General features: G+C 41.6%; 3 protein-coding genes across 3 annotated transcripts in view; 1 reads left to right on the plus strand and 2 right to left on the minus strand.

Annotated features, from left to right (window-relative positions):
- The window catches only part of pals1a (protein associated with LIN7 1, MAGUK p55 family member a), a 78,243-nt gene extending 74,154 nt beyond the window's left edge, over positions 1-4,089 (minus strand). Inside the window, exon 1 of the mRNA XM_080750180.1 lies at positions 3,965-4,089. The gene's annotated coding sequence lies outside the window, so the exon portion shown is untranslated. The remainder of the gene's footprint in view (positions 1-3,964) is intronic.
- Positions 4,090-34,002: 29,913 nt separating this feature from the next.
- On the plus strand, positions 34,003-58,266 carry tedc1 (tubulin epsilon and delta complex 1; the record flags this gene model as incomplete). The annotated part of the gene is made up of 7 exons (XM_080750265.1): positions 34,003-34,054; positions 36,657-36,847; positions 39,705-39,878; positions 41,145-41,213; positions 47,310-47,396; positions 49,177-49,323; positions 57,976-58,266. The coding sequence occupies 7 exons, from the start codon at positions 34,003-34,005 to the stop codon at positions 58,264-58,266; spliced, it is 1,011 nt and encodes a 336-aa protein (XP_080606391.1).
- A 7,194-nt stretch (positions 58,267-65,460) lies between these two features.
- The window catches only part of dnal1 (dynein, axonemal, light chain 1), a gene marked incomplete at both ends in the record, with an annotated part of 18,417 nt that continues 11,788 nt past the window's right edge, over positions 65,461-72,089 (minus strand). Inside the window, 2 exons of the mRNA XM_080750266.1 lie at positions 65,461-65,507; positions 67,336-67,476. Coding sequence (XP_080606392.1) covers positions 65,461-65,507; positions 67,336-67,476 — 188 coding nt within the window. The remainder of the gene's footprint in view (positions 65,508-67,335; positions 67,477-72,089) is intronic.

The following is a 72,089-nucleotide window of genomic DNA, read 5'->3' on the forward strand; positions in this document are numbered from 1 at the left end:
CTTCTGTAGCCAACCAGCTTGATGGAGACACTGATTTCATCTTCCAGGAGCACTTGGCACAGTTGGCAGCTGCCACAGAGCCAGAAGCTACTAGTAACTGACCAAGGTATTCCTGGGCTTAACTGAGCAGCCAACTGGCCTGACCTGAACCCCACAGAGAATGTAGTGTTATAGTAGTGTTATAAATGGTCATGTGTTTTGTAATGATTTCTGTGAAACATAGCGTTATGTGATCCTGATCAAAGACACACAGCGAGCAGGACAGGACAGGACAGGACAGGACAGGACAGGGACAGGAGAGGACAGGAGAGGAGAGGAGAGGAGAGGAGAGGAGAGGAGAGGAGAGGAGAGGAGAGGACAGGACAGGACAGGACAGGACAGCGGAACTGGGTTTTATCTATTATAAAACACATCCCAGGATAATAAACCCCATTGGTCATCCATTGGTCAGTGGGTCGGTCACTACTAATGCAATAGACTGTGGGCAGACAGACAGCTGTCAATCAGGGCTGGGGCCCGCCCCTCACCAGTTTAACACCATTCACACTGAGCACTATAACTATAATCTATCTATAAATGTGAGAAGTCTCTGCGTGTCTGTAATCCGCGTATCTCGAGAACCGTTCGTCCCACCGGCTTCAGATTCGGCACGCGCGTTCCCCGCCGCGGCACGGAGTGCAGTGCCGGGTCTCGACCCGACCCGACGCGCGGTTTTCCCGAACCGGCGCGAAACGTTCGGAATCTCCTTATGCGGGGTTGATTGTTGACATCAGGCTGTTCCGGAGGAAATCGGCGAAAGCTCTGACTCATTGTGACATCACTTCATAAAAGGCTCTGACATCACGTACGCCACATGAGTCAACAAAAAATCTCTGTGAGTGTGTATGTATGTATGTAATCCGCGTATCTCGAGAACCGTTCGTCCCACGGGCACGCGCGTTCTCCATATATGGGCATAAAATGAATGCCCCCATATATGGGCATAAAATGGATTGCAGACAGACAGATACAGATATCTCCATATATGGACATAAATGGACACAGGCAAACAGATGTTCAAAACGGGTCCTATGACAACAGGTGTGAGGTTTGCATTAAAGGGGGAACCGGCACTGTGTCTGCAACACAGTTGGAGGCACAGACAGATACTCCATATATGGGCATAAAATGGACACAGATAGACAGATATCTCCATATCTGGGCATAAAATGGACCCAGAACTATAACTGCAGTGATCTCCATATATGGACATAAAATGGAATGGACGCCGACAGACAGACAGACAGATACAGATATCTCCATATATGGGCATAAATGGACACAGGCAGACAGATGGTCAAAATACGGGCATAAAGGGACACAGACAGACAGATACAGAGATCTCCATATATGGGCATGAAATGGACGCAAATAGACAGATATCTCCATATATGGGCATATATGGGCATAAAATGGACCCAGAACTATATCTGCAGTGATCTCCATATATGGACATAAAATGGACGCTGACAGACAGACAGATAACAGATATCTCCATATATGGGCATAAATGGACACAGGCAAACAGATGGTCAAAATGGGTCCTATGACAACAGGTATAATAGGGTTTGCATTAAAGGGCGGGGCATTCATTCCCTATTTACATCGTTCCCGAGTTGGCCAGGTCGCCGACTAGACGCTGGGCCGCCCGAAGGGCGGCCCAGCTTCTAGTTATATAAATAACTATAAAATATATAGTTTAACTCCATTCACTCTGTCACTATAACTATATAAATAACTATAAAATATATAGTTTAACTCCATTCACTGTCACTATAACTGTATAAATAACTATAAAATATATAGTTTAACTCCATTCACTCTGTCACTATAACTATATAAATAACTATAAAATATATAGTTTAACTCCATTCACTGTCACTATAACTATATAAATAACTATCTACTATTACATTTTTCTTAGAGCCGCATCCCACTTCCAAGCCCATACACGCCCATTTCGCCTCCACTTCAACTCATAGCTAGAGCAGATGTCGGTAGAGTGTAAAAACCGCCCATAACTCTATCATTGGCCCCCCGTTGCCATGGTGACCGCCGTCCATTGGCTCGTATTCCCAGCTATGGGACCGGCGGATCCAATTTCAACCGAGGGGGGCGTAGCCAGAACACACACACACACACACACACACACACACACACACACACACACACACACACACACACACACACACACACACACACACACACACAAATAGCTAATAGTTAGCTCACAACTTTCCACTTTTCTCTTTCACCTCAATCGCAGTAACATCCGTATACCACGTCATCGCATCACCAATACGTTTTATTTACTATTATTATTATTTTTTTTTCCTCAAACATTTTTTTTTCTCAATTTTTTTTTTCTCAAAATTTTTTTTTCTCAAAAATTTTTTTTTCTCTAAAATTATTTTTTTAGAAACATTTTTTTTCTCAAATTTTTTTTTCTCAATTTTTTTTCTCAAAAATTTTTTTTTCTCAAAAAATTTTTTTTCTCAAAAAAACCATCAGATCGTGGCCACCCTGTACCTCAGGGATTTGTTTTCGATGAATATTTACTCCTATAGACGCAACGCGACGACCTAGAGGGGAGGCCGGCGCAGCCGGCCGACCTTCTAGTAACATATATAGTTTAACTCCATTCACTCTGTCACTATAACTATATAAATAACTATAAAATATATAGTTTAACTCCATTCACTGTCACTATAACTATATAAATAACTATAAAATATATAGTTTAACTCCATTCACTGTCACTATAACTATATAAATAACTATAAAATATATAGTTTAACTCCATTCACTGTCACTATAACTATATAAATAACTATAAAATATATAGTTTAACTCCATTCACTGTCACTATAACTATATAAATAACTATAAAATATATAGTTTAACTCCATTCACTCTGTCACTATAACTATATAAATAACTATAAAATATATAGTTTAACTCCATTCACTGTCACTATAACTATATAAATAACTATAAAATATATAGTTTAACTCCATTCACTCTGTCACTATAACTATATAAATAACTATAAAATATATAGTTTAACTCCATTCACTCTGTCACTATAACTATATAAATAACTATAAAATATATAGTTTAACTCCATTCACTCTGTCATTATAACTGTATAAATAACTATAAAATATATAGTTTAACTACATTCACTCTGTCACTATAACTATATAAATAACTATAAAATATATAGTTTAACTCCATTCACTCTGTCACTATAACTATATAAATAACTATAAAATATATCGTTTAACTCCATTCACTCTGTCACTATAACTATGTAAATAACTATAAAATATATAGTTTAACATTCACTATAACTATATAAATAACTATAACATATAGGGTTAGGGTTAGTATTATAATATATGATAGCAGATATTAGTTTAATCATAGTTAGTCTTACATTGGTTAACACTGACATTAGCTTACATTTAGTGGGTTAGACTGATGTTGATGCTATTTAAGATCATAGTTACTAACTAGTAATATTAGTTCTGTTCTGTGTGTTGACTGAGGCTAAAACTAGTTCATTTAGCTATATATTAGTTATAGTTACTTTAGTTAAAGTAACATTAGTTCTGTTCTATGAGGCTAAAGCCAGTTATTTTAGCTATAATAGTTTAAAGTTATAATATTTAAAGTATTATTAGTGTAGTCTGAGTCTAATGCTAGTTATCTACAGTAAGCTATTAGTTATAGTTAAAGTAACATTAGTTCTATTCTATGTATTGACTGAAGCTAAAGCCAGTTATGTTGGCTATAAAGTTTAAAGTTATAATATTTAAAGTATAATTAGTGTAGTCTGTGGCTAATGCTAGCAGCTAACAGTTAGCTCCATCAACCTGTTGAAAACAGAAAACAAAGAGAAGAATAAAAGAAACAAACTGACCTTCAAACCGGAACAAAGTATCCACAATGTATCCGTTATTAATGTTAATGTTGTTAATGTTCCTGTTACAATGTAACAACTGTAAACTAATAAACAACAGGCTGTTGTTCCTGAAAGCTGTTCGCTCTGTGTGTGTGTGTGTGTGTGTGTGTGCGCGTGTGTGTGTTAAAAGAACAGATCTACAAGCTATCAACGCGTCTCGACGTGCCGCGTTGATAGCTTGTAGATCTGCTCTTTTTCAATAGTATCGCGAGATGGGAGTTAACCTCGCGTCGTCGCCCAGGTTTGTTCTGTGAGCAAATTTAGTGTCAGCAAATATAGGACGTCCGGTGTCGATCTCTTCAGAATAAGAGTATCCCTAACGCCATTGAAAAACTTTATTTTTTTAAATTAATTTGCATATGATATACACATTAAAAATATAGATTAAGCATTTTGAAGCTATACAACGAAAAATCTAAATAGATAAATACTCTTCAACGGAGTGCATAGCCTTTACAAATTGGACACTGGGTGAACAGACAGCTCTTTGTTTCGGCACTTTTGACACACGCACGCGTTCACAGAGACCTCCTCTACTACACCACTCTCTCCGCTAAGCGGGAGAGGCAGCATTGCAAAATGTGCTGGGCCGGCCTACCAGTGCGGCCAGGTGCTAAAAAAGGCCTCAAATGCTTTTTGTCTTTTTGTGCTCCTGGCTGCACTGGACGGCCAGCAGCACTTGCAATGCTGCCTCTCCCGCTAGCAGAGAGTCTGGTGTGGTAGAGGAGGTCTCTGTGAACGTGTGCGTGTGTCAAAAGTGCCTACACAAAGAGCCGCCTGGTCTCCACTAGAGTCGGAAAATGATGCCTTTTGAGGCCTTTTTGAGCGGCTGGCCGCACTGGACGGCCATCAAATTTTGCAATGCCGCCTCTCCCGCTTAGCGGAGAGTCTGGTGTGGCAGAGGATGGCTCTGTGAACGCGTGCGTGTGTCAAAAGTGCCGACACAAAGAGACGCCTGCTCTCCAGCGCCCACTAGAGTCGGGAAACGGCGCCATTTGATGCCTTTTTTAGCGCCTGGCCGCACTGGTAGGCCAGCGAATTTTGCAATGCTGCCTCTCCTGCTTAGCGGAGAGTGTGGTGTGGCAGAGGAGGTCTCTGTGAACGTGTGCGTGTGTCAAAAGTGCCGACGCGAAGAGCCGTCTGCTCTCCAGTGTCCAATTTGTAAAGGCTATGCACTCCAGTGAATAGCATTTATCTATTTAGATATATTTTTGTTATTGAAACTTTTTTTTACTAACCCTTTTGTTATATGGCTTTGTTCAAATGAATGATTTATATTTTTAATCAGCATATAATTTGCAAATTCAACGTTTTTCAATGGCATTAATTTCGAGCATTTTATTTTGAAGGCGAATGAATCATACCGGAAGTTTAATATTTGTTCGCTAACACCGGAAGTTCTATATTTGCTGTTTAATGCAAATATTAAACGTTTTATTCTGTTTTCTGACTGTTATTTGATGTTTAGTTTAGTATACTTGTCTGCAATGGTGGAAAAAGTACTCCCAAAGTACTTTTATTCCTTTTTTCCCCCTCTGCATAGCACTGTGTTCTGTCTGTCTGTCATTCAATGTTATATGAGTTAAATATCTACTGTGTTCTGTCTGTCTGTCATTCAATGTTATATGAGTTAAATATCTATCATATTACTGTGTTCTGTCTGTCTGTCATTCAATGTTATATGAGTTAAATATCTATCATAGCACTGTGTTCTGCCTGTCTGTCATTCAATGTTATATGAGTTAAATAATAAATATCTATCATAGTACTGTGTTCTGTCTGTCATTCAGTGTTATATGAGTTAAATATCTATCATAGTACTGTGTTCTATCTGTCTGTCATTCAATGTTATATGAGTTAAATATCTACTGTGTTCTGTCTGTCTGTTATTCAATGTTATGAGTTAAATATCTATCATATTACTGTGTTCTGTCTGTCTGTCATTCAATGTTATATGAGTTAAATATCTATCATAGTACTGTGTTCTATCTGTCTGTCATTCAATGTTATATGAGTTAAATATCTATCATATTACTGTGTTCTGTCTGTCTGTCATTCAATGTTATATGAGTTAAATATCTATCATAGTACTTTTACCAAAAGTAAAAGTACTCATTGTGCAGAATGTCACACAAGTCGTGCACCAGTTCACACGTTCAAAATGTATAAGAAATATTCTGAAAATAGCAGATCTACAAGATCTTGTAGATCTGCTATTTTCAAATTGTCAAAGTATATAGGCTATATGGCTGAAGTGGTTATTTATTGTGATATTAATCATTCTATAAATTAACTAGTAGCTAACGTTTTCAAATACATGCAGTGGAGTAAAGTACAATATTTAGATCCAAGTAGTGGAGTAGAAGTAAAGGTATTGGACATTGGAAATACTCAAATACCTCAATGTTGTACTTAAGTATATTAATTAAGTAAATGTACTTAGTTACTTTACACCACTAGTAGATTTAGCCCCTCTTTTTTCTTATTTTATTTCCTTGAAAAGTTAATAAAAAGACAGCAGAGATATCTATTTTTATAATTATAATCTATATTTATATATAAATGATTATTGTTATCATTAAAACCCCTCTTATATCACCGCAGACTCCCTTCATTCAGAACATTATTTTATTAGTATTATAATTATAATCTATATTTATATATAAATAATTATTATTGATATTAAACTCCTTGCATTCAGAACAACAGTATTTTATTAGTATTATAATTATAACATTATATATTAATAATTATAATCTATATTTATATATACATGGTTATTATTGATATTAAACTCCTTGCATTCAGAACAACATCATTTTATTAGTACTAGAAGCTGGGCCGCCCAGCGTCTAGTCGGCGACCTGGCCAACTCGGAACAATGTAAATAGGGAATGAATGCCCCGCCCTTTAATGCAAACCCCATTATACCTGTTTTATTAGGACCCGTTTTGACCATCTGTCTGCCTGTGTCCATTTATGCCCATATATGGAGATATCTGTATCTGTCTGTCTGTCTGTCGGCGTCCATTTTATGTCCATATATGGAGATCACTGCAGTTATAGTTCTGGGTCCATTTTATGCCCATATATGGAGATATCTGTCTATCTGCGTCCATTTTATGCCCATATGGAGTATCTGTCTGTGCCTCAACTGTGTTGCAGACACAGTGCCGGTTCCCCCTTTAATGCAAACCTGTTGTCATAGGACCCGTTTTGAACATCTGTTTGCCTGTGTCCATTTATGCCCATATATGGAGATCTTTGACCATCTGTTTGCCTCTGTCCATTTATGTCCATATATGGAGATATCTTTATCTGTCTGTCTGCAATCCATTTTATGCCCATATATGGGGGCATTCATTTTATGCCCATATATGGAGAACGCGCGTGCCCGTGGGACGAACGGTTCTCGAGATACGCGGATTACATACATACATACACACTCACAGAGATTTTTTGTTGACTCATGTGGCGTACGTGATGTCAGAGCCTTTTATGAAGTGATGTCACAATGAGTCAGAGCTTTCGCCGATTTCCTCCGGAACAGCCTGATGTCAACAATCAGCCCGCATAAGGAGATTCCGAACGTTTCGCGCCGGTTCGGGAAAACCGCGCGTCGGGTCGGGTCGAGACCCGGCACTGCACTCCGTGCCGCGGCGGGGAACGCGCGTGCCGAATCTGAAGCCGGTGGGACGAACGGTTCTCGAGATACGCGGATTACAGACACACAGACAGACAGACAGACAGACAGACACACACGCAGAGACTTCTCGCATTTATAGATAGATTATAATTATAACATTATATATTAATAATTATAATCTATATTTATATATAAATTATTATTATTGATATTAAACTCCTTGCATTCAGAACAACAGTATTTTATTAGTATTATAATTATAATATTATATATTAATAATTAATCTATATTTATATATAAATGGTTATTATTGATATTAAACTCCTTGCATTCAGAACAACATCATTTCACGGCTCAAAGCACAAAGCTGTTAAAACCTGTGTTCTGCTGCCATCTAGTGGTGAAAATAGACAAAAAGTCTGTTAAGTCAGCGCTGAAAACAAAGAGAGCACTTCCGGCTGCTTTGATTGATTGATTGAAGGCTTTATTAGAAGTTTGCATAGGAAAATGTACAGATTCATGACGGTACAGTTCACTGGTACAAGGTCTACTAAAAGGAGATCCATGAAAAGACTAAGCTTATTTCAACAGGAAACCATTAAAGTATCTCATATAACATTGAATGACAGACAAATAGAACACAGTACTATGCAGTAGATATGTAAAGAAAAAAAGAAAACAGTAGGTCTATACAATCAGTAAGTACAGTATATACAATATATACAAGGAAGGGGCAGGTAACAGTAAGTCTAAACAATCAGTATGTACAGTATATACAAGGAAGGGGCAGGGAGGGTAGGGTTGGGCTAGGTTTTTACCAGTTGTGAACGGCTGCTGCCTGTAAGTGGTTTTTTAGGGCAATTTTAAAGGATGCTAGTGATCCACACTCCTTTATGGCCTTCGGTAAGGCATTCCACATTTTTGTGGTGTAGCAGAAGAACGAGTTCGACCCTTTCTTTGAGTTGACTCTGGGTTGAACGTGATCTGTGGCACTGCCTCTGGTGTTGTAATTATGGACATCCTTAACGTTTTTAAAGTATTTTGACAGGTACTTGGGTATCATAGTGGTGTAGTGTATCTTGTACACCAGGCCCATTGCAAGTTGCTGTACTCTGTCATCTACTCTGAGCCACCCCACTCTTAACTGGTGAGTAGCGGTGAGGTGAGTCTGATTGGGAAGGTTAAGCAGGACCCTAATTAGTTTATTTTGGGCTGTTTGGAGTTTAGTTTTTAGGGCTTGTGGGGCGTCACGATACCATACGTGGACTCCATAGTCAAAGAGGGGCTGGATTATTGCACCAGCTATGGTCTTCAGTGTGTTGAAGTTGACCATTGGGGCGATCCTCTGTAGGAAACGAGTTCGTTGGTTGATTTTTTGTATTACTTTTGAAGTCATCTTTTCGCTGGAAAGATTAGCTTCAAGGATACATCCTAAGTAGGAGATTTCGTTTTTTCGTGTTATGACCTTGTCACCCACTTTGATTGTGAAGTTCTCTACCTTTTTGAGGTTATGATTTGATCCAAAGAGGATGGACTCGGTTTTGCCCAGGTGAATTGATAATTTGTTGTCGTTAAGCCATGTGCAGATCTTACTCAGTTCAGAGTTAAGTGTCTTTTCAACCTGCAAGTGGTCCTTGCCCGAGACTAGGAGAGCCGAGTCATCCGCGAACAGGAACAGGTTGCAGTCGCAAGCAGATGCCATGTCGTTCACGTATATTAGGAACAACAGAGGTCCCAGTATGCTACCTTGGGGAACTCCACAGCTTACTGGGAGGGGGGGGGACAGGGTACCGTTAATCTCCACCACCTGTTCCCTCCCCACCAGGTAAGATTGCATCCAGCTCACTGCTGCGCTGTCAAGACCGATGGCTTTTAGTTTCTCAATCAGAATAGCATGATCCACGGTGTCAAATGCCTTCTGGAGGTCCATCATGACCATGCCACTATACTTGCCCTGATCCGCTTCGCGTTTGATTTGGTCAGTCAAATAGAGAAGGCATGTGTCAGTGGAATGGGATTTTCTGAATCCAGATTGGAACTCGTAAATCAGATTATTCTCATCGAGATATCTTGCAATCTGTTCGTAGACTATTTTCTCCATGACTTTGGATATGGAGCTAAGAATGGAAACGGGGCGGTAGTTTCCAGGGTCTAGTTTGCTACCTTTTTTATGCAGGGGGGTTACTTTTGCTAGTTTGAAGTCCTGGGGGACATGACCCTGTTCGATGGAAAGGTTAATTATGTGGGTAATGATTGGAGCAATGGTGGCGGCTGAATCTCTGAGAAATCTAGCTGGGATTTTATCAAGGCCAGTGGCCTTGTGTTGAGGTAGGGCACTCAATTTTTTAAACACTTCATCAGTTGTCACTGTGGAAAGTTTAAAGCTGTCTTTACTGACGCCCAGTTTTTTGTAGAATGTATTAACAAATTCTTCACCATACCGCCCAGATGGGGCGACCAGTCTTTTGACCAGTGAACGGGCTGTGGTGGTAAAGGTTTTGTTAAAATGGGTAGCCACTTCACCTTTGTCAGAAATGAGAGCGGCGTCCGTTTTGATGTTTATGTTGTGGCATATGGTTTTTGATTTTAAGCCTAATTGGTTGTTAAGCAACTTCCATAGGTCTCGTGGGTTGTTTTTGTATTCATCGATTTTGTCGTCGATGTAGTTTTTTTTGGCGGATCTAACTAGGGCGGTTGTCTGGTTTCTAAGTCTCTTGCATTGAGCAGTAAGATGCTCAATGTGTTTTTTGAGGTCATGGTTGAATTTTTTCTTGAGCTTTTTGCAGCACTTTCGTTTTTCATCGTATTTTTTGTCTCTGAGTCTAGCTGATTCTGCAATATCTGAGTTATACCATGGCTCTTGGCGGGCTTTAACCCTGGTGGTATTCAAGGGGGCCACGTCGTCTAGAGCATCGGTCAATTTGGTTTTAAAACCGCACCATGCTTCCTCGACATCTGTACACTGCAGCTCTGGGGAAAAGTCTACACCCGCTAGTTTGAGATTAAAAGCCTCACTGGAGTAGTTCTTCAGGCTTCTAGCAACGACAGTTCTGTGGCCACTAGCTTTGGGTTTGTGTATTTTTCGGGTAGAGTAGATCATATAATGATCACTAAGACCGCATACAATAGCCCCGCTAGCGGTGACTTTGGACTTGTCAGTGGTTACGACGAGATCTATGATGGTTTGAGAGTGCTCTGTCACCCTGGTGGGTACTGTGACAAGCTGAGTGAGGCTCTATTGCTTGCATAACCCATCAAAGGACTTGAACATGGGTGCGTCTTTACGCAAAATGTCCACATTCCAGTCGCCCAAAATGTGACACTCGGTATCGTCCACCTTTGCTAAGCTCTCATCAAACAGCTCAAAGAAATCATTCTGATCAGGTGGTCTATAGACAGCGCATATTAGTATGTTTTTGGCATGTTCAAAGATTACCTCAATCCATACAGTTTCAAGTGAACTGTGGTGTAAGTCTGGACGGGGGACAAAATTGACATCATTGTGTACATACATGCAAACTCCGCCTCCATACCTGTTTCTATCATTCCTGATTACAGTATAGTTGGCAATTTCAATGCTAGCATCCGTAAACGAGTCATCAAGTTTAGTTTCAGAGAAGGATAAAATCTTTGCCTTACCGTCATGAAACATTCCCTTAATTAACTCCAGTTTTTTGGGATTCAAGCTATTGATGTTCAAATGGACATGATGAAGTCCTGGTTTGGCAAAAACAACAGAGTGCATGTTCTCTGTAGTAATCGAGCCATCGTCGTAGCTGGGGGGCTCTTTGTCTACGACCGAGACAGGAAAGTTTGTCGTGGGGGGGAGGTGGTCATCATAGTCCGGTTGTAGTTGAGGCTGAAGTGGGGGAGCGGGGGTGGGGGTGGGGAGCTCAGGTTCCTGTGTCGACTGTGAGCTCAAACAGGAGGAGATCCATGCCTTTTCGACCGCACGGGGGGTCGGTGTAGCGGCGCCGACAGCTTCAAAGCCAAGATATTGCGCCAGCCACGACTGATCACGATCCCTGGGGGGTGGCGGGACCAGCGGGGGGGCATCCGGCTCGACGGACATCTCCGGCGATCCAGCGGCTGCGAGCTGGGCACCAGCATCCTCGGTGACGAGGGGGGGCGGCAGGGGGACATCCTCGGTGACGAGGGGGGGCGGCAGGGGGACATCCAGGGGGACATCCAGGTCCACGTCGGCGCTGTTGTTATCGGGCGGCGGCTCGAAAACCACGGCCGCGAGCTGGTCACAAGTAGCCTCAATGTTGGGGCTTTGCTGTAGAGAGCCGCGTGGGCAGCCATAGCACTCGTAACCAGTAGAACCCGTATCGATGTTACCACCGCTGGGGTTCTTTGTCTCCGAAAGCAGTTGTTGTTCCCTCGTGAGACGGGCGGCTTGCCGAGTGACTACGGGCCCTGGATGAACCTCAATATCACCAGAAAGAAGCAGAATAAAGTAAATGATGGACCGCCTGTCCATTCTGCCTATCTGGGGTTTGTTCTTAGTCAGCAGCAGCGACCCAAGGACCGTCAGTTTACCGAAGCCGAGATGTTTTGGCTCCGATCCAACGTGAAGGAAAAAAAACACTGCGTGATTCCTCTCCATTCCGCACGTTGGCTCCGATCCAACGTGGAGGAAAAAAAACACTGCGTGATTCCTCTCCGTTCCGCACATAATTCTCCGTATATACAATTATGAGCGTTCCACGAGTCGGCAAACCATACAAGGAACAATAGGAAAAAAAGAAGAAAAAGTATCCCTCCTTTTCATTGTCCCTGGACGGAACGAAAATGCGACTGCTCTGGCCGACTGCCAGCTATTGTCCTCTTCAAAATAAAACAACTTTCTGTCAAGTTAAACAATAAAAACATGAGAAGACTTCCGTACGACGCCCGCCGAAAATAGCGAGATGGGTATGGCTGCAGGCATGGAGACACCTCCCTCAGCAGATCTTTCTTGTCAGATCTTTCGTCTCAGAACGGAAGTACCGCTGCAGCTTGCTGGTCGGTAGACCCAACTACTTGACTCTACTGCCCCCTAGTGCTTCGGTGACGTGTGCAGACGTTGTAGTGACTTGACCGGGCGTCAGGGCTGCCAACTTTCAGGAAAACCTAAGAGTGAGATTTTTTGCGAGGGGGGGGGGGGGGGGGGGGCTTTGGTGCCTCAAAATAAATATAAAAAACCCTAACCCTATAGGCCTATATGTTCAACAAATATTACAATAATTTAGGTTATTATTATTATTTTATCGACCCTTGGAGTCACTAGTACACCAACCAGGTACAGTATATTTTGCACTGGGTGGGTGTTATTTAATTCTCCAAATCTAACCCTCAATAATGAATTATGTAATTTTGAGGTAGAAACGTCGAATAGCCTATACTGTGGATCATTTTGGTGGGGGGTCTGGGGGTCCTCCCCCAGAAAAAAATTAAAAGAGTAGATGTTATTTCCTGTATTCTGTTGCATTTTACAGGGAGTTTGATACTTTTTATCTGGCTTTACTAGGATGAGGAAATTATGGATACATGTTTACATTAAGCTGCAAGTAACACGTCTTTTGCTTGAAGATCTGTTCTTTTTGCACACGCATCCATCCAAAAGTCCCTCCTCATTTAAACTGCCTGCTAGTAAGCAATGGGCATTTTGGACGTGTTGATTTAATGTTGTAGCCTAGAATCCTCCTGTCGCCTGTCGATCTTACTGGAGAGAATGACGTGCGCAGGGAACGTGCACGCAGCGTTCCTCACACCAGACGCTCACGCACACACAGCGACGCATCTAATCATTACTTCAGAATCAGATACAGTATTTTAAGCCCTTTTTTGTTGCTCAAATCGCGGCCGAAGTGGATGTCTCAGTGACACTTTGTGACGGCTGGTGATATGACGGCGTGAGAAATACGATGTGTGGCGTGAGAGCGTGAGAAGAGGGTCATTTGCGTGAGTCTCACGCTCATTGCGTGAGGGTTGGCAGCTCTGCCGGGCGTTTATCGTGCGCTTGCCCAGGCCTTACGGCCTGGGCATAAATATAACGATTGCATTCACCACGGCTTCGTAACTCGCGCGGCGCTCCGCCGGCCACGCGGCCCTGGCCCGCTCTTCGCGGCCACTCGCGCCGCGGTCCGCTGGCCTTCGCGCCGCTTGCAGTGTCGTGGACACTCGAGCGGCTCCGCCTGGCGCTAAGGCTGCCACTGGGAGCAGTAAGATTGTTGATCCTGTAGACTTGCCGTTGTACCTGAGACGAAAGATCTGACAAGAAAGATCTGCTGAGGGAGGTGTCTCCATGCCTGCAGCCATACACTCTTGAAAATAGCTGATCTTGAGAGCTTGTAGATCGGCCATTTTCGACGACAGCGCAGCCGCAGTAATATGTGTTTACATCCGGTAGCATGTTAGCATGCTAGGCCAGCTAGCTAGCTGCTAGCTTGTTAGCTAGCCAGCTTCTCAAAGATGTAAAAACATTAAAACAAGTGTGTTTTGGTTTAAAAGTTAATTTATTTAAATCGACAATTGTGTTAAATTAACCTTCTATCCTTTACAGAACAACACAACCAATAACAACTAATAAAAGCCATGAAGATTAAATAAAGCTAATAATAGCTAAAGCTAACGCTAACTGCGCATGCTCATTGTGTGACGGACGGTGGAGTCGAAAATAGCCGATCTCGATCGGCTATTTTCGGAGACTGCGCAGCCGCAGTACCCAGTCACAGCACTCGATATGGTCACTGATTTCAATGTAACACACCGAAAATTGCGCAGTCGCAGTACTCAGTCACAGCACTCGATAGGGTCACTGATTTCAATGTAACACACCGAAAATATCGAGATCGGCTATTTTCGGGGACTGCGCAGTCGCAGTACTCAGTCACAGCACTCGATAGAGTCACTGATTGAATGTAACATACCGGAAATGGCCGTGTTTACATCGGGTAGCATGTTAGCATGCTAGGCTAGTTAGCTAGCTCCTTAAATGATGTAAAAACGTCCTGTATTTGTTATAAAAGTGTTCTTTATCTTTATTAACCCAACAGTTGTGTTAAATTATCACCAGTCGTTCATTACAAGAATAAAAACATAAGTTTTTAAAAGTTAAATTTATAACGTTAAGAAATAAGCCAATACGACCCATATGTGGAAGATTAACCACCAGATGGCGCTATTATCAACCTTTTAATACATTTTGCATCAAAACGCAGCTCAAAGCTCAGCGTGTAGAGCTGATGTTGAACCACAAGACGGCGACACTGAGCCGTTGTCCTGTCTGAGGGACGAAGAGACACCAAGGAAGAAAATACAAGATCTACAAGCATACAACACGTTGCATCCGAGGGCCCTGTGGGCTTGTAGATCGGCTATTTTATGACCAGGGGTGAGATGCCGTGGGCTCGGTTGGGCTCGGCGAGCCCACACTTCTTTTTTTCAAGCTGCACGTACGCACGCCCCACATGCACGCACACACGACCCGCGCGTGCACGCACGTCGTCAAGTTGTGTGACGCCGCGGTCAGCACAAACATTTCAGTCCCACTACCTGGCTGGCTGCTTAGCCTTGCATAACAATACTCGGGTAGGCAGTTCTCACCACGTCCTCATTTACACTTGTACACGGCCAGCAGCTCGTTAAAACGTCTCCTTTTGTCTCATCTGTTTACTTCACAAGAGTGGAAGAAAAACGAAGCAGTTTGTTGTTTTGTCAGAGCTGCATGCATAGCGGAGGGAGAGTTCCAAAAGTGTAAAGTCTATGTAATATGTAAAGTTATTTTATATTTTATATAAAAAAAAATACATTAATTGAAACTAATTAACAATGTAACTAAATAATAAGAAATATAGTTAGGCTACATAAAATGTTGTGATGTTGAATACAGTATTTCAACTACGAGCGGCAGGCATGCGTGCACACATGCGCGTGCCGTCATGAATTTAGAGGGGTACCACTTCTAAAATCCATATCACACCACTGTTTATGACCACATAAATGAACCTGTAGAAGTGACTTTAAATGAACGGTTGTGAAGTTAACTAGTATTTATATTATATTATACTATACTATACTATATATTATATTATATTATATTATATTAATATTATATTATATTAGATTATACTATACTATATATATAGCCTATATATATATATATATATATATATATATATATATATATATATATATATATATATATATATATATATATATATATATATACACACACACACACACACACTATCTGAAACTACTGTAAACTATAAACTAGTCTAGTGGTTTATTATATTAGATCATACTATACTATATATATAATATACTAATACTACACTATATTATCCTACTGATATAAACTTTAAACTATTATGAAGAGCATTATATGACAGTCATTCACATACAATCAGTGATGGAGCTAGTAATGAGTAAATCCATTTCAATTTTAGAGGTTATTCTAGAATGTTAAAAAACAGTTAGTGCCATGCTATGAGCTTGTACATCAATATCCATAGTATTCTAGAATGTTAAAAACAGTTAGTGCCATACTATGAGCTTGTACATCAATATCCAAAGTATTCTAGAATGTTAAAAACAGTTAGTGCCATACTATGAGCTTGTACATCAATATCCAAAGTATTCTAGAATGTTAAAAACAGTTAGTGCCATGCTATGAGCTTGTACATCAATATCCATAGTATTCTAGAATGTTAAAAACAGTTAGTGCCATGCTATGAGCTTGTACATCAATATCCATAGTATTCTAGAATGTTAAAAACAGTTAGTGCCATGCTATGAGCTTGTACATCAATATCCATAGTATGAAAACATCCAATATTATGTAATACTTGTCATACAGTATAAATATCACATTATTGTGGCTTGCTGAAAGGCCAGACCAGTATGTTATACCAAATCTTTATAGGTCAATTCTCAGCAAAAAAAAAGAAAAAAAAAATGACTGACAGTACAAAGGGTCCTTGGCCAATGAGGAGCAGCGTTCTAGGTGACATCATCACCAACAAGTGTGACCTGGTGTGGCAGAGAGCACAGATATAAAGAGCTAGATGCCTCGTTCGCCTCTGCAGTTAATTGGAGCAATGTGCAAAAGTTCTAGTCCGGACTTCCTGAAAAAACTAAGGGAACGCTGTCAGTCAAAGTGACTACTGGCCAATCACAGCGTGTCGTTTCCGTGACTTATCCAAGGACCACAATTTAATTCAACAGAGCCAGTTCCGATGTTGCGCTGCTCAGCTGTTCTTATAGGCTGCATACGTAAAGACCAGCCCCCACCTGCCTCTGATTGGCTTACCGACTTCCGTATGTGTGACGCACGCGGAAGCAATGAACACGGAAGCGACGAAGATTCCCTTAGTTGCTCAATGCATACGCCCCCTAGCTGAAGGAGGCGTCTACCTTTCTGTGTCTATGGCAGAGAGAGTCTGGTATCTCCCCAGAAAGAGATGTTTCTTTAGTCTGGTATCTCCCCAGAAAGAGATGTTTCTTTAGTCTGGTATCTCCCCAGAAAGAGATGTTTCTTTAGTCTGGTATCTCCCCAGAAAGAGATGTCTCTTTGGTCCAGTCTGGTATCTCCCCAGAAAGAGATGTTTCTTTGGTCTGGTATCTCCCCAGAAAGAGATGTTTCTTTAGTCTGGTATCTCCCCAGAAAGAGGTGTTTCTTTGGTCCAGTGGTTAAGATGTTGGACTTTCACGCATCCTGAGCGTTATACTGATATAAATAAACAACACGTTGGCTCCAGACCAGTATCTAATATACCAAATCTTTACAGGTCAGGTTTATTCTCCTCAAAGAAATTACACACAGTACAAAGGCAAGGCCACACACGCGTTCACGGACACATTGGTGTACATTCTCTTATGTTATGTTATGTTATGTTATGTTATGTTATGTTATGTTATGTTATGTTATTTAATGTTATGTTATGTTATGTTATTTAATGTTATGTTATGTTATGTTATGTTATGTTATGTTATGTTATGTTATGTTTTGTTATTTAATGTTATGTTATGTTATTTAATGTTATGTTATGTTATGTTATGTTATTTAATGTTATGTTATGTTATTTAATGTTATGTTATGTTATGTTATGTTATGTTATGTTATGTTATGTTATGTTATGCTATGCTATGCTATATTATGCTATGCTATGCTATGTTATGTTATGTTATGTTATGTTATGTTATGTTATGTTATGTTATGCTATGCTATGCTATGCTATGTTATGTTATGTTATGTTATGCTATGCTATGCTATGCTATATTATGCTATGCTATGCTATGCTATGCTATGCTATGTTATGTTATGTTATGTTATGTTATGTTAGAAAAGTGAAGCTTTTGGTCATGCTTCACATGACATCACAATATATAATATAAATCCATCCATCCATCTTCAACCGCTTATCCGGAATCGGGTCTCGGGGGTAAATGACCGACAGTACAAAGGCAGGGTCCTTGGCCAATGAAGAGCAGCAAGGTGACATCATCACCAACAAGTGCGACCTGGTGTGGCAGGTCACACTTGTTCCTTATCCCGTGCAACTTCCTCCACTCCCTCAGGGAGTATACCGAGGTGTTCCCAGGCCAGTTTGGAGATATAGTCCTTCCATCTGGTCTTTGGTCTGCCACGGGGTCTCCTCCCAGTGGGACGTGCAACGAGGACCTTACTAGGAAGGCGCTCGGGGGGCATCCGTACTAGATGCCCCAACCACCTAAGCTGACTCCTTTCCAAGTGTAGGAGCAGCGGTTCTACTCCAAGTCTCTCTCGGGTGACTGAACTTCTCACCCTATCTCTAAGGGAGATACCAGCCACCCGTCTGAGGAAACCCATTCCGGCCGCTTGCACCCGCGACCTTAAGACAATATATGTATAATATATATAATATAATATAGATTGTAAGACAGAATTAATTTCCCAGTGGATTCCTCGCGTCACTGCAACCACACTTGCAATCTCCCAGAATCCCATCTTTCTAGTTAGTGTGGTTGCCCATATTGTTCTGTTCCAACTTTATGGAGTGACTTCTAGCCAATGAGGAACCAGAATTCTCTGCGACGTGAATTAATTTCCCCCATTGACTTGAATGTTGTAAATCCAAATGGTGTGACTTGTGGGTTAGGGTTAGACTGCACGGAGCATGGCAATAGTTGTGGGCTCGCCTGAAAGGCGAGAACACTATGTTATCCTCATTATTTATATATAGGGAGTTCCGCCGACATTACAAAGGCCTTAGCCGATGAGGCGCAATTGGTGGAAATCTGGGAGTGGTGTTAGCTGGAGTATTCATCAAATGACTCCAGAGATAATCTGAGTTGTAGCAAACAGTGTGTCTCTTCTATGCAAAAGCTTGTAGCTTTTTCCAACAGAGGGACTTTGGTGTAGACTGGAGGGAAAAAAGGATACATACCCACCGTGGAAGGCTTTGAGCTGTGAAGTGTGTGCAGGCGGGCGGGGGGGCGGGTTTCTGGCCCTGTTACAGATGTTGTCCAAAAATCATGCAGATCGGTACACAGTATCTCTGTAGCCATTAAACGAAACGGGTATTTCTTACATTGATGCTCCTACATATTAGCATGCAAGCACCAGTTAAAGTTACTTTCCATCCCTCATATACTGTGTGCACAGTGCACATCCCATAACCCACACACTGCACATCATTTCGGAGCTCATATCTTTGAACGGGTAAGGGCTAGTCTATACTATAATTTTGCGAATGTCTGAGTGAGTGAGTGAGTGTCTGTCTGTCTGTCTCAGCGTTTCTCCTCGGTGGCTGGAGCAATTGATCTGAAATCGCATCACCATCAGCATATGAACACACCTGACATAACTGTGAAGCCCGTTTGTCACTTTCACAAATCGTATGCTGTATATTAGCATTTTTATGGTGTATCTATATCTATTTAGCCTACAGTACCTTTTGTGACCACACATGTTAAGGGAGGGGCGCTGTTGTTCAGGCCATGCACAATCACACACAAACCCACACACACACACACACACACACACACACACACACACACGGGGGGGGGGGTGTGCAGGCAGGCGGGCGGGGGGGGGGGGGGGGGGGGGGGGGGTTCTGGCCCTGTTACAGATGATGTCCAAATATCATGCAGATCGGTACACAGTATCTCTGTAGCCGTTAAATGGAACGGGTATTTCTTACATTGATGCTCCTACATATTAGCATGCAAGCACCAGTTAAAGTTACTTTCCATCCCTCATATACTGTGTGCACAGTGCACATCCCATAACCAACACACTGCACATCATTTCGGAGCTCATATCTTTGAACGGGTAAGGGCTAGTTTAAATAATAATAAAGAAATGACTGCAGAAAACAAACAAACATAAGGGGCATCTGGAGGTAAAAAAAGATCACACCCAGTGAGAAGTGAGCAGTGCTACTTCATGAGTAACCCTAACCCAGGAAGCTTGGCCAATGGGGGCTGGGGACGGCCCCGCCCCCAGCTATTCATTTCAATGCAAGTTGTTCAGTGGCGTTTGACTGCTGGAAGTATCTGAATTGGCCCATGTACATTTCACTCTTGATTGGTTGGCCTGCGTACATATGGTAGGCTGCGAGGCACCGAGCAGGCGCACTCGGGTACACATGTAGCCTATAGCATTAGCATACGCACGCGCAGTAGTTTGACCACTAGGCTAAGGCTCAATGCTCTAACGTGGTTCTGGAGGCTTGGGTTCGCAGCGCTCAAAAACAACAAAAAAAAACACCTCGACCTATCGTTGCCGTGACAGACAGCACCCCCTAGTGGCCTGGGGAGGGTGGACACCTCCCGTACACAGAGTTGGTCGACCATAAGGTTTTATTACTGTCGTTTTAAAGTATCGACCGCTGGAAGAACGAAGCGTTTTATCACAGGCTTTATTTCAACATCATCCCACTCATCTGGAAGCAGGTTCTCATGCCATCTCCTCCACGCTCACGGCTGTGAACTTCTTCAATGGTTTCGTTGTAATTCCAACAGCTGAAATAAAATGCTTCTCTGAAGGGAAATCGGGCTCTGCTGATCCTGTGTTCATTTCAGAGCGCAGATGGAACCAAGCAGACTAAAGGGTTTCATTTGTACTCGATGAGTTACAGACTTGTAAAGGCAATATGTGGCTGTGGGTCTCGGCAGAAGAAATGTAGTTTGTTTGTATACGTTTGAAGCTCCACATTGATTTTTCAATGGTCAATCAATTTCTAAACGCATCTGAAGAAAAGCAGGCCATTTACCTGTTCCCCAAGGGTTCCCAGTTCGATCCCAAGCTCCCCCAGAGTTAGTGTCGAAGTGTCTTTGAGACTCTGCACCCCTAGTTGCTCCCGGTGAGTGAATGGGTGAATGTAATGCCCAATCTCTGTAAATCTCTGTAAATCTCTTGGATAAAGGCGCTACATAAATGCACCATTTACAGTTTCAGTTTCTTCCTGTCGTTTCTGAAGTACTTGAGTTTCTTTGCGATGATGGAGCGAGGCGTCCTCATGAAGGAAGAGTGCATGCGCGCCTCACTGGTCCTGATGCTCTTCATCTCCTTCTCCAGGTCCAAGGTCTTCACCTCCATGTAGAGCATCTTGCGCTCCATGTCGGCGACGACGCGCTCCACGCCCTCGCCGCAGGGCTCCGTGACGTAGGTGCTCTTCTGGTCCATGAAGGCCATGTTCTGCTCCAGGCTCTGGATCTTGCGCTCCAGGTGCGTGGTCTTCCGCTCCACGCTGGCGATCTTGTCGGTGAGCCTCTGCTCCAGCTCCACCATCTTCCTCTCCAGACGCTCCATGTTGGCCACCTTCTCCTCCATGTCGGCGACTCGGTCTCCCACAGTCCTCCAGGTCCCCACGACCTGCCGGGAAGAGGAGCCTCGGGCGGCCGCCAGGACGGCCGGCTCTCGGTCCGCGATGAACGACTCGCGGTTCAGATAGAGCGCCTGCTGCCCGTCGCCCTTCACAATAAGAGCCTGTTGTCCCTTCTTGGAGGCGGAGGGCCGGTCCCCCCCGCCCAGGTCTCTGTTGTCCTGGATGAAGGACTTCATAATAAGGGCCTGCTGCCCCGCCCCGTCCTTGAAGAAAGACGACGACTCTCCCTTGGTGGTGATGAGCGCCGCCGCCTGGCCTCCTCCGCCCTCGCCGGCGATGAACGACTCGCTTCTCTTCATGTTCATGATGAACGACCCCGCCTCCGCCCCGCCGCCCTGCAGGAAGGACGACTCGCCCTTCACGCTGACGGACTGCTCGCTCTCGCCGCCGCCCTGGTGGCGGGAGGCCTTGGTGTAGTCGGCGCGCACCAGGTGCTTGTGGAACATCTTCTCGTGGTATTCCTGCCGCTGGTACTTGGAGCTCTGCATCAGAGTCTCCCACTTTTTGATGAGCGACTGCACGTCCTCTGTGCGGTTCATCTCAGCGTCCAGCATCACGTCGCAGGACTCCGCCTCCACCATGATTCAATCAGTCGGCCCAAACCCTAAGCCTAAGCCTAACCCAATAAGAAGACCACGGAAATGTCAGCCTGCGTTCTTGGTTTGCTCTCCGACATCCACCGCCTCTCGTCTTTGTGGCTGCTTGGCTGAAATGTCATGTGAAGCTCACCAATCACACGCACCTGGTCAGTGTTGCCAGATTCTGGGAGGTCTAAGGAAACACGGCCAAAAGAAGCAACTAGGAGAGGGGCCGGGCACTATAGGCTATTATGAGCACTTTAAACCTATACTACTCTGTGTATATAGTATACATACATAACATACACTGCTTATGGGCAGATCACAGGACTCTGGTGGGGACAAAGGGTTCCAGGAGCTCTGAGAGGTATTGAGGGGCCAGACCGTTTATGGATTTAAATGTGAAAAGGAGGATTTTACTGGGAGCCAATGAAGAGAGGATAAAACCAGGGTTATATGTTCCCGTTTTTCTAGTGCCAGTCAACAGGCGAGGGCAGCATTTTGGACCAGTTGTAGTCGTTTGAGTGTATTGCTACTTCTAACTGTTTTTTTTGGGGGGGTAGATGTGGCTTGGCTTTGGTGAGGAGACGGAGTTGAAAAAAGCTGGTTTTGACTACGGAATTGATTTGTTTATGAAATTTGAATACTGTGTACCATATAGGGGTCCACCCTGTGTACCATAGGGTATTAGGGTTCCACCCAAGCCATCATCAAAGAAAGGGGGACGCCCACTCGGTCTGTCCCTCTTCCTTTCCTCAGAAGCGTAAGCTATCATGACTTTGTCTCGAGAGAATGCATTTGGTATTACACGGTTCTATTGTGAAAATAGCAGATCGGCTATTTTCACAATTTCTACCTCTAATATTTGACAATTTGTCCAATGTTCAATTTGTCATTTTAGAGGTATTAAAAAGTCCTTAAATTGTCACTTTAGAAATGTGCAGATACCCTCTATACACTTTAAACTTTATGTTTTGTTTACTGTTGAGTGAGAAAACAATGTTGCATATTTAAGTTAATCATCTGGGGACCCCCAAATAATTTGGGTCCCGACCCACAGGTTGAGAACCACTGTCAACGCATGGAAAAGTAACACAGCAGAAAACAATGTGTGATATGGGTTAGGGTTAGGGTTAGGGTTAACCCTAACCCTAACCCTAACCCTAACCCTATGATATCACTGATATCATATGTTTTATTTTATTTTACAAAGGAAGGTCTCAGCATAGACTGTAAAATAGGGTCTCAGTCATTCAGAATGAGCTGGTTCACCACGCGACCAATCAGTAAGCTGTGGTGTTCCTCAAGGTAGCATACTGGGACCTCTGTTGTTCCTAATATACGTGAACGACATGGCATCTGTTTGTGACTGCAACCTGTTCCTGTTCGCGGATGACTCGGCTCTCCTAGTCTCGGGCAAGGACCACTTGCAGGTTGAAAGGACACTTAACTCTGAACTAAGTAAGATCTGCACATGGCTTAATGACAACAAATTATCAATTCACCTGGGTAAAACTGAGTCCATCCTCTTTGGATCAAATCATAACCTCAAAAAAGTCGATAACTTCACAATCAAAGTGGGTGACAAGGTCATAACACGAAAAAACGAAATCTCTTACTTAGGATGTATCCTTGAAGCTAATCTTTCCAGTGAAAAGATGACTTCTAAAGTAATAAATAAAATCAATCAACGAACTCGTTTCCTACAGAGGATCGCCCCAATGGTCAATTTCAACACACTGAAGACCATAGCTGGTGCAATAATCCAGCCCCTCTTTGACTACGGAGTCCACGTATGGTATCGTGACGCCCCACAAGCCCTGAAAACAAAACTCCAAACAGCCCAAAATAAACTAATTAGGGTTCTGCTCAACCTTCCCTATCAGACTCACCTCACCGCTACACACCAGTTAAGAGTGGGGTGGCTCAGAGTAGATGATAGAGTACAGCAACTTGCAATGGGCCTGGTGTACAAGATACACTACACCACTATGATACCCAAGTACCTGTCAAAATACTTTATAAACATTAAGGATGTCCATAATTATAACACCAGAGGCAGCGCCACAGATCACTTCCAACCCAGAGTAAAAACCAACAAAGGGTCAAACTCGTTTTTCTGCTATACCACCAAAATGTGGAAAGCCTTACCGAAGGCCATAAAGGAGTGTGGATCACTAGCATCCTTTAAAATTGCCCTGAAAAACCACTTACAGGCAGCAGCCGTTCGCAACTGGTAAAAAAAAATGAACCTAGCCCAACCCTACCCTCCCCTGCCCCTTCTTTGTATATACTGTTTGTTTAGACTTACTGTTTTCTTTTTTGTTTTTCTTTACATATCTACTGCATAGTACTGTGTTCTATTTGTCTGTCATTCAATGTTATATGAGATACTTCAATGGTTTCCAGTGGAAATAAGCTTAGTCTTTTCATGGATCTCCTTTTAGTAGACCTTGTACCAGTGAACTGTACCGTCATGAAACTGTACCTTTTCCTATGCAAACTTCTAATAAAGTCTTCAATCAATCAATCAATCAATCAATGACGTAGATGTCCCTACCTTATTTTTATTTACCTCGGACGACGCAAACGTCTCATGTGTCACACCGTAATCGGTGCCCTAACGATTTCTGTGAACAGGGGGCGCTGTTTCACCACTGTAGACGTTCTCACGCTGTTTCCGTCTTCTGTCTTCGATAGGACACACATGTCGGTGAAACAGCGGATGTTGATGTTTTTTCTCAGTGGGAAAATTCAACCGTGTTTAACGGCTTCAACAAAATGATTCTTAATGTCTTTTAAGTGTTTTATTCTTCATTCAGAGCAGAAGGTAAGTAAACAATGGTGTTTAATCAGGTTTAATGTAACCTATGTTCCCCAGGTTCTATGTTCCCCACCTCACAGCATTAGTTTAGTGAGGTTATGGTTAGGGTTAGCTCTGGTCCATAGCGTTAGTGGAGTTCTCCCTAACAACTCCACTAACGCTATATAGAGCATCGCAGCGGAAGTGGATTCCTGGGGTCACTTAATATTCCCCATTCATTTTCGCCATAGACTTTTACAAAAATATTTATAACAATCATGTTAAGCCTCGAACCAAGCCATCCAGGCTGGAGGTGAATCATGATCATATAACCTTTGATCCTATGTGAAAACATATTTTAATATTACATTATTTGATATACTACATTTAATAACTACCCTTTGTTTACCCACTAAGCAATTTGGGGGTTAAAACACGTTCAAATGACGTCTTCGCCCTAACCGGGCGTCTAGCTAGATCCGGTCTGTGACGAGTTTAAATTTTAAAGTTTTTTCACCGGCTATACATCACCGTCATTTAAACGCCTTTAGCGGCCCCTAGCGGCCGCCGAAAGTAGTGAAAATGTAGTGAAAATGATGGCAGCCAGCAGGGTTTAAAATCACTATTCCTTGGTTCTGAGAGCCGTATGCTACTCGAACCACCGCAGCTGATCGTATTTGCAATGGCCAGAAAACTGCTCAGTGGATGCAATCAACTATTAAGGTAGAACCGGGAGATACTGTTAGCATCCGATAATGAACAACTTGATAAAAATGTATAAAAAAAAAAGATGGTCTAACACACGTTTGTCCTAAACGGTGATATATCGTTTAAATGGAAGCGTTCAGATGACGGCTACAACTCAACTAGACTATATAGTGAAATTGGCTCTTAAAATTACTTTAGTCCAATATTTGAAAACCAGGTGTGGATATTAAAGCTGTTTTTTTAATCAACAAGTATGGAATAATGGATTAAATGTAATCAGCTACAATCGGTCTATAGACAGACTGACGATAGACGGTTCAAATGAGGGCTAAACATAACCATTGGGCTAAATGACGGCTAGTGTTTACTGGGTAGCGATTTTCAAAATGTTCTTTTCATATAAAAAAAGGTTATATGGGCATGATTCACCTCCAGCCTGGATGGCTTGGTTCGAGGCTTAACATAATTGTTATAAATATATTTGTAAAAGTCTATGGTGAAAATGAATGGGGAATATTAAGTGACCCCAGGAATCAACTTCCGCTGCGATGCTCTATGGACCAGAGCTAGGTTAGGGTAAGTGTTTTATACTTCATTCAGAGCAGGTTTAATGTAACTATAGTGGTTTGGGTTAGCCATAATATAGTTGTTTACGTGTGTGTAAAGAGCTCATATGTTATTAATGCTATGTGGTGGAAAAAGTACAACATTGATTGATTGAAGACTTTATTAGAAGTTTGCATAGGAAAAGGTACAGTTTCATGACGGTACAGTTCACTGGTACAAGGTCTACTAAAAGGAGATCCATGAAAAGACTAAGCTTATTTCCACAGGAAACCATTTAAGTATCTCATATAACATTGAATGACAGACGAATAGAACACAGTACTATGCAGTAGATATGTAAAGAAAAGAAATATGAGAGAACAAAAAAAGAGTCTAAAACAGTAAGTAAGTAAGTATATACAAAGAAGGGGCAGGGGAGGGTAGGGTTGGGCTAGGTTAGGTTTTTTTTACCAGTTGCGAACGGCTGCTGCCTGTAAGTGGTTTTTCAGGGCAATTTTAAAGGATGCTAGTGATCCACACTCCTTTATGGCCTTCGGTAAGGCTTTCCACATTTTGGTGGTATAGCAGAAAAAAGAGTTTGACCCTTTGTTGGTTTTGACTCTGGGTTGAAAGTGATCTGTGGCGCTGCCTTAGCCATAAATTATAACTTCCAGGAGAGGGCGCTAATATTCGGACGTTGTGTCTCTCCTGGAGTTATAAGCCAGAGTCATATGGCTCTCGCTGGTTGAGCCCCAAAGTCCATACTACGCTCAAAACATGTAAAAAACAATAAGTTGCTCACCGAGTCGTCGAAACAGCCTTATATCTACCTGGCGGCACACTCGTTGGCATGTGTTAGTCCATATGTTTCTAATAAATTAATGTTTACTAAAACTTCTTGAATAAAGAAGGATGAATATCCTCTGTGCCCGAGGACCATTATTTATTTATTTATTGGGCATTTTCTCCACAAAATGGTAAATGGTGCATTTATTTAGCGCTTTTATCCAAGGTGCTTTGCATAGATTTTGCATTACATGCGCAGCACCAACCTGCTCATCAGGAGCAGTTAGGGGTTCAGAGTCTTGCTCAAGAACTCTTCCACATTAACTCAGGGGGAGCCCGGATTCGAACTGGGAACCCTTCGTGTTCTAATGACGGTTTCTCTACCCCTGAGCTCTGTCCAGGGACCGCCCACAAGGTGCTACAAAACATCTTACAGGTACCACAAAAACACTAACATATACGTGTGTGTGTGTGTGTGTGTGTGTGTGTGTCAGGCTGCAGTACCATGCAGGGGCCTACAGGGGGCCTCAGGGCGCGGCAGGCAGTAGGTTCTCTGGTCAGCCTGCTGTCAGCGCTTGGAGTGACGAGTCCTTCTGTTCCTTCTGCCGACGCCTTCAGACGAGCCAAACGCAACGCAGACGGAGACAAACTGGTATGGAACAAAGATTTACTTCTTTGGGCTTTTATGCCTTTATTGACAGGACAGTAGACTGACAGGTCTTTATTGATAGGACAGTAGACTGACAGAGCCTGACAGCTCTTTATTGATAGGACAGTAGACTGACAGCTCTTTATTGATAGGACAGTAGACTGACAGCTCTTTATTGATAGGACAGTAGACTGACAGCTCTTTATTGATAGGACAGTAGACTGACATCTCTTTATTGATTGGACAGTAGACTGACAGCTCTTTATTGATAGGCCAGTAGACTAACAGCTCTTTATTGATAGGACAGTAGACTGACAGCTCTTTATTGATAGGACAGTAGACTGACAGGTCTTTATTGATAGGACAGTAGACTGACAGCTCTTTATTGATAGGACAGTAGACTGACAGCTCTTTATTGATAGGACAGTAGACTGACAGCTCTTTATTGACAGGACAGTAGACTGACAGCTCTTTATTGATAGGACAGTAGACTGACAGCTCTTTATTGATAGGACAGTAGACTGACAGCTCTTTATTGATAGGACAGTAGACTGACAGCTCTTTATTGATAGGACAGTAGACTGACAGGAAATGGGGGGAGAGACATGGAGCGACATGCGGCAAAGGTCGTCCGGATGGGGAATCGAACCAGCGACGCCGGCAGGCATCCATGCCTAAGTGGTACGTGTTAGGGTTAGGGTCTAACCCTAACTCTAACCCTAAGTGGTATGTGCCTGGACCAGTAGGCCAGCAGGAGCCCCCAGAGAACGGAGAAATGAATGTATACATTTTGGATAAAAATCTGCCATTCATTTTCCCCATAGAGAGTTAGGGTTAGGGTTAGGGTTAGAGGCGTTGTGTGCTTGTAGATCGGCTATTTTCACTACTTTTGTGCAACACTCTTGTGTGATGAAGCAGGGCTTTGATTTTAGAAAGAACGTACTGTGTGTGTGTGTGTGTGTGTGTGTGTGTGTGTGTGTGTGTGTGTGTGTGTGTGTGTGTGTGTGTGTGTGTGATTCCAGAAGGAGGAGTTTATGGATCTGTTGTTCAACATCCTGTGTAAAGCTGAGGTCATTTCCTGTGGAGGGCAGGAAACACAAGGTTTGAGAACCACTTCCTGTTTGGCATGGATGATAGAAAGAATGAGTTCTCATTAACCATGGATGATAACCCTGTCCACAGAATGAGTTCTCATTAACCATGGATGATAACCCTGTCCACAGAATGAGTTCTTATTAACCATGGATGATAACCATCAGAATGAGTTCTCATTAACCATGGATGATAACCATCAGAATGAGTTCTCATTAACCATGGATGATAACCATCAGAATGAGTTCTCATTAACCATGGATGATAACCCTGTCCACAGAATGAGTTCTTATTAACCATGGATGATAACCATCAGAATGAGTTCTCATTAACCATGGATGATAACCATCAGAATGAGTTCTCATTAACCATGGATGATAACCCTGTCCACAGAATGAGTTCTCATTAACCATGGATGATAACCCTGTCCACAGAATGAGTTCTCATTAACCATGGATGATAACCCTGTCCACAGAATGAGTTCTCATTAACCATGGATGATAGAAAGAATGAGTTCTCATTAACCATGGATGATAACCCTGTCCACAGAATGAGTTCTCATTAACCATGGATGATAACCCTGTCCACAGAATGAGTTCTTATTAACCATGGATGATAACCCTGTCCACAGAATAAGTTCTCATTAACCATGGATGATAACCATCAGAATGAGTTCTCATTAACCATGGATGATAACCCTGTCCACAGAATGAGTTCTCATTAACCATGGATGATAACCCTGTCCACAGAATGAGTTCTCATTAACCATGGATGATAACCCTGTCCACAGAATGAGTTCTCATTAACCATGGATGATAACCATCAGAATGAGTTCTTATTAACCATGGATGATAACCATCAGAATGAGTTCTCATTAACCATGGATGATAACCCTGTCCACAGAATGAGTTCTCATTAACCATGGATGATAACCATCAGAATGAGTTCTTATTAACCATGGATGATAACCATCAGAATGAGTTCTCATTAACCATGGATGATAACCCTGTCCACAGAATGAGTTCTTATTAACCATGGATGATAACCATCAGAATGAGTTCTCATTAACCATGGATGATAACCCTGTCCACAGAATGAGTTCTTATTAACCATGGATGATAACCCTGTCCACAGAATGAGTTCTCATTAACCATGGATGATAACCATCAGAATGAGTTCTTATTAACCATGGATGATAACCATCAGAATGAGTTCTCATTAACCATGGATGATAACCCTGTCCACAGAATGAGTTCTCATTAACCATGGATGATAACCCTGTTCACAGAATGAGTTCTTATTAACCATGGATGATAACCCTGTCCACAGAATGAGTTCTTATTAACCATGGATGATAACCCTGTCCACAGAATGAGTTCTCATTAACCATGGATGATAACCATCAGAATGAGTTCTTATTAACCATGGATGATAACCATCAGAATGAGTTCTCATTAACCATGGATGATAACCCTGTTCACAGAATGAGTTCTCATTAACCATGGATGATAACCCTGTCCACAGAATGAGTTCTCATTAACCATGGATGATAACCCTGTCCACAGAATGAGTTCTCATTAACCATGGATGATAACCCTGTCCACAGAATGAGTTCTCATTAACCATGGATGATAACCCTGTCCACAGAATGAGTTCTCATTAACCATGGATGATAACCCTGTCCACAGAATGAGTTCTCATTAACCATGGATGATAACCCTGTCCACAGAATGAGTTCTCATTAACCATGGATGATAACCCTGTCCACAGAATGAGTTCTCATTAACCATGGATGATAACCCTGTCCACAGAATGAGTTCTCATTAACCATGGATGATAACCCTGTCCACAGAATGAGTTCTCATTAACCATGGATGATAACCCTGTATAAAACATGCAGACCACCGTCATCACCAGCAAGCCAATGTGCAATAAGAGTCAAGAATAGGAAATAGAATAGGGACAAAAGAAGCAGTAGGGCTATTATGAATGGGTGAAGAATGAACATGATTACATCCTCAAATGAGTTATGAATGAACATGATTACATCCTCAAATGAGTTATGAATGAACATGATTACATCCTCAAATGAGTTATGAATGAACATGATTACATCCTCAAATGAGTTATGAATGAACATGATTACATCCTCAAATGAGTTATGAATGAACAGGATTACATCCTCAAATGAATGGGTGAAGAATGAACATGATTACATCCTCAAATGAATGGGTGAAGAATGAACATGATTACATCCTCAAATGAATGGGTGAAGAATGAAAATGATTACATCCTCAAATGAATGGGTGAAGAATGAACATGATTACATCCTCAAATGAATGGGTGAAGAATGAAAATGATTACATCCTCAAATGAATGGGTGAAGAATGAACAGGATTACATCCTCAAATGAATGGGTGAAGAATGAACAGGATTACATACTAAAATGAATGGGTGAAGAATGAACATGATTACATCCTCAAATGAGTGATGCAATCAGAACTTTGGCTCGTTAGCTATGTATGGAAAACAAGGGTTGGTTAACCCTAACCCTAACCCTATGATCTGATAATACATCTACAAACAGGCTAGATCTATAGGCTATATGAGATTATAGATCTATAGATCTATAGGCTATATGAGATTATAGATCTATAGGCTATATGAGATTGGCATTACAGGAAATTCTTAGCATGTGTGTATGCAAATAAGTTGTTTCAACATGGATTGACACACACACACACACACACACACACACACACACACACACACACACACACACACACACACACACACACACACACACACACATTCACAGTGAAGGCAGTTCAAAACTTCAGGGAAACACCTGAAAAGGGTTAGGGTTAGGGTTAGGGTTAGGGTTAGGGTTAGTGTTAGGGGTTAGGGTTAGTGTTAGGGGTTAGGGTTAGTGTTAGGGGTTAGGGTTAGTGTTAGGGGTGTAATGGAAGTTTTTGAAGTTACTATAAGTAAGTCAAACAAATCAGGAAGATGCAGGACTGCGTTGTCAGGAATCAGACTTTATTGTAGATCTCATCACAGAAGAGAGAGAGAGAGACTTGCGTCTCCCTCCAGAGCTTCCCCCATCAGCCCCCCAACACCCATGTCCCACACACATTTATACATAGCCAGGAGATGTCCAGAAAGGTAACAACAGATGGTCACTCCTTACATGGTCTCTATTCACACACACACAGTCGGCATATTGTAATAGATTTGTGTGAGTCGTCTGTTTGTAAGGGGTTTTACAGGGAGGAACAGGTGATGATGTCAACCCTGCAGTGGGTTTAAATTGCATCATCTTATACATTTAATAAATTAATACCACAATGATTGTTATATGGATTTTTCCACCACAGGGGTTAGTTCATATATTGGGACAAAATACCTTTCATAATAGTAAGATAATGAAGGTATTTTTTAAATTAAATTCTCTCTGTCTCTCCAGGTCCAGCCACTAGGTGGCAGTATGTGGCTGCAGGGTTGAGTCAGACAGGCTACATGGCTGAATGGATGGAGAAGAAGACAGCAGGAGGTTTGTAGAGCATAGACTATAATATATAAAATACTAAATAAACACCAAATATAACAGCTGATCTACAAGCACACAATGCCTCGCATCGTTGTGTGCTTGTAGATCTGCTGTTTTCACTAGTTTAGTACATTTCATAGATGATAAATACAAAACGAACGGTTTTGGACATACAAGGTTTCCACCCGACAACGACGATATGCTATAAATATAAGGTGCTGGGAGTGAAAATTATAATGTAGGGGTGCCTCGGATTAAAACAATATTCATGGGGTGACCTGAGACAAAACAGTTTGGGAACCCCTGTGAAAGATAACTGTTATATTATGATGTCTAGTTAGGAGTTCTTCTTGTTGCACCGTTTTCAGGCCAAGGACTCCTTATTTGAGAGAGATGAAGCAGGGAGTCCTGATCTACAAGCTCTCAACGCCCCGCATCGTGAGGCGTTGAGAGCTTGTAGATCTGCTATTTTTTGACTAAAGCTCTCCTCAGAATAGTGATGTGAGGGTTCAAGTTGTTAATTTAAAAGAACTATCCTATCACACAAGGATTTGGCGGTCCCCCTGTAGCAACTCTGAGGACCCCCTAGGGGTCCCGGACCCCCTGTTGAAGACCCCTGCACTAGAGGCTTAGTAATTACTAGTTAGTTTGTAACCACTGAGTTACTAACTTATGTTGCACGACTGTTTTAACCAGTAATGTGAAGCCTGTTCTTAAAATAATGTTGTCGAATAAAATGACGTCATAGTGTAGTGTCACGCCCGGGAAGCGAACCCGGGACCCCGATTTGCCAGGTATGCGCGCTGACCAGTCAGCCAAAGTGCCAGGCACGTTAGCGAGAGCCAACGCACATACCGTATAGCCTACAGTAGCTCCTGGATCCAATGAACACGAGTGGTTTCTAGGTAACATGTCATTAGGTCAAACACACTTTAGATCGACCACCAAACTCTAACCAAAACCCTAAACCTAACCTCAGTAAAACTATGCCTAACTCTAACCCTAAACCTAAACCTAACCTCAGTAAAACTATGCCTAACTCTAACCTTAACCCTAAACCTAACCTCAGTAAAACTATGCCTAACTCTAACCCTAAACCTAAACCTAACCTCAGTAAAACTATGCCTAACTCTAACCCTAACCCTAACCTAACCACAGTAACCGTGACGCGGGTGATTATCCAACCTGCCGACGCTGTTCGACCCAACGGGAGTTCGACACTGAGGAAGTAAAGCCTGTATAAAGAGCTCTGTCTCTCCGCTGGCATCATCATCATCATGTACACAAAGTCATTGATGACAGGGCGAGGGTTAGGGTTAGGGTTAGGGTTAGGGTCCCTGTGCATCCCTGTGGGGGGGGGGGGGGAAGAAGAATATATATGGAGAATATAATTATAATACCTTGTTAAAGTGACCATTTTGTTACATTTTGCAGTTGTAGTTATTTTACTGTAATTTAACAACATAATAACCTGCACATACAGACCAAGAGACGTTCGTGGATTTATACTTACTTTTATTTTCCCCCTGGACCCAGGGTATGGCAGCTGCATACCCCTGGACCCCCCTGGATCCAGGGTATGGCAGCTGCATACCCCTGGACCCCCTGGACCCAGGGTATGGCAGCTGCGTACCCCAGGGTATGGCAGCTGCGTACCCCAGGGTATGGCAGCTGCGTACCCCAGGGTATGGCAGCTGCGTACCCAAGGGTATGGCAGCTGTGTACCCCAGGGTATGGCAGCTGCATACCCCAGGGTATGGCAGCTGCATACCCCAGGGTATGGCAGCTGCGTACCCCAGATACCCTGGGGTACGCAGCTGCGTACCCCAGGGTATGGCAGCTGCATACCCCAGGGTATGGCAGCTGCGTACCCCAGGGTATGCAGCTGCATACCCCAGGGTATGGCAGCTGCATACCCCAGGGTATGGCAGCTGCGTACCCCAGGGTATGGCAGCTGCATACCCCAGGGTATGGCAGCTGCGTACCCCAGGGTATGGCAGCTGCGTACCCCAGGGTATGGCAGCTGCATACCCCAGGGTATGGCAGCTGCGTACCCCAGGGTATGGCAGCTGCGTACCCCAGGGTATGGCAGCTGCGTACCCCAGGGTATGGCAGCTGTGTACCCCAGGGTATGGCAGCTGCGTACCCCAGGGTATGGCAGCTGCATACCCCAGGGTATGGCAGCTGCACACCCCTGCCATACCCAATTGACGGCCAAGCTCACTGTTGTGCTGTATGTCTGCCACTAACATGTAGTGGTTAAAAAAAGTACTCAAATGAATTACTCAAGTAAAAGTATCAATGCAATGTAGAAATACTCTGTTAATAGCAGATCTACAAGCTCACAATGCGTCACATCACAACCCATTGTGAGCTTGTAGATCAGCTAATTTCAAATGGCCGATATGTATATACAGGGCTGAAGTAACAAACGACCTGTTTATTACAAAACATACATTAACTATAATGTATGTTTAAGCAATATTACACCAGAGGGTGTGCAGGGTTAGGGTTAGGGTTAGGGTAACCTAACCCTAACCCTAACCCTAACCCTAACCCAAGCAATATTACATACACCAGAGGGTGTGCATTATCAGGGTTATCTGCACACCAGCCTTGCTGCATGAGGAGCTGAAGTGAACCAGCTGTAATGTTTGTTTGATTTGGCCGTGCTGTAATGCTCATTAACTGTACAGCTAGATAATGATACTCAGTGCACTGCTGTTGTATAATCTGTGTTTGAGGAGGCCATGCTGTAATGCTCATTAACTGCACTGCTAGATAATGATACTCAGTGCACTGCTGGATAATGATACTCAGTGCACTGCTGTTGTATAATCTGTGTTTGAGGAGGCCATGCTGTAATGCTCATTAACTGTACAGCTGTAATGTTTGTTTGATGAGGCCGTGCTGTAATGCTCATTAACTGTACAGCTGTAATGTTTGTTTGATGAGACCGTGCTGTAATGCTCATTAACTAACTGCTAGATAATGATACTCAGTGCACTGCTGTTGTATAATCTGTGTTTGAGGAGGCCATGCTGTAATGCTCATTAACTGATAGATAATGATACTCAGTGCACTGCTGTTGTATAATCTGTGTTTGATGAGACCGTGCTGTAATGCTCATTAACTGTACAGCTAGAGAGCCTGACTACCTGTTGTATCATTTGTAATAAGCAGATGGGTTTGTTAAATTCATTTAAATAGTGGATATAATGCAGTCGCTCTACTGCCATAGAGGTAGGTTACTTAGTAAGGACTAAAGGCCCATTCCCACTGGGACAGATACAAATATCTGTCTCCATTGAAGTGGAGACGATTCAACTGAGACAGATATATTTCTTTATCTGGCCCAGTGGGAATGATCCTTTAGTGCTGCCAAAAGGGTAACCCTAACCCTAACCCAGTGGGAATGATCCTTTAGTGCTGCCAAAAGGCTGGTGTTAATATTTAATAGTTACTGAGAGATACGTTAGAACTAATGTATATGGTGCAACAGCTGAAACTTTAGTAATGTGTTACAAAATATGTGTCTAAAGTCTTGACTTAGAAGCCATTTATGTTACAACGAGGCTAGGTTTTAACTTAGTGTGAGTTGGTGCAACCGTTAGATCTATAGAACACCTGGACCGTTCCCTGGTCCATAGTTAGATCTATAGAACACCTGGTCCATAGTTAGATCTATAGAACGGCATAGCTCAGGGGTAGAGAAACCGTTATTAGAGCACGAAGGGTTCCCGGAAGGGTTCCCAGTTCGAATCCGGGCTCCCCCTGAGTTAATGTCGAAGGGTCCTTGGGCAAGACTCTGAACCCCACATTGCTCCCGGTGAGCTGGTTGGTGCCTTGCATGGTTTCCTCCACCACCGGTGTATGAATGTGTGTGTGAATGGGTGAATGTAATGCACAATCTCTGTAAAGCGCTTTGGATAAAAGCGCTATATAAATGCACCATTTACCATTTACCATTTAGAACACCTGGTCCATAGTTAGATCTATAGAACACCTGGACCGTTCCCTGGTCCATTGTTAGATCTATAGAACACCTGGACCGGCCCCTGGTCCATAGTTAGATCTATAGAACACCTGGACCGCCCCCTGGTCCATAGTTAGATCTATAGAACACCTGTAGCAGGTCAATAATAGGGACTTTAAGCAACAATGGCTACAGCAGTTCGCTACGTTAACAGGAAATGGATCAGTTCTGACAGATAAACCTCCTGCCTCGCATCCTTCTTCCAAGGCAGAAACTACCTTTCTGCTGCGTAGACGCGTCGCCATGGCAACCAGAGAGTTAAAATGTCGTCACCAACGGCTGTTTGCTTAACGGGTTTGACCGCTACGGTGATGGCGTCACAGCAGCTTTACTTCCGCCTGGCGGAGCCGTCCTGAAAACCATCCAAGCTTAAAGTCCTTAATGTTTGTTTTGACAGGAGTAGAGCCAGAGGAGGAGGAGTCAGTGTCCAGCAGAGAGCTGCTATTGGCTGAGGTGTCCAGCAGAGAGCTGCTATTGGCTGAGATGTCCAGCAGAGAGCTGCTATTGGCTGTGGGCTGGCTGCTGGGAGGCGGAGTCCTGGACACTGTGATGACCAACACACTGCACATAGACACTAATGTACTGAAGGTACACACTCACTGTTACACACTGTTACACATAGACACTAATGTACTGAAGGTACACACTCACTGTTACACACTGTTAAACATAGACACTAATGTACTGTTAGGCCTGGGGCGGTATGGACATTTTGTTACCGCGATTACCGTCTTCCCATTTACCGTCGGTACTGCTGTAATTACCGCACCCCCGTATCTATTAATTAAGGTTCGGCGATAAGCCAAAATATTGCAATCATCTTCCCAAAAGTCGCCTCTCCACAGCATAATAGCTCCACAGCCTGACTGCCCGAGTTATACTTCTCCGTACAGCACAGCGGGTATGGCTTTCAAAGGAGCAGATCTACAAGCTCACAACACATCGCATCCGCGACGCGTTCTGAGCTTTTAGATCTGCACTGTCGGGTTACCATAGTAACGTAGGCTAGCTTACTTGGGCTTTTCAGACACAAACAGCTGTGTGAACAAACCAGAGGAGGACGGGTAGTCAGATCGTGTACAGTGATTCTGTAAACTCACGTCACGTCTCAACTCTCAAATCGCAGTGATTGAGTGCTGCTATATACAGGTTTTAGTTACAAGACTTGACAGAAAAGGTTATAAAATCGCCGATGCGACGGACGGGGCACAACGTGCGACGCGGTGTAAAAAGTAAAATAGTTTCATTTTCGGTTTAAGTCCACGCGGCCCGCGCTCCGCCAGTAATCCGTATGAATAAAAAAATATATGCCACAACACAAGATATGTATTAACATCCTTGTGTCGAGTGGATTACAGGGAAAGTTTATGCTGCTCCGAGTTGTGCTCCGTACTCTCCTGCCCTGCATGTGCACTGTGTGCAGGGTCTGTGACTGAGTGACGTATGTGGCTTCCAACGTGTGGTACACGGCCCAGAGCAGAGCGGCATGGAGCGCATGCGGTCCTCGCTTCTCCCCCGTTTTAAAACTCGCTTGTTTTCCAATTAAAAATAGACTTTTTTTTTGTCTTTTTACCGCGGTAAGCACACTGACACCGCGGTAGACCTCGGTATACCGCGGTACGGCGGTACGGCGGTTACCGCCTCCAACCCTAGGTACACACTCACTGCTACACACTGTTACACATAGACACTAATGTACTGAAGGTACACACTCACTGCTACACACTGTTACACAGACACTAATGTACTGAAGGTACACACTCACTGTTACACACTGTTACACATAGACACTAATGTACTGAAGGTACACACTCACTGCTACACACTGTTACACATAGACACTAATGTACTGAAGGTACACACTCACTGCTACACACTGTTCACTCAGATCAGCCAACACAGGGATGCTGACAGAACACTCACTAAAAACTCCAGGGCAAAAATCCACTCGTCCGAGACAGTTTGCCCTCTTGGCTCCCAAGTTGTGGAATAAACTCCCTGTCGCACTTAGAACAACGGACTCACTCGCTAGCTTTCGCCGAGGACTGAAGACTCACCTTTTCAGACTCCACCTTGACCCATAGCACTACAGAAAACCAATGACCATATTGAAGCTAGTTAGCATTCGTTTTTTAGGTTTTTAGAACTTTGATTATATTGTGTTTTTTTCTAGATAGATATCCATTTGCATTTGTTATATTGCTGTTGATGTACTGACATATTATCTTGTTTATTATTGTGATGTTTTTATCTGCTTATTGTAAGTCGCTTTGGATTAAAAGCGTCTGCTAAATGCCTAAACTGTAAACTGTAAACTGTTACACATAGACACTAATGTACTGAAGGTACACACTCACTGCTACACACTGTTACACATAGACACTAATGTACTGAAGGTACACACTCACTGCTACACACCGTTACACATAGACACCAATGTACTGACAGGTAGTGAATGTTCTTCTAATGCAGGGGTCTTCAATGTTTGCAGGCCAAGGACCCCTTAGTTGAGAGAGAGATGAAGCAGGGACCCCTTAGTTGAGAGAGAGATGAAGCAGGGACCCCTTAGTTGAGAGAGAGATGAAGCAGGGACCCCTTAGTTGAGAGAGAGAAGAAGCAGGGACCCCTTAGTTGAGAGAGAGATGAAGCAGGGACCCCTTAGTTGAGAGAGAGATGAAGAAGGGACCCCTTAGTTGAGAGAGAGATGAAGCAGGGACCCCTTATTTGAGAGAGAGATGAAGCAGGGACCCCTTAGTTGAGAGAGAGATGAAGCAGGGACCCCTTAGTTGAGAGAGAGATGAAGCAGGGACCCCTTAGTTGAGAGAGAGATGAAGCAGGGACCCCCACAACCTGTTCATAGATTCCATATAGTTTCATTGTTTGACAGCACAATCATCGGTGTATTTTGGATTCATGTCAATTTGTGTTTTCAGATATTTAACCACTTGAACTGTCAATACTTAAAGGGCCAGTTCACCTCTGGGGCAACCAGATCTTATTTTATTGTTGTTTGGGACAAGATCAACACAATCCTGAGTTATTTTTTGTGTTCAATCTGTGTTTTGAGATATTTTAGTATTTCAGCATGAATGATGATGCAGTTTGCATCATATGATGCAGCATGATGACTCATATGATGCAAACTGCATCATCATTCATGCTGAAATACTAAAATATCTCAAAACACAGATTGAACACAAAAAATAACTCAGGATTGTGTTGATCGTGTCCCAAACAACAATAAAATAAGATCTGGTTGTCCCAGAGGTGAACTGGCCCTTTAATAAACTTGACCTTTTAGTCTGTACTTAGTCTGCTCTTTTTCCCCTCTACACCGGTTTGGGGTCCGGGACCCTAGGGGACCCGGGACCCTAAGAGGTCCCGGACCCCCTGTTGAAGACCCCTGTTCTAATGGTTATGTCCTTAAATCCTTCCTTCTGCACAGATTACAAGCTGCTGTTTAAATCAGGAGCTTCTCCTCTCTGAGCACCAGGGGGCGCTGCAGCTACAGCTACAGCAGGATGTTCTCCGCAGGCTGCAGTGGCTGCTGGGAGTTCTGAGGTTCAACTCTTCTACCCTGATGTCCATGACGCTGGAGAGAGCTACGCTGCTCCATGTGGTGAGACAGGGAACTGCACTGATCAATACATGAGGTCCATTATATCTCCCCTTTAACTCATTCCCTGCCAGGCCCGATAGTCCCGAGATTATTCCAATGTCTTTCCCCGCCAGGCCCGATAGTCCCGAGAATTAAAAAAAAAAAAAATTGACCCCCAAAAATGGAGTAGGCATGATAGCAATCGCGAAATTGCATGTTTAACCCCCATAGCAACCCCATCTTTCAAGCATGGCAGCCATTTTGGCAGCCATCTTTGTTAAACATAGTGGCTGTTATCTCATGAATGCCTGAACGGATTTCCATTCGGATTTTTTTGTTTGAAAGCTGTGAGCAATGTGGACACACGTGGTGCATTATCTAGGCATGGGTGTGCATGATCCGTGCACACCCAATTACATGGAAGTCTATGGAGACGAATGGCAGGTGGGAGTACGGAGGTATGTTAAAATGGCGGTCAATGTGTTAATAATAACAATTTGTATTGTGTTTTATATCATTTTTATCGTTGATTTGTCACCTTTACAACGAGGTACAGCTTGTATGGATTTGGTATTCGTGGAATGAGCAACACAGCCAAACGTGTGTGTAGCGCCCCTCCAAAAATGGTCAACATGGCCTTGCAGGCCTGCAATACTGATCTTTTGGTGTTCACCTTTGTTGCTTGGAGCATTGAATGATTGCACTCTCCCACAGTAATAAGGTAAAGAAAAAACAACACATATTGACCATTTTTACACTTTGTTAATGTTAAGCTCAGTGTCAGGGAAGCCCAAAACCAGAGTAAATGCCAGCAGAACAGTATTGCAAGCCATTTTGGCAAGATTTTGGTTGGCGCTACCCACACGTTTGGCTGTGTAGCTCATGCCTCGAATGCCTGATGCTTACAAGCTGTACCTCGTTGTAACGGTGACGAATCAACAATAAAAATGATATAGGGTTAGGGTTAGGGTTAGCATGTAAACAAACACACAGCGTCATTTACAACTAAACGTTGCTCTCAACAATGGTTTTTAATAATATTTGAAGTGAGGAACAGACAACTCAGTAACAGAACCTTCTGAAGTGAGGAACAGACCATGCAGTAACAGAACCTTCTGAAGGAGGAACAGACCATGCAGTAACAGAACCTTCTGAAGGAGGAACAGACCATGCAGTAACAGAACCTTCTGAAGGAGGAACAGACCATGCAGTAACAGAACCTTCTGAAGGAGGAACAGACCATGCAGTAACAGAACACAATCCTTACTTTTTCTCTTATTTTCTCAGATCCTGTCTTCCAGTCGCTCCTCTTCTTCATCATCTGGCCTTCATCATCACAACTCCTCACTGAGAAAGGTGTGTGTGTGTGTGTGTGTGTGTGTGTGTGTGTGTGTGTGTGTGTGTGTGTGTGTGTGTGTGTGTGTGTGTGTGTGTGTGTGTGTGTGTGTGTGTGTGTGTGTGTGTGTTCAACCCCTCTATGACTATGGAGTCCACATATGGAATCACAACGCCTCAAAGGCCCTGAAAACAAGGCTCCAAACAAACAGCCTAAAACAAACTAATTAGGCTCCTGCTTAACCTTCCCTATCAGACTCACCTCACCGCTACTCACCAGTTAAGAGTGGGGCGGCTCAGAGTAGATGACAGAGTACAGCAACTTGCAATGGGCCTGGTGTACAAGATACACTACACCACTAAGATACCCATGTACCTGACTAAATACTGGTGTACAAGATACACTACACCACTGAGATACCCATGTACCTGACTAAATACTGGTGTACAAGATACACTACACCACTGAGATACCCATGTACCTGACTAAATACTGGTCTACAAGATACACTACACCACCAAGATACCCATGTACCTGACTAAATACTGGTGTACAAGATACACGACACCACTAAGATACCCATGTACCTGACTAAATACTGGTGTACAAGATACACTACACCACTGAGATACCCATGTACCTGACTAAATACTGGTCTACAAGATACACTACACCACCAAGATACCCATGTACCTGACTAAATACTGGTGTACAAGATACACGACACCACTAAGATACCCATGTACCTGACTAAATACTGGTGTACAAGATACACTACACCACTAAGATACCCATGTACCTGACTAAATACTGGTGTACAAGATACACTACACCACTGAGATACCCATGTACCTGACTAAATACTGGTGTACAAGATACACTACACCACTGAGATACCCATGTACCTGACTAAATACTGGTCTACAAGATACACTACACCACCAAGATACCCATGTACCTGACTAAATACTGGTGTACAAGATACACGACACCACTAAGATACCCATGTACCTGACTAAATACTGGTGTACAAGATACTCTACACCACTAAGATACCCATGTACCTGACTAAATACTGGTCTACAAGATACACTACACCACCAAGATACCCATGTACCTGACTAAATACTGGTGTACAAGATACACGACACCACTAAGATACCCATGTACCTGACTAAATACTGGTCTACAAGATACACTACACCACTAAGATACCCATGTACCTGACTAAATACTGGTGTACAAGATACACTACACCACTAAGATACCCATGTACCTGACTAAATACTGGTGTACAAGATACACTACACCACCAAGATACCCATGTACCTGACTAAATACTGGTGTACAAGATACTCTACACCACTAAGATACCCATGTACCTGACTAAATACTGGTGTACAAGATACTCTACACCAGGGGTCCTCAATAGGCGGACCGCGGTCCATGTCCGGACCGCGAGGCACCGCCGACCGGACCCAGGACGAATTATATTTAAAAAAAAAGAAAAAAAAAAGTGGAAAAACATCTCCACGTTTTTGTTTCCACTTCTCGTATTCATTCACTTTCATTGCATGCGCTGAGTGTGTGTGAGAGAGAGAGAGAGACAACGACGCGGTGATTGGCTGATGCCTGGCAACAAAGTATTATGGGCTGTCATGTCTTCGACAACGATGCGCTGATAGGCTGTTGCTACAGACCGCGGATGTTTTCGGAGCAGCAGCAACAGCAGCAGCCACCAACAATGCAACTAGTTATAAATCAGTGGGGTTTCATTCACGCTAAACATCATCAACGTGAATACGTTTGCAGGATTGTAATCTTATCTCCAGAGTTTGTCGCGGCGTGCCACGGCCCGACGGCCCGTGACGGCTGCCTCTCTTTCTGCATGGATGTTCTCCCATGGTTCTCCCCACCGGGGGAAATGGATTTGCTGTGTGGCAGCGCGCCGCATCCAGTTGGGGTTACCGTGCGGCACAACGTGCGTCGATACCACGATGCGACGCTGCGCAGCCGTCCGCGTTCAGTGTGTGCTCCCCTGTCTCTGACGCGCGACACCTTGTTTTCATATCGATATTCACGTTGCGACACAAGCATAAATTATTCGAAGATTATCCCAGTTTGTTAAAAGAAACCAGAGCACTAGCGCAAAATATCTCTGCTCCATTGAACATTCTGTTCTCCCTGCTTTAATGGGTTGTTTCTCTTCAATCAAGTAATGCCCCCAAATGATTTTGGAGGAGTCCCCAGCCCAGATGACAGTGAAGTCATAATTTAAGGACCCTTTTAATAAAGAAAGAAACGGGAAAAAAGACCATTACTGCATGAAGCCTGGTGGGCGAGGTTATTACTGTATCAACAAACTACTACTACAAAAAAAAAAAAAAACACATCAGCCATTGTAAAAAAAAAAAAAAATAAGAAAGGGATCCCTAATTATGTAAGATGAACAATAATGAGGGCAAGTGGTCATGACTTGAAGTGCCTCTGAGACCATGGTGTCAACCCCTGGTTGGTACTTTTTTGTATCTTAGCCTACTATTTAAGATTGACCGACATAATAAAAATAAGCGAATATAAATATATTTTAATATATATATATATATATATATTAATTGTTTTATTTTTTCCCCGGACCCGGGCCTGTTTCAAAAAAATATTTGTGGACCTTCAAGATTTGTATTTGAGGACCCCTGCTCTACACCACTAAGATACCCATGTACCTGACTAAATACTGGTGTACAAGATACACTACACCACTGAGATACCCATGTACCTGACTAAATACTGGTCTACAATATACACTACACCACTAAGATACCCATGTACCTGACTAAATACTGGTGTACAAGATACACTACACCACTAAGATACCCATGTACCTGACTAAATACTGGTGTACAAGATACACTACACCACTAAGATACCCATGTACCTGACTAAATACTGGTCTACAATATACACTACACCACTAAGATACCCATGTACCTGACTAAATACTGGTGTACAAGATACACTACACCACTGAGATACCCATGTACCTGACTAAATACTGGTCTACAATATACACTACACCACTAAGATACCCATGTACCTGACTAAATACTGGTGTACAAGATACACTACACCACTGAGATACCCATGTACCTGACTAAATACTGGTCTACAATATACACTACACCACTAAGATACCCATGTACCTGACTAAATACTGGTGTACAAGATACACTACACCACTAAGATACCCATGTACCTGACTAAATACTGGTGTACAAGATACACTACACCACTAAGATACCCATGTACCTGACTAAATACTGGTCTACAATATACACTACACCACTAAGATACCCATGTACCTGACTAAATACTGGTGTACAAGATACACTACACCACCAAGATACCCATGTACCTGACTAAATACTGGTGTACAAGATACACTACACCACTAAGATACCCATGTACCTGACTAAATACTGGTGTACAAGATACACTACACCACTAAGATACCCATGTACATGACTAAATACTGGTGTACAAGATACTCTACACCACTAAGATACCCATGTACCTGACTAAATACTGGTGTACAAGATACACTACACCACTAAGATACCCATGTACATGACTAAATACTGGTGTACAAGATACTCTACACCACTAAGATACCCATGTACCTGACTAAATACTGGTGTACAAGATACACGACACCACTAAGATACCCATGTACCTGACTAAATACTGGTGTACAAGATACTCTACACCACTAAGATACCCATGTACCTGACTAAATACTGGTGTACAAGATACTCTACACCACTAAGATACCCATGTACCTGACTAAATACTGGTGTACAAGATACTCTACACCACTAAGATACCCATGTACCTGACTAAATACTGGTGTACAAGATACACTACACCACTAAGATACCCATGTACCTGACTAAATACTGGTGTACAAGATACACGACACCACTAAGATACCCATGTACATGACTAAATGGAGAGTAAATCCCTATCTTCCTTTAAAACGGCCCTGAAAAGCCTCTACTGGAAACTGGTAAATGAAAACATAGCCTATCGTTACCTCCCCTGACCTTTCCATTGTAAACACCATTTATTGTGCATTGTTTTTGACAGTTTTTCTGATGATATCTTCTGCATAGCACTGTGTTCTGTCTGTCTGTCATTCAATGTTATATGAGTTAAATGTCTATCATAGTACTGTGTTCTGTCTGTCTGTCATTCAATGTTATATGAGTTAAATATCTATCATAGTACTGTGTTCTGTCTGTCTGTCATTCAATGTTATATGAGTTAAATATCTATCATAGCACTGTGTTCTGTCTGTCTGTCATTCAATGTTATATGAGTTAAATATCTATCATAGTACTGTGTTCTGTCTGTCTGTCATTCAATGTTATATGAGTTAAATATCTATCGTAGTACTGTGTTCTGTCTGTCTGTCATTCAATGTTATATGAGTTAAATATCTATCATAGTACTGTGTTCTGTCTGTCTGTCATTCAATGTTATATGAGTTAAATATCTATCATAGTACTGTGTTCTGTCTGTCTTTCATTCAATGTTATATGAGTTAAATATCTATCATAGTACTGTGTTCTGTCTGTCTGTCATTCAATGTTATATGAGTTAAATATCTATCATAGTACTGTGTTCTGTCTGTCTGTCATTCAATGTTATATGAGTTAAATATCTATCATAGTACTGTGTTCTGTCTGTCTGTCATTCAATGTTATATGAGTTAAATATCTATCATAGTACTGTGTTCTGTCTGTCTGTCATTCAATGTTATATGAGTTAAATATCTATCATAGTACTGTGTTCTGTCTGTCTGTCATTCAATGTTATATGAGTTAAATATCTATCACAGTACTGTGTTCTGTCTGTCTGTCTGTCATTCAATGTTATATGAGTTAAATATCTATCATAGTACTGTGTTCTGTCTGTCTGTCATTCAATGTTATATGAGTTAAATATCTATCATAGTACTGTGTTCTGTCTGTCTGTCATTCAATGTTATATGAGTTAAATATCTATCATAGTACTGTGTTCTGTCTGTCTGTCATTCAATGTTATGTGAGTTAAATATCTATCATAGTACTGTGTTCTATCTGTCTGTCATTCAATGTTATATGAGTTAAATATCTATCATAGTACTGTGTTCTGTCTGTCTGTCATTCAATGTTATATGAGTTAAATATCTATCATAGTACTGTGTTCTGTCTGTCTGTCATTCAATGTTATGTGAGTTAAATATCTATCATAGTACTGTGTTCTATCTGTCTGTTTCTCAATGTTATATGAGTTAAATATCTATCATAGTACTGTGTTCTGTCTGTCTGTCATTCAATGTTATATGAGTTAAATATCTATCATAGTACTGTGTTCTGTCTGTCTGTCATTCAATGTTATATGAGTTAAATATCTATCATAGTACTGTGTTCTGTCTGTCTGTCATTCAATGTTATGTGAGTTAAATATCTATCATAGTACTGTGTTCTATCTGTCTGTTTCTCAATGTTATATGAGTTAAATATCTATCATAGTACTGTGTTCTGTCTGTCTGTCATTCAATGTTATATGAGTTAAATATCTATCATAGTACTGTGTTCTGTCTGTCTGTCATTCAATGTTATATGAGTTAAATATCTATCATAGTACTGTGTTCTGTCTGTCTGTCATTCAATGTTATATGAGTTAAATATCTATCATAGTACTGTGTTCTGTCTGTCTGTCATTCAATGTTATATGAGTTAAAAAAAAGGATCTCAATTGAAACAAGACATAGGCTTTTTGGGGCGTATCCTTTTAGTTGACCTTGTACCAGTGAACTGTATTGATTGATTGATTGAAGTATTTATTGTCAGTTTCATGACAGAACAGAAAAGTTACCATGCAAACTAATAATAAAGTCTTCAATCAATCAAGCAAAACAATGATCTGAACTGGTATTGACATTCTCTGTGTGTGTGTGTGTGTGTGTGTGTGTGTGTGTGTGTGTGTGTGTGTGTGTGTGTGTGTGTGTGTGTGTGTGTGTGTGTGTGTGTGTGTGTGTGTGTGTGTGTGTGTGTGTGTGTGTGTGTGTGTAGCAGTGTGTAGTTGTGCAGGAGTTGTGTGATCTTCTAGAATCCTACATGAAGTGGAAACAACATGAACCTCTGTTCTGGACATGGATGGTAACACACTACTACACACAGTTACACACTGCCATATACACTACACTGTATGCACACTACACACTGTTTCACACTGTTACACACTGCCATAGACACTACACTGTATGCACACTACACACTGTTACACACTGCCATAGACACTACACTGTATGCACACTACACACTGTTACACACTGCCATAGACACTACACTGTATGCACACTACACACTGTTACACACTGCCCATATATGGAGATTACTATATTGTCAATATTAAGGACACTATTAAGGATATTATGTTATCAATATTAAGGACATATATGGGAATGCCCATATTTGGTAATGTCCATATATGGGCATGTTTTGACATAACATAACTATCATGAAGGGGTCTCCATATATGAGTAACTGGTCCCATATACATCACTGGCCAGATGTCACCCTGAGGTGTCTTACTAGTAATATTATAGATGTAGTGTGAATGTTGTAGCTTTAACAGCCTGTACGCCTGTGGTTATTATATATTATAATATATAATATATATAAATAATAATATAGATGTAGTGTGAATGTTGTAGCTTTAACAGCCTGTACGCCTGTGGTTATTATATATTATAATATATATAATATTATAGATGTAGTGTGAACGTTGTAGCTTTAACAGCCTGTACATAATATAATATAATATAATATTATAGATGTAGTGTGAACGTTGTAGCTTTAACAGCCTGTACATAATATAATATAATATAATATTATAGATGTAGTGTGAACGTTGTAGCTTTAACAGCCTGTACATAATATAATATAATATAATATTATAGATGTAGTGTGAACGTTGTAGCTTTAACAGCCTGTACATAATATAATATAATATAATATAATATTATAGATGTAGTGTGAACGTTGTAGCTTTAACAGCCTGTACATAATATAATATAATATAATATTATAGATGTAGTGTGAACGTTGTAGCTTTAACAGCCTGTACATAATATAATATAATATAATATAATATAATATTATAGATGTAGTGTGAACGTTGTAGCTTTAACAGCCTGTACATAATATAATATAATATAATATTATAGATGTAGTGTGAATGTTGTAGCTTTAACAGCCTGTACATAATATAATATAATATAATATAATATTATAGATATAGTGTGAACGTTGTAGCTTTAACAGCCTGTACGCCTGCTGGCCGTCGGCTCAGCTGTTCTCCAGCGAGGCTCCGATGTTTATTTGTTCCATACAGTAATTAGGACGGTGCTGCTACAATGTCTGTTATATAAAGACAGCTGGAAAATGTTAGAATGACTCTGTTCTTAACGAATCACCAATATTTTATGAGAAAAAAGGCTACTGCAGCCTGCAGCAATTAAGCTGGTTTATAATGTGGGGCTGCGGTCTCCAATTGTCAATTATGTATGGGGCTTTGGGCCGAGCTCGTTCTGCCGGGCTGGGCTCACTTTTTTAGGCCTGATTTAAGCTCTACTCACAACATGTGGTGAATGGCAGATCTACAAGCTCACAGAGTGTTGTGAGCTTGTAGATCTGTTCCTTATCATCAACCTGGATGACATCACTCTGAAAGTGTATAAAACACTATAAAACTGGACCAATACAACACTGTGTTGCCTAGCAACCACACTAATAATAACAATAAGGAATGGTTCAGAAGCTGTGTTCACTCTTCAATTGAAATTAATTGTGTGTGTGTGTGTGTGTGTGTGTGTGTGTGTGTGTGTGTGTGTGTGTGTGTGTGTGTGTGTGTGTGTGTGTGTGTGCGCGCGCGCAGGACAGCGTGTTGGACTGCTGTTTGACGGACAGGGGGGAGGCGGGTCAGCCCAGCCAGCCAGCCAATAGGAGCGTGGCTGTACGTCACCATGGAAACAGAGGACTGCAGCGATTGGACGTTGCGCTTCTGGCCCCGCCCATGGCACAGGTACTAATCAGACCCATTGATAGAGAGAGTTACGACACTTACGTCGACTCCCATTGTAAGCCTGGAAAGCTAGCTTTAGTAGCTTAGACTCGCTTACTGGAGCCTGGTCTCATTCTTAGAGAGCATAGTGGAAAGCTAGCTTTAGTAGCTTAGCCTCGCTTACTGGAGCCTGGTCTCATTCTTAGAGAGCATAGTGGAAAGCTAGCTTTAGTAGATTAGCCTCGCTTTCTGGAGCCTGGTCTCATTCTTAGAGAGCATAGTGGAAAGCTAGCTTTAGTAGCTTAGCCTCGCTTACTGGAGCCTGGTCTCATTCTTAGAGAGCATAATGGAAAGCTAGCTTTAGTAGCTTAGCCTCGCTTACTGGAGCCTGGTCTCATTCTTAGAGAGCATAGTGGAAAGCTAGCTTTAGTAGCTTAGCCTCGCTTACTGGAGCCTGGTCTCATTCTTAGAGAGAATAGTGGAAAGCTAGCTTTAGTAGCTTAGCCTCGCTTACTGGAGCCTGGTCTCATTCTTAGAGAGAATAGTGGAAAGCTAGCTTTAGTAGCTTAGCCTCGCTTACTGGAGCCTGGTCTCATTCTTAGAGAGCATAGTGGAAAGCTAGCTTTAGTAGCTTAGCCTCGCTTACTGGAGCCTGGTCTCATTCTTAGAGAGCATAGTGGAAAGCTAGCTTTAGTAGATTAGCCTCGCTTACTGGAGCCTGGTCTCATTCTTAGAGAGCATAGTGGAAAGCTAGCTTTAGTAGATTAGCCTCGCTTACTGGAGCCTGGTCTCATTCTTAGAGAGCCTCTGCTGCTCTTCAGCCCCGTCCACCCCCACCCTTTTTAACTGTTTGAAAACCTCTCATCTACAGGAGTCACTATAGCAGTATATAAAGTCCTGTTTGATGTTTTCAAAACAGAAAAGACAATATTTCACAGCATTCACAAGGACTTTATAGCAGTATATAAAGTCCTGTTTGATGTTTTCAAAACAGAAAAGACAATATTTCACAGCATTCACAAGGACTTTATAGCAGTATATAAAGTCCTGTTTGATGTTTTCAAAACAGAAAAGACAATATTTCACAGCATTCACAAGGACTTTATAGCAGTATATAAAGTCCTGTTTGATGTTTTCAAAACAGAAAAGACAATATTTCACAGCATTCACAAGGACTTTATAGCAGTATATAAAGTCCTGTTTGATGTTTTCAAAACAGAAAAGACAATATTTCACAGCATTCACAAGGACTTTATAGCAGTATATAAAGTCCTGTTTGATGTTTTCAAAACAGAAAAGACAATATTTCACAGCATTCACAAGGACTTTATAGCAGTATATAAAGTCCTGTTTGATGTTTTCAAAACAGAAAAGACAATATTTCACAGCATTCACAAGGACTTTATAGCAGTATATAAAGTCCTGTTTGATGTTTTCAAAACAGAAAAGACAATATTTCACAGCATTCACAAGGACTTTATAGCAGTATATAAAGTCCTGTTTGATGTTTTCAAAACAGAAAAGACAATATTTCACAGCATTCACAAGGACTTTATAGCAGTATATAAAGTCCTGTTTGATGTTTTTAAAACAGAAAAGACAATATTTCACAGCATTCACAAGGACTTTATAGCAGTATATAAAGTCCTGTTTGATGTTTTCAAAACAGAAAAGACAATATTTCACAGCATTCACAAGGACTTTATAGCAGTATATAAAGTCCTGTTTGATGTTTTCAAAACAGAAAAGACAATATTTCACAGCATTCACAAGGACTTTATAGCAGTATATAAAGTCCTGTTTGATGTTTTCAAAACAGAAAAGACATTATTTCACAGCATTCACAAGGACTTTCGTATCATTTTGCAAAATGCATGCCCGACAACAAAGCGTGTTGGTACTTTTTATGTTTCACTCTCTATAGAGTAACCCTAGTACCTATACTATATAACCCTAGTAACCCTATAGACTAACCCTAACCCTATAACTGACAAGATGTTTCTTTAAAATAATTTAACTTGACCGACGCAATGACGCATTAATGCAGTGAACACATTGATGCAGTGAACACATTAATGCAGTGAACACATTGATGCAGTGAACACATTGATGCAGTGAACACATTGATACAGTGAACACATTAATGCAGTGAACACATTAATGCAGTGAACACATTAATGCAGTGAACACATTGATACAGTGAACACATTAATGCAGTGAACACATTGATACAGTGAACACATTAATGCAGTGAACACATTGATGCAGTGAACACATTGATACAGTGAACACATTGATGCAGTGAACACATTAATGCAGTGAACACATTAATGCAGTGAACACATTAATGCAGTAAACACATTGATGCAGTGAACACATTGATGCAGTGAACACATTGCACGTGAAGCGCAACTTGCCACCGCAACAGATGTTTCTAGTTACTTGCGCAAGCAGAGTGCGCAGGCACCGTAATGGGCTGGGTACGTATGTATGTACAGTATATAGGTATGTATGTATGTACAGTATATAGGTATGTATGTATGTACAGTATATAGGTACGTATGTATGTACAGTATATAGGTATGTATGTATGTATGTACAGTATATAGGTACGTATGTATGTACAGTATATAGGTACGTATGTATGTACAGTATATAGGTATGTATGTATGAACAGTATATAGGTATGTATGTATGTACAGTATATAGGTACGTATGTATGTACAGTATATAGGTATGTATGTATGTACAGTATATAGGTACGTATGTATGTACAGTATATAGGTATGTATGTATGTACAGTATATAGGTATGTATGTATGTACAGTATATAGGTATGTATGTATGTACAGTATATAGGTACGTATGTATGTACAGTATATAGGTATGTATGTATGTACAGTATATAGGTACGTATGTATGTACAGTATATAGGTATGTATGTATGTACAGTATATAGGTACGTATGTATGTACAGTATATAGGTACGTATGTACTGTACAGTATATAGGTACGTATGTATGTACAGTATATAGGTATGTATGTATGTACAGTATATAGGTATGTATGTATGTACAGTATATAGGTACGTATGTATGTACAGTATATAGGTATGTATGTATGTATGTACAGTATATAGGTACGTATGTATGTACAGTATATAGGTATGTATGTATGTACAGTATATAGGTATGTATGTATGTACAGTATATAGGTACGTATGTACTGTACAGTATATAGGTACGTATGTATGTACAGTATATAGGTATGTATGTATGTATGTACAGTATATAGGTATGTATGTATGTACAGTATATAGGTATGTATGTACTGTACAGTATATAGGTATGTATGTGTTGTGTAAACCTAGTAGTCTTTAGGTCACAGTATAATAATGAGACAGAGAGCGTGGATCAAGTTGACTGTTTACTTCTCAGTCTGTAGGAAGTTTGTCTGCCACGTACAAACAGGTCCGTGTAGCCACGTGAGCCAAATCACTTAGTACCTTACAGAACATCTTCCCCTTTTAGTAAGAAGTATCTCCCTTAATAACAGAACAGTCTCAAACAATAAATTTCAACCCCAATACTGAAAACACTGAACACACATGCAATCACAATTCACCTCCGACTGAAAACACTGAACACATGCAATCACAGTTCACATCTTTTTCACCTCTTCTTTTTTTTTTTTCAGAAAAGAAACATTTCACATTCACAAAACTTTTTTTTTTCTCTTCAGTCAATGAACAGTTATCACCCCAACCTCCCCCCCAGTCTCTCAAATATCCAACCTAACTGGAGGGCGTGACACTCTGCCAGAGGAGGTCACATAGGGTGTCATGGTGTTATCAGAATGTCTGTTACTTCTAGTGTCTCTGGGACTCTGAGGTGTTTGGTATGAGTGTGTCTCTGTATTACCTTGCTCCGCAGTGGTCTCAGGTACCTCAGGTGTTGGTGTAGGTTGCTGAAGAGTGCGCAGGTGAGCGCGGTTTCTCCTCAGCTGTCCTTCGTCCGTCTCTACGATGTACGACCTGGGCGTTGTCGCCTGCTGTATGACAGTCCCTTCTTTGTTTTCCTTGGGGAGCCACACGTTTTGGCCACACTGCAACGTAGGTAAGGGACGGGCTCCGTGCCGCAAGTTGTAGCGACGTTGTTGGTCCTCTTTTGTCTGCGTCTCCGACCTTCTGAACTCTCTGATGTTCGGCCAGCGAGGACGTAGAGTCTCTGGGATTTGTGGTAGGTTGGAGCGAATCTGTCTCCCCATGAGGAGTTGTGCAGGGGAATAGCCACACTCCAGGGGCGTGGCACGGTACACCATCAGCGCTTTTGCTTTATCGCCTCCACCTTTCCACAGTCCTTTTACTGTAGCCACCGCCCGCTCAGCCTCTCCGTTCGCCTGCGGATACCGTGGGCTGCTGGTCACATGGCTGAATCCATACTCAGCAGCAAAGTTCTGAAAGGGGGTCCCACTGTACTGGGGCCCATTGTCCGAAACCACAGTCTGAGGGGTCCTGTTACGACTGAATACATCCTTCAGCGCCTTAACGACTGTCTCAGCTGAGGCCACTTTGAGGTGTGCAACCTCTATGTAGCGTGAGAAATAATCCACAATCACGAGATAAGTATTTTTCTCCCAGAAGAACAAGTCCGTAGCGACTCGCTGCCAGGGCCCCTCTTGCACTGGTGTGGGGACCAAGGGCTCTCTGTGTTCTGCCCTGTGTTGTGAACATGTGTCACACTTTTCCACCAGCTGATTGATGTGCACTGACAGTCCGGGCCACCAGACTGACTGGCGTGCTCTTGCTCTGCACTTGACAATTCCTTGATGTCCGACATGCAGGTCGTTGAGCACTTCCTGTCTGCTGTCTTTGGGAATCACAATCCTCTGACCACGCAGCAGTAGCTCACCTGCTAAAGTGAGGTTCTCTCTTTCTGGCCAGTATGCCCCCAATTCCGGTGGGAGGTCATGTTTCTCAGGCCAACCTGACTTGCAGTATCTGATGAGCTTTGCACAGACTGGGTCAGTACTCTGTTTCTCCTGTATGCTCCTCAGCCTGGCTTCTGTGGCTGGGAGGCTTTGCACAACTGCATCCACAAACACTTTGACTTCTGTTTCTCTGTCCATGTCCTCTTGTGTGAATGAGTGTTTGACAGGGGCTCTTGACAATGTGTCTGCCATTATCAAGTTCTTACCGGGCACATGTACAATATCGTATGTGAATCTCATCAGTCTCAGCCGAAACCTCAGGACCCTTGGTGGGAGCTCATCTAGTGCCTTGGTACTCAGCAATGGCACTAATGGCTTATGATCAGTCTCTAGTCTGAATCTGAGCCCCAGAAGGTAGGATGACAACCGCTCACACACCCATGTGGCCGCCAAGGCCTCCTTCTCTATCTGGGCATAATTCTTCTCCGGGCTGGACAGGCTTCTAGAGATGAACACAATCGGTTTCCATATTCCATCTTTCTGCTGCTGTGTCAGAACGCCCCCGATACCGTAGGACGAGGCATCAGCAGATACACAGGTCTCTGCTGTAGGTGAATACGGTGCTAACACCCGCGGGGAAATCAACTCTGCTTTCAGTCTATGAAAAGCTTCTTTTTGTGGGGCTTCCCAGACCCATTCATTTTTTTCGCACAACAGGTCCTTGATTGGGCGGGTGTATGAGGCCAGATGAGGTAAGAACTTGCCTATATATTGGGCCATCCCCATCAGCCTTTTCACTCCTTCGACATCTGTAGGCTCAGGCATCTCCAAAATTGCTCTGACCTTAGCTGGATCCGGTGCCACTCCGTCTGCTGAGATGCGGTGACCCAGGAACATTATGCTGTTTTTTGCAAACTCACATTTTTCACTGTTCAGTGTCAGGCCTTCTGCCTGCAGTGTTTTTAGGACCTTGTGCAGTCTCTCGTTATGCTCCTGTATGTCTTTTCCATACACCAGTATGTCATCAGCATGACACTGGACACCTGTACAGTCCTCCAACATCTGAGACATACGGCGTTGAAAATGCTCTGGGGCTGATGAAATCCCGAACGGGAGACGGTTGAACGCATACCGCCCGAACGGTGTGATAAAGGTTGTGAGTAACTTGCTTTCTTCTGACAGCGGGATTTGCCAGAAGCCAGCAGTAGCATCCAACTTTGTGAATATCTTTGCCCCTTCAAGCATGGCAATTGTCTCATCTACTGCTGGGAGAATGTGTCTCTCCCGTCTGACATATCTGTTCAAAGGTGTCATATCTACACACAGCCGTATTTTCCCTTTTGGCTTGGGAACCACGACCATGCCCGCGCACCACGGTGTGGGGCGTGTCACCTTGGAAACCACCTCCATCTTCTCCATTCGCTCCAGTTCGGCTCTCACTGTCTCACGCAGGGGCAAAGGCACACGGCGCGGAGTTGACAGGGCGTATGGGACAGCATCAGGTTCCAGTTCGATTTTGTAGGGCTCCTTTAATTTCCCTAGGCCTGAGAACACCTTGGGGTATTGAACCTTAACATCCTCTTGCTGGGCTGTAACTGCTGTGTGAACCTGAACATCCTCTTGCTGGGCTGTAACTGCTGTGTGAACCTTAACATCCTCTTGCTGGGCTGCAACTGCTGTGTGAACCTGAACATCCTCTTGCTGGGCTGCAACTGCTGTGTGAACCTGAACATCCTCTTGCTGGGCTGCAACTGCTGTGTGAACCTGAACATCCTCTTGCTGGGCTGCAACTGCTGTGTGAACCTGAACATCCTCTTGCTGGGCTGTAACTGCTGTGTGAACCTTAACATCCTCTTGCTGGGCTGTAACTGCTGTGTGAACCTTAACATCCTCTTGCTGTGCAGCCGCTTTATGAGTCCAAGCGCCTCTATAGCAGGAAGGCCTAGGAGGGGCCTGGTCAGTTCCTCAACAACATAAATGATTTGTTCTGTTGTTCTGTTCCTAATGGGTTAGGGTTAGGGTTAGGGTTAACCCTAATGGTCAGCTCACCATCAAAGCAGCCTTTTGTATTCAACTTGTATCTTCCTGGTCCATACAGTACTTTTTGTGGTGGCTGTAGATTTCCATGTCTTTCAACTGAGTGCATGCTGCTTGGTACCGCTGTGACTTGGGCACCTGTATCTAATTTGAATATGGCTTCCTGTCCATTCATCTCCAACAGTTCCAGCCATTCATCTTCAGGTTCCTCTATGTTAACTACATTTAGGAATGCAAAATCTCCCTCTTCATCTTGAGAATCCTCTGTGTGTGCCAGTGTGATGTCATGGACACCTTTCCCTGACCTGCATAACTTTGCAAAATGTCCTTTCTTTTGACACACCCTACACTCAGCATCACGGGCAGGGCATTCTCTCCATGTGTGTTTTCTCACATTTCCACATCTCCCACATCCGGGAGACTGTGTGTCAGTTTTGTATTGTTGTGCTTTCTGCCATTTGTTATTTTTGTGTATGGCCTCCACACATGCAGCTCCCTGCTGCTCAGTGCCTCTTAAGACAGGCTGCTGTTTCTTTATTGCTGCACTCTGTTTTACTCTAGTCATTGCCTTTTCCAGAGTTAACTCTGCATCCATTTGAAGGCTTTCTGATAGCTTGACATCTCTTATGCCTACTACAATTCTGTCCCTAATCAATTCTTCCCTTAGGGCTCCATACTGACAATGTTCAGAAAGTGTATGTGCAGCAGTGATAAAGGACTCAACACTCTCACCCGGTTCTTGATTTCGTCTGTTGAAACGTGCTCTTTCAAATATGACGTTCCTCTTACTGACACAGTGTGCGTTGAAAGCGTCCGTGACGTCCTTGTATTTCTTTTTATTGTCCTCCGTGAGCGGCAACACACTCAGTATGTCTTCGGTGTCATCTCCCGCAGCATTCTATAGCGTTCAAATCTTTTCATCCATCTTGGCCAGTCATTAATGTTACTGAAGTCGAACTTGCCTGGCGGAGCCAGCTGTGGTAACGCCGGTGCTGCCTCGTCTCCCATTCTGTCGTTTTTGCGTCTTTTTCTTTTTTTTTTCTTTTTTTTTTTTTTTTTTAGTTTTGTCTTCCTACTTTTTAACTCCGAGCTTCTGACACCATGTTGTGTAAACCTAGTAGTCTTTAGGTCACAGTATAATAATGAGACAGAGAGCGTGGATCAAGTTGACTGTTTACTTCTCAGTCTGTAGGAAGTTTGTCTGCCACGTACAAACAGGTCCGTGTAGCCACGTGAGCCAAATCACTTAGTACCTTACAGAACAGTATGTATGTACAGTATATAGGTATGTATGTACTGTACAGTATATAGGTATGTATGTACTGTACAGTATATAGGTATGTATGTATGTACAGTATATAGGTATGTATGTATGTACAGTATATAGGTATGTATGTATGTACAGTATATAGGTATGTATGTATGTACAGTATATAGGTACGTATGTATGTATGTACAGTAGGTGACTGGGCTTGTTGAAGACCGTAGCCCAGAAATGGCTGGGATTCTGGGAATGTATGTACAGTACAGTATGTATGTAGGTGACACCTACAGCCTACTAGAAATATTTTTCCTACGAAACAGTGTGGGCTAGCATGGGACACCGTGTATGGGCACAAGTAGGCCATGTGTGGCCTACTTGTTGGCACCTGAACAGAGTGCTGTTCTAGTTGTATTTATATTTATATTTCTTTGTGTGTCTTCCAGAGAGAAGCTCCTCTCCTCCAGGCCTACAGAGCCAGGCTGCAGAGCTCTGGATCCTCCCCAGCTCAGAGCTCTGGATCCTCCCCAGCTCAGAGCTCTGGATCCTCCCCAGCTCAGAGGCCTCCTGCTGGGGCTTCTGGTCCAGGACGGCTCCAGGCTTCACAGGCCTCCAGGACGCTCCAACAGACGGAGGCCCGCCTCCAAGACATGATGGACAGGCAGCGACGGGCCAATAGGACGCAGCTACAGGACATGATAAGCAGGCTGGAACATGTAGTTCTAATACCGCCTTAAGAACAGGAAAATGTAGTTCTAATTAGGGATGGAGCTTGTTAATTCTGTTGTGTTGGGAGTCTCTCCCCAACACAACAGAACAACAACGTCCCCATCTTATGACATCATCCTTTAGGCATAACCAAACAATCCCCGAGTGTACAATGGAAACCCTACATATGTCCCCCCTTACAAAAAGAAATGTCCTCATTTCCATGTGTCTTTTCTTCCTTTTTTTTGTTGTGTTCTATGACTTCATTCAGTGAGGTTGTAATACTTTTGCACCTTGTTTACATGTCTCACTGGGTCATGTGGGATTTTGAATGTGTTTACAGTGCCTTGATATTGGGTTTATGCACTTAATTGTGTACTTTATTTGTTTTTCTCTCTACATTGTTCCTTTTGGTCCTCTCTTGTTGAATGTTGTTATAAAAAAAAAGGGTTAGGGTCTTTTTGTAAGGGGGGACATATGTAGGGTTTCCATTGTACACTCGGGGATTGTTTGGTTATGCCTAAAGGATGATGTCATAAGATGGGGACGTTGTTGTTCTGTTGTGTTGGGGAGAGACACGTGTGCAGTTTTATAATAAATGGTTTAGCCGTGTTGGCGTTCCAAAGAGTTACCTCCTGGTCATCTTCATATATACACCGCCGTCTCGGACGCTACACTAATACATATTAATACATGTACTGTATGTCAGCCTTAGTTAGTATAGGTGTTAACATGTACTACTAATACATATTAATACATGTACTGTATGTCAGCCTTAGTTAGTATAGGTGTTAACATGTACTACTAATACATATTAATACATGTACTGTATGTCAGCCTTAGTTAGTATAGGTGTTAACATGTACTACTAATACATATTAATACATTAAGTATAGGTGTTAACATGTACTACTAATACATATTAATACATGTCTACTGTATGTCAGCCTTAGTTAGTATAGGTGTTAACATGTACTACTAATACATATTAATACATGTACTGTATGTCAGCCTTAGTTAGTATAGGTGTTAACATGTACTACTAATACATATTAATACATGTCTACTGTATGTCAGCCTTAGTTAGTATAGGTGTTAACATGTACTACTAATACATATTAATACATGTACTGTATGTCAGCCTTAGTTAGTATAGGTGTTAACATGTACTACTAATACATATTAATACATTAAGTATAGGTGTTAACATGTACTACTAATACATATTAATACATGTACTGTATGTCAGCCTTAGTTAGTATAGGTGTTAACATGTACTACTAATACATATTAATACATGTCTACTGTATGTCAGCCTTAGTTAGTATAGGTGTTAACATGTACTACTAATACATATTAATACATGTACTGTATGTCAGCCTTAGTTAGTATAGGTGTTAACATGTACTACTAATACATATTAATACATGTCTACTGTATGTCAGCCTTAGTTAGTATAGGTGTTAACATGTACTACTAATACATATTAATACATGTCTACTGTATGTCAGCCAGTTAGTATAGGTGTTAACATGTACTACTAATACATATTAATACATGTACTGTATGTCAGCCTTAGTTAGTATAGGTGTTAACATGTACTACTAATACATATTAATACATGTACTGTATGTCAGCCTTAGTATAGGTGTTATTAATACATGTACTGTATGTCAGCCTTAGTTAGTATAGGTGTTAACATGTACTACTAATACATATTAATACATGTCTACTGTATGTCAGCCTTAGTTAGTATAGGTGTTAACATGTACTACTAATACATATTAATACATGTCTACTGTATGTCAGCCAGTTAGTATAGGTGTTAACATGTACTACTAATACATATTAATACATGTCTACTGTATGTCAGCCTTCAGTTAGTATAGGAGTTAACATGTACTACTAATACATATTAATACACGTCTACGTCTACTAATTGACCAATGCTCTAGACGACGTGGACCCCTTGAATACCACCAGGGTTAAAGCCCGCCAAGAGCCATGGTATAACTCAGATATTGCAGAATCAGCTAAACTCAGAGACAAAAAATACGATGAAAAACGAAAGTGCTGCAAAAAGCTCAGGAAAAAATTCAACCCTGGCCTCAAAATCCACGTTGAGCATCTTACTGCTCAATGCAAGAGACTTAGAAACCAGACAACCGCCCTAGTTAGATCCGCCAAAAAAAACTACATCGACGACAAAATCGATGAATACAAAAACAAACCACGAGACTTATGGAAGTTGCTTAACAACCAATTAGGCTTAAAATCAAAAACCATATGCCACAACATAAACATCAAAACGGACGCCGCTCTCATTTCTGACAAAGGTGAAGTGGCTACCCATCTTAACAAAACCTTTACCACCACAGCCCGTTCACTGGTCAAAAGACTGGTCGCCCCATCTGGGCGGTATGGTGAAGAATTTGTTAATACATTCTACAAAAAACTGGGCGTCAGTAAAGACAGCTTTAAACTTTCCACAGTGACAACTGATGAAGTGTTTAAAAAATTGAGCGCCCTACCTCAACACAAGGCCACTGGCCTTGATAAAATCCCAGCTAGATTTCTCAGAGATTCAGCCGCCACCATTGCTCCAATCATTACCCACATAATTAACCTTTCCATCGAACAGGGTCATGTCCCCCAGGACTTCAAACTAGCAAAAGTAACCCCCCTGCACAAAAAAGGTAGCAAACTAGACCCTGGAAACTACCGCCCCGTTTCCATTCTTAGCTCCATATCCAAAGTCATGGAGAAAATAGTCTACGAACAGATTGCAAGATATCTCGATGAGAATAATCTGATTTACGAGTTCCAATCTGGATTCAGAAAATCCCATTCCACTGACACATGCCTTCTCTATATGACTGACCAAATCAAACGCGAAGCGGATCAGGGCAAATATAGTGGCATGGTCATGATGGACCTCCAGAAGGCATTTGACACCGTGGATCATGCTATTCTGATTGAGAAACTAAAAGCCATCGTTCTTGACAGCGCAGCAGTGAGCTGGATGCAATCTTACCTGGTGGAGAGGGAACAGGTGGTGGAGATTAACTGCTTAACCTTCCCAATCAGACTCACCTCACCGCTACTCACCAGTTAAGAGTGGGGTGGCTCAGAGTAGATGACAGAGTACAGCAACTTGCAATGGGACTGGTGTACAAGATACACTACACCACTATGATACCCAAGTACCTGTCAAAATACTTTATAAACGTTAAGGATGTCCATAATTACAACACCAGAGGCAGTGCCACAGATCACGTTCAACCCAGAGTCAACTCAAAGAAAGGGTCGAACTCGTTCTTCTGCTATACCACAAAAATGTGGAATGCCTTACCGAAGGCCATAAAGGAGTGTGGATCACTAGCATCCTTTAAAATTGCCCTAAAAAACCACTTACAGGCAGCAGCCGTTCACAACTGGTAAAAACCTAGCCCAACCCTACCCTCCCTGCCCCTTCCTTGTATATACTGTACATACTGATTGTTTAGACTTACTGTTACCTGCCCCTTCCTTGTATATATTGTATATACTGTACTTACTGATTGTATAGACCTACTGTTTTCTTTTTCTTTCTTTTTTTCTTTACATGTCTACTGCATAGTACTGTGTTCTATTTGTCTGTCATTCAATGTTATATGAGATACTTAAATGGTTTCCTGTTGAAATAAGCTTAGTCTTTTCATGGATCTCCTTTTAGTAGACCTTGTACCAGTGAACTGTACCGTCATGAATCTGTACATTTTCCTATGCAAACTTCTAATAAAGCCTTCAATCAATCAATACTGTATGTCAGCCAGTTAGTATAGGAGTTAACATGTACTACTAATACATATTAATACACGTCTACTGTATGTCAGCCAGTTAGTATAGGAGTTAACATGTACTACTAATACATATTACATATTACATTAAGTATAGGTGTTAACATGTACTGTATGTTAGTAGAGTTAAAACATTGAATTAAACAGGACTTGAACATGGAATCTATTGGTTGACAGTGTGATCTTTAAATCACTGGACTGCTATTCAGTCTGAACAGGTGTAAAACTGACAGTCATGTGTTGGCAACCCTGCAAATATATGAACATTTTTCAACAGGAAAACTAATTTGTGAAGATTATGTTAAATAATTGCGATTAGACGATAATGTAATAATGTCTATGTGTGCAACAGAGCTCACATGACAGAAGAGTTTTTACTTCAATTACTTTTTATTAACAATATCAAATAAAACATCACAAATCATTTAAAAAAAATCTCTGGTTAATGGTTGATATGTATATATATATATATATATACATATATGCTACACATTAGCATTAATGTACCAAATGTCTTTATTAGTAGTTCAACACACAATACAGATAAGGTGCTTTTCTAGACCTACAGCGATAGCACAGATCTACAAGTTATCAACAACAGTGTAACTCTGATAGCACAGATCTACAAGTTATCAACAACAGTGTAACTCTGATAGCACAGATCTACAAGTTATCAACAACAGTGTAACTCTGATAGCACAGATCTACAAGTTATCAACAACAGTCTTTGTATTGTAAAAACAAGTTTAAAAAAACACAACAGATTAAAGATAGATTCCACTGGTCAGTGTTTGTGTTTTTCTCCTCAAAGCATCAATGTTTTTGCGGATAATGACATTTTATTAGAATTTTTCATTCAAATTCCATTAAAAGATTCCATCCATATTCTGAAGAAAACCTAGAGATTGACATGCAGTAATTGAGTCTTATGATCAAAATAAGAAGCTTATAATGGTGTAAATAAGAACCTTATAATGGTGTAAATAAGAACCTTATAATGGTGGATACAAAAGAACATCTAATATTTGCCACGGATACATTTGTCCGTGTACGGATGACCCCTGACCCCTGTCTGTAAGAGTTTATGAGGGTTCTTCAAATGAAACAGTTTGACAATAGAAGTACGGTATGAGCTCTGCATAAAGAGAATGAATGAGCTCTGTATAAAGAGAATGAATGAGCTCTGTATAAAGAGAATGAATGAGCTCTGTATAAAGAGAATGAATGAGCTCTGCATAAAGAGAATGAATGAGCTCTGCATAAAGAGAATGAATGAGCTCTGCATAAAGAGAATGAATGAGCTCTGTATAAAGAGAATGAATGAGCTCTGTATAAAGAGAATGAATGAGCTCTGCATAAAGAGAATGAATGAGCTCTGTATAAAGAGAATGAATGAGCTCTGTATAAAGAGAATGAATGAGCTCTGTATAAAGAGAATGAATGAGCTCTGCATAAAGAGAATGAATGAGCTCTGCATAAAGAGAATGAATGAGCTCTGTATAAAGAGAATGAATGAGCTCTGCATAAAGAGAATGAATGAGCTCTGCATAAAGAGAATGAATGAGCTCTGTATAAAGAGAATGAATGAGCTCTGCATAAAGAGAATGAATGAGCTCTGTATAAAGAGAATGAATGAGCTCTGCATAAAGAGAATGAATGAGCTCTGCATAAAGAGAATGAATGAGCTCTGCATAAAGAGAATGTATGAGCTCTGCATAAAGAGAATGAATGAGCTCTGCATAAAGAGAATGAATGAGCTCTGTATAAAGAGAATGAATGAGCTCTGTATAAAGAGAATGAATGAGCTCTGCATAAAGAGAATGAATGAGCTCTGTATAAAGAGAATGAATGAGCTCTGTATAAAGAGAATGAATGAGCTCTGCATAAAGAGAATGAATGAGCTCTGTATAAAGAGAATGAATGAGCTCTGCATAAAGAGAATGAATGAGCTCTGTATAAAGAGAATGAATGAGCTCTGCATAAAGAGAATGAATGAGCTCTGTATAAAGAGAATGAATGAGCTCTGCATAAAGAGAATGAATGAGCTCTGCATAAAGAGAATGAATGAGCTCTGTATAAAGAGAATGAATGAGCTCTGCATAAAGAGAATGAATGAGCTCTGCATAAAGAGAATGAATGAGCTCTGCATAAAGAGAATGAATGAGCTCTGCATAAAGAGAATGAATGAGCTCTGCATAAAGAGAATGAATGAGCTCTGCATAAAGAGAATGGGAAATCCAGTGGCAAAGTGACCTTTCTGTTTGGACCCACACGACTCCCCAATTATTTTGGAGGGTCCCCAGATGATTAACTTAATGTGAAACATTGTTTTCTCATTCAACAGTAAACAAACCAACATAAAGTTTAAGTGTATAGAGGGTATCTGCACATTTCTAGTGACAATTTAAGGACTTTTTAATACCTCTAAAATGGCAAATTAAACATTGTCCAAATTTTCAAATATATAGAGGCAGAAACTGTGAAAATAGCAGATCTACATGCTCACAACGCCTCGCGATGAGCATGTAGATCTGCTATTTTCACAATAGAAAGTATTATTATTCTTTTTTTCAACTTCGACTTTCAACTTTCTCTGGTGGGAGTCGACTTGTGTAATGAAGTCGACTGAGTCGACTTGTCGACTTCTTGGTTAATGCCCTAGCATTAACCAAGCATTAAGTTTTCCTATTAAACTAGAACATTGTGCTCATTGCAGCGCAGGTCTCCGCCAGGGCGGGTAGCCTAAGTTTCATGGCGATCGGACGCTGCGTTGGTGATGAGAGGAATCTCGCCCTCCTGCTAACTTTAGAAGCCAATCTTAGCCAATCAGATTGGAATGTGAAAAAATGGGAGGGATCCGTGGTTTGTGCAGGTGAGAACTGGCTTCTCATTGGTTCACTTAGAAAGGACGGACATTTGATTGGTTTACAAAGGCTTTGTGACTTTTCACCATAAGCTGCCGAGGCTCAACAATATGAATATTATTATATTAATTAATATTATTATTAATATTATTACATTAACTGGAACGGTTCTCGAGATACGCGGATTACAGACACACAGACACGCAGAGACTTCTCGTATTCATAGATAGATTAACTGTGTATTAATTACACTAAACGACAATCACTGTTTACCCGTAACTCAGAGATCACATGACTTCTAATCTGTATCGTTGTGCTTGTTGATGCAACGAGATTCCATCGTAGAAAAAAAACACCCAACGTGCAATAAAACAAACACAATAAAACACACAGAATAAAACAAACACAATAAAACACACACAATAAAACAAACACAATAAAACACACAGAATAAAACAAACAGAATAAAACACAAACATGAGAAAAATGTAGAAAACATGAAAAACTGTGGAATGTTTCCTCAGCTCTCTGCCTCTTCCTCCTCGTCCTGTTTGATCACCGGAGTTCCTACACACACACACACACACACACACACACACACGCACACACACACACACACACACACACACACACACACACATGCACGCGTTAACATTTACAGTACTTATCTTTAGTCAACTAAAACTAAACTAAAACATCTCAGAAAGTAAAAAGAATATGACTAAATGAATTCTATTGAAAAATGTTATTTCAAATCAATCGATTAGTTGATTTTGATTTGAATCGTTTGACAGACAGACATTGTACCATCTGGTTTCTTGACTCTGTAGTCTCCTAGAAGCCTCCACAGCTCAGGGCTCTGGAGGCAACTGTGGTCCCACATCTCTATCCATCTATCTATCTATCTATCTATCTATCTATCTATCTATCTATCTATGGGACCTGCAAGGTGTCTTATCTGTCCACACCTCTGGAGGTCCTTGGAGATGTGGGACCACAGCTCAGCTTCTTCCAGAGCCTTCAGCTTTGGAGGTCCTTGGTGTCGACCAACAATAGCCTGACACTCAGCCTGAATTGACATTTCGTTTCACTCCATTATTCAGTCTGAAAGTGCTTCCCTCCAGAGCTGTTTCTGGGATGGGCGTTGCCAAAGAGGCAGTCTTCTGCGATTGGTTCACCGTCTGACCAACACAACAGTAGCAAAGCAGATGACGTAGTGTTGTTATGTGTGGCTGGCTAGTGGCTAGCCTGTTGCTTGCTAGTGCTACTTGCTAACCAAAGAAACAGGCAGAATAGGAGCGCTACGAACTAGTAATCAAACACAACATAACATGTCTGCTACTGAAGTTTCATAGCGAGATCGATACGATCGCATTTTACCGCGACGCGATGTGTGCGGTCCAGTCCGGCGGCGGCGAATCGCACATGAGTTCCATCCAGTTTATAGATATACATATAGATAGAGTAGGTAGGTAGGTATATACAGTAGAGATATACATATAGATAGAGTAGGTAGGTAGGTATATACAGTAGATAGGGTTATGTTAGGGTAGTTACCATCCAGTTTCTTCAGCCTGGGTAACCTCCTGGATGCTTGTCCATCCAGGTTATAGATATACATATAGATAGAGTAGGTACAGTAGGTAGGTATACAGTACATAGATAGGGTTATTTTAGGGTTAGTTACCATCTAGTTTCTTCAGTCTAGGTAACCTCCTGGATGCTTCGTCCATCCAGGTTGGTATGGTAGGTAGATATAGATAGATAGGGGTAGGGGTAGGTAGATAGATAGGTAGGTAGGTAGGTAGATAGGTACATACCATCTAGTTTCTTCAGCCTGGGTAATCTCCTGGAGGCTTCGTCCATCCAGGTTATAGATATAGACAGATAGAGTAGGTAGGTAGGTAGGTACTAGGGTTAGTTACCATCTAGTTTCTTCAGTCGAGGTAACCTCCTGGAGGCTTCGTCCATCCAGGTTATAGATATACATAGATAGACAGATGGTTAGGGTTAAGGTAAGGGTAGGTAGGTACTAGGGTTAGTTACCATCTAGTTTCTTCAGTCTAGGTAGCCTCCTGGAGGCTTCGTCCATCCAGGTTGGTATGGTAGGTAGATAGATAGGTAGGTAGGTAGATAGATAGGTAGGTAGGTAGATAGGTACATACCATCTAGTTTCTTCAGTCGAGGTAGCCTCCTGGAGGCTTTGTCCATCCAGGTTGGTATGGTAGGTAGATAGATAGGTAGGTAGATAGGTACATACCATCTAGTTTCTTCAGTCTAGGTAGCCTCCTGGAGGCTTCGTCCATCCAGGTTGGTATGGTAGGTAGATAGATAGGTAGGTAGGTAGAAAGATAGGTAGGTAGATAGATAGGTAGGTAGGTAGATAGGTACATACCATCTAGTTTCTTCAGTCGAGGTAGCCTCCTGGAGGCTTCGTCCATCCAGTTTCCTTCAGAAGAATGTTTCTCTTCCAGAGGATTTCCAACAAACACCAGGTCCACCAAGCATGCTAGCTCTGCTAGCTTAGCAAACTCACCTGGAAGTACACACACACATAGACAACACATTACACACACACTCTGCTAGCTTAGCAAACTCACCTGGAAGTACACACACACATAGACAACAAATTACACACACACTCTGCTAGCTTAGCAAACTCACCTGGAAGTACACACACACATAGACAACACATTACACACACACTACAGCTCTGCTAGCCTACAGTAGCAAGTGCACACATGCTCCAAGCCAGTGGTTCTCAACCTGTGGGTCGGGACCCAAACTATTTTGGGGGGGTCCCCAGATGATTAACTTAATGTGCAACATTGTTTTCTCACACAGTAAACAAACCAACGTACAGTTTAAGTGTAGAGGACGCCTGGGATTTTCATCATTTTAGGGGCGTGGCCACTTGGCCTTTGTGTTTGAGGGCACAAAGGCCAAATGCCAGGGCAGGAAGGCCATCAAATAAAACAAGATTTTAGTCCATTGAAATTTGTTCAATTTAAAGGTTAGGGATGATAACCTAATCTGCAGTGAAATAGATAAATGATGGTATTTACAATCTGATCCATGCTCAGCCCCTCAAAGTCACTGGATTGGTTTAAAGATGGGGACTCGGGGGAGTTAAGATTTCAACAAAAGACACTGGTGTCTACTGTCTACATATTGACAAGAAAACGACAGTCAGCTGGGGCATTAAGGCCACTGTGGTCTCAGGTCATGTCATTGGTTTGAGGGGCATTAAGGCTACTGTGGTCTCAGGTCATGCCATTGGTTTGAGGGGCATTAAGGCCACTGTGGTCTCAGGTCATACCATTGGTTTGAGGGGCATTAAGGCTACTGTGGTCTCAGGTCATGCCATTGGTTTGAGGGGCATTAAGGCCACTGTGGTCTCAGGTCATACCATTGGTTTGAGGGGCATTAAGGCCACTGTGGTCTCAGGTCATGTCATTGGTTTGAGGGGCATTAAGGCTACTGTGGTCTCAGGTCATGCCATTGGTTTGAGGGGCATTAAGGCCACTGTGGTCTCAGGTCATACCATTGGTTTGAGGGGCATTAAGGCTACTGTGGTCTCAGGTCATGTCATTGGTTTGAGGGGCATTAAGGCCAAACTGAGGGGCAACGACGGCCATGGCCTTCATGAAACTCCTGCCCTGGTATAGAGGGTATCTGCCCATTTCTAAAGTGACAATTTAAGGACTTTCTAATACCTCTAAAATTACAAATTAAACATTGGCCAAATTGTCAAATATTAATTGTGAAAATAGCAGATCTACATGCTCACAACGCCTTGCAACGCGATGTGTTGTGAGCATGTAGATCTGCTATTTTCACAATAGAACCATGTTTTACAAAATGTAATGCCTCAACTCTTACTGCTCATCAAGACTTGTGTCCGGTCGGACACTAGCTAGTGTGTTTCCAATGGGACTACAGTTCATTATAATGACTCTGTCTGTGCTAGTGTGCTTCTGTTATGTTTCCAATGGGATTACAGTTCATTATAATGACTCTGTCTGTGCTATTGTGTTTCTGTTATGTTTCCAATGGGACTACAGTTCATTATAATGACTCTGTCATTTAATTTGTATTTCAAATCCTTTTTTTGTATTTTGCACATCTGTGGTTGTTAGATAACAGAACTCTGTGGTTTTAGATTAAAGATAACAGAACTCTGTGGTTATAGATGTAAAGATAACAGAACTCTGTGGTTATAGATGTAAAGATAACAGAACTCTGTGGTTGTAGATTAAAGATAACAGAACTCTGTGGTTATAGATTAAAGATAACATAACTCTGTGGTTGTAGATGTAAAGATAACAGAACTCTGTGGTTATAGATGTAAAGATAACAGAACTCTGTGGTTGTAGATGTAAAGATAACATAACTCTGTGGTTATAGATGTAAAGATAACAGAACTCTGTGGTTATAGATTAAAGATAACAGAACTCTGTGGTTGTAGATGTAAAGATAACAGAACTCTGTGGTTATAGATGTAAAGATAACAGAACTCTGTGGTTGTAGATGTAAAGATAACATAACTCTGTGGTTATAGATGTAAAGATAACAGAACTCTGTGGTTATAGATGTAAAGATAACAGAACTCTGTGGTTGTAGATGTAAAGATAACATAACTCTGTGGTTATAGATGTAAAGATAACAGAACTCTGTGGTTGTAGATTAAAGATAACAGAACTCTGTGGTTATAGATTAAAGATAACATAACTCTGTGGTTATAGATGTAAAGATAACAGAACTCTGTGGTTATAGATGTAAAGATAACAGAACTCTGTGGTTGTAGATGTAAAGATAACATAACTCTGTGGTTATAGATGTAAAGATAACAGAACTCTGTGGTTATAGATGTAAAGATAACAGAACTCTGTGGTTATAGATGTAAAGATAACAGAACTCTGTGGTTGTAGATTAAAGATAACAGAACTCTGTGGTTATAGATGTAAAGATAACAGAACGCTGTGGTTGTAGATGTAAAGATAACAGAACTCTGTGGTTGTAGATTAAAGATAACAGAACTCTGTGGTTGTAGATTAAAGATAACAGAACTCTGTGGTTGTAGATTAAAGATAACATAACTCTGTGGTTATAGATGTAAAGATAACAGAACTCTGTGGTTATAGATGTAAAGATAACAGAACTCTGTGGTTATAGATGTAAAGATAACAGAACTCTGTGGTTATAGATTAAAGATAACAGAACTCTGTGGTTATAGATTAAAGATAACAGAACTCTGTGGTTGTAGATGTAAAGATAACAGAACTCTGTGGTTGTAGATGTAAAGATAACAGAACTCTGTGGTTATAGATGTAAAGATAACAGAACTCTGTGGTTGTAGATTAAAGATAACAGAACTCTGTGGTTATAGATGTAAAGATAACAGAACTCTGTGGTTATAGATTAAAGATAACAGAACTCTGTGGTTGTAGATTAAAGATAACAGAACTCTGTGGTTATAGATTAAAGATAACAGAACTCTGTGGTTGTAGATTAAAGATAACAGAACTCTGTGGTTGTAGATGTAAAGATAACAGAACTCTGTGGTTGTAGATTAAAGATAGCAGAACTCTGTGGTTATAGATGTAAAGATAACAGAACTCTGTGGTTATAGATGTAAAGATAGCAGAACTCTGTGGTTATAGATGTAAAGATAACAGAACTCTGTGGTTATAGATGTAAAGATAACAGAACTCTGTGGTTGTAGATGTAAAGATAACAGAACTCTGTGGTTGTAGATTAAAGATAGCAGAACTCTGTGGTTATAGATGTAAAGATAACAGAACTCTGTGGTTATAGATGTAAAGATAACAGAACTCTGTGGTTGTAGATTAAAGATAACAGAACTCTGTGGTTATAGATTAAAGATAACAGAACTCTGTGGTTATAGATTAAAGATAACAGAACTCTGTGGTTGTAGATTAAAGATAACAGAACTCTGTGGTTATAGATTAAAGATAACAGAACTCTGTGGTTATAGATGTAAAGATAACAGAACTCTGTGGTTGTAGATTAAAGATAACAGAACTCTGTGGTTGTAGATTAAAGATAACAGAACTCTGTGGTTGTAGATTAAAGATAACAGAACTCTGTGGTTGTAGATTAAAGATAACAGAACTCTGTGGTTGTAGATGTAAAGATAACAGAACTCTGTGGTTGTAGATTAAAGATAACAGAACTCTGTGGTTGTAGATTAAAGATAACAGAACTCTGTGGTTGTAGATTAAAGATAACAGAACTCTGTGGTTGCAGATTAAAGATAAAAGAACTCTGTGGTTATAGATGTAAAGATAACAGAACTCTGTGGTTGTAGATTAAAGATAACAGAACTCTGTGGTTATAGATTAAAGATAACAGAACTCTGTGGTTATAGATTAAAGATAACAGAACTCTGTGGTTGTAGATGTAAAGATAACAGAACTCTGTGGTTGTAGATTAAAGATAACAGAACTCTGTGGTTGTAGATGTAAAGATAACAGAACTCTGTGGTTATAGATTAAAGATAACAGAACTCTGTGGTTATAGATGTAAAGATAACAGAACTCTGTGGTTGTAGATGTAAAGATAACAGAACTCTGTGGTTGTAGATTAAAGATAACAGAACTATGTGGGTATAGACGTAAAGATAACAGAACTCTGTGGTTGTAGATTAAAGATAACAGAACTCTGTGGTTGTAGATTAAAGATAACAGAACTCTGTGGTTATTGCGACCGTAGGTCGCACTTTACTATCAAAACCACCACAAAGTGTAAGTAACTCCGTCTGTCTGTCCCTCCGTCTGTCTGTCACACCTCACACGTCACACTTTTTCCCTGCTTATATCTCCGCAACCGTTGCCCCGATCCATGCCAAATTTTGCACACACGTTCCTTGGCTGCCAAACTACAACCTCCAAGGACCCCCGGAGCTCCAGGGACCCCCAGGTCCCTGGGGGACCCCCAGATGTAAAAAATGACCAAATGCGCAAACATGACCAAATGACCACCCCAACGGGGCTGCTCACGGGGAATTCCCGGGGACCACCGACTCCTGGTGCTCCAGAACGGATGCAAAAGTGGTGGCGCCCCCAGTGGAGGACCCCCTACACTGCAGCTCACATAAAATGCCGTAACTCCGGCTAGGAGCGACCG

This window comes from Nannobrachium achirus (assembly GCF_963921795.1).
Source record: "Nannobrachium achirus genome assembly, chromosome: 20".
NCBI lineage: Eukaryota > Metazoa > Chordata > Actinopteri > Myctophiformes > Myctophidae > Nannobrachium > Nannobrachium achirus.